The 72089-nt window shown below is 48.3% G+C and overlaps 1 protein-coding gene across 1 annotated transcript; it reads left to right on the plus strand.

Moving 5' to 3' along the window:
• The first annotated feature begins 25589 nt into the window (after positions 1 to 25589).
• LOC138278585 (serine-rich adhesin for platelets-like) lies at positions 25590 to 35435 on the plus strand. Its single transcript, XM_069219261.1, has one exon. The coding sequence runs from the start codon at positions 25590 to 25592 to the stop codon at positions 35433 to 35435; it is 9846 nt and encodes a 3281-aa protein (XP_069075362.1).
• Positions 35436 to 72089: the final 36654 nt, after the last annotated feature.

A 72089-nucleotide genomic window follows, 5' to 3' on the forward strand; every position in this document is an offset into this window, starting at 1 on the left:
GGTGGCAGAACTTAAAGACAGTCTGTCACAGGCTAAAGTAATTCATACATTGAGTCATCAGCGTGGTGGAATATAAGTAGGGAATTCACTGGTTGATGAAGCAGCCAACTCTTCTTTTAAAACTGCTACAGTAGCTGCGATTACTCATTCTCATACGAGTGTAGATGAAGATATCATGGCTGTTTTTAAAGCTTTTCACAACAGCACAGCCTTACCTAAAGCATAGCCAGCAAAATATTCCTACCACTTAAGTGCCCAAAACATTCATTGTGCAACCATTCCAGGCGTTGACGATTGGGTGATAGCCAACCAAGACTGCAGGCTAGAATTAAAGCTGCACATGAGGGTGTAGCATCTGCCCATGCTGATGTGGAGGCCTCAGTCTCCCTGTTACAAAAATGCTATTGGTGTCATGGTCTGCGCAAACAGACAAAACAATATGTCCTTAGTTGCGACATTTGCCAACAAATTACAAACTCTACCATTGCTTGTCCACCGCAGACGCTCAACTTAGTTTCAAACAAACCACTACAATGTGTGTATCTAGACAATTGCAGCCCCATAAATTTGGATGGTGCATATCAATACATCCTACTTGCTGTACATTGTTGCTCCAGATTCCTCTGGGTGTGGCCACCGTGCTATGCCAAAGCTTGCATTCTTACTAAAGATTTACAAGTTTTTATTGAGACATATGCAGTAGCTCCATTCCACTTGGGTCAGGGCCCTGCTTCTGACTCTGTGGCTTACAGGGACACCATGGGAACCCTGGGTGTAGCTGTGCATTATTCCTCTCAGTATCATCCTGAGGGAAATTCGACTCTGGAGAGAAAGAACTGAGACTTAAAGCAATCTTGAACCGCTACAGTATTAGGCGCACATTGTAGTTGGATCCACCACCTGTATGGAGTCCAGAGAGCAATAAATAATCTGCTGAGATGATTTTTGGGTGGCCAGACTCAATTGAAAGACCTGTTCAGCATCTAGATGTATGTCCCAGCTCTTGATATCCCAATTTTTTACATGAATGAACGTTACACTGTCTTACAGGAACTCTAAGACTTCGGGGATGAGCATTCAAATGTACATTCTGCCACTAAAGGAGTGAAGGAGCAACCAGCACCTTCTGGCTGGCGGGGGCAGCCCCTCCGTTAGGGCGGAGGAGCGTTGCCCCCTTCCGCCAGCAGCGGCAGTTGCAAAACCTTTACCATAATAAACTTAGTTTATTATTGCTTTCTCATAAAGGGGTGGGGCCACAGGGGTGACGAGCAGTGAGGGAGAGTGCACAGCACTCACCCTCACTGAGCATGTGTGTTTGTGGTTTTGTCATCTGCAGAAGTGGGATCTGTTCTGAATTCCATTGATACAGACAATATGGATGACATCCTGGGAGCCTCCACTAAGTTTCCAACTTGGGCCATGTTTCATCAAATTGATATGTATATTTTTTTTAATTGGCATGTTTTAATGGCTTGTTTGCTTTGCTTGTTGGAGTGAACATTTTATCCCTTTTTAGTTTTTAATAATGGTTTTATTTGATTAGATTTTATTAGAATCTGTTTTTTCATGGCCAGGAGGAGGGCGTAGTGAGGCCTTCCTGGACCCTCTATTGTTTTCCACTTTAGCTTCATTTTAAATTTTATATTTTACACATTTTAGCTGCCATTGCTTTTAGCACTGACATTTCACACACTTAGGCTTGCACAATTTTATACCATGAATACATTGTACATATCGCTTGTTGTAGTAAGCCTGTTCTCATCTTATAATCATTACATTCTGTCCAAGGCTGGGAACACAGTACAAAATATCCTAATGGTTGTATTGCCCGTTCGAAGACAGCTCGCAACACCTAGATATATTGTAGGAAGTTGGCTCTGTATGTGCTATTTCAAAGTAAGGAATAGCATGCACAGAGTCCAAGGGTTCCCCTTAGAGGTAAAATAGTGGTAAAAATAGATAATACTAGTGCTCTATTTTGTGGTAGTGTGGTCGAGCAGTAGGCTTATCCAAGGAGTAGTGTTAAGCATTTGTTGTACATACACATAGACAATAAATGAGGTACACACACTCAGAGACAAATCCAGCCAATAGGTTTTGTATAGAAAAATATCTTTTCTTAGTTTATTTTAGGAACCACAGGTTCAAATTCTACATGTAATATCTCATTCGAAAGGTATTGCAGGTAAGTACTTTAGGAACTTCAAATCATCAAAATTGCATGTATACTTTTCAAGTTATTCACAAATAGCTGTGTTAAAAGTGGACACACTGCAATTTTCACAGTTCCTAGGGGAGGTAAGTATTTGTTAGGTTAACCAGGTAAGTAAGACACTTACAGGGCTTAGTTCTTGGTCCAAGGTAGCCCACCGTTGGGGGTTCAGAGCAACCCCAAAGTCACCACACCAGCAGCTCAGGGCCGGTCAGGTGCAGAGTTCAAAGTGGTGCCCAAAACACATAGGCTAGAATGGAGAGAAGGGGGTGCCCCGGTTCCGGTCTGCTTGCAGGTAAGTACCCGCGTCTTCGGAGGGCAGACCAGGGGGGTTTTGTAGGGCACCGGGGGGGACACAAGCCCACACAGAAATTTCACCCTCAGCAGCGCGGGGGCGGCCGGGTGCAGTGTAGAAACAGGCGTCGGGTTCGCAATGTTAGTCTATGAGAGATCTCGGGATCTCTTCAGCGCTGCAGGCAGGCAAGGGGGGGGTTCCTCGGGGAAACCTCCACTTGGACAAGGGAGAGGGACTCCTGGGGGTCACTTCTCCAGTGAAAGTCCGGTCCTTCAGGTCCTGGGGGCTGCGGGTGCAGGGTCTCTCCCAGGCGTCGGGACTTTAGGTTCAAAGAGTCGCGGTCAGGGGAAGCCTCGGGATTCCCTCTGCAGGCGGCGCTGTGGGGGCTCAGGGGGGACAGGTTTTGGTACTCACAGTATCAGAGTAGTCCTGGGGTCCCTCCTGAGGTGTTGGATCTCCACCAGCCGAGTCGGGGTCGCCGGGTGCAGTGTTGCAAGTCTCACGCTTCTTGCGGGGAGCTTGCAGGGTTCTTTCAAGGCTGCTGGAAACAAAGTTGCAGCCTTTCTTGGAGCAGGTCCGCTGTCCTCGGGAGTTTCTTGTCTTTTCGAAGCAGGGACAGTCCTCAGAGGATGTCGAGGTCGCTGGTCCCTTTGGAAGGCGTCGCTGGAGCAGGATCTTTGGAAGGCAGGAGACAGGCCGGTGAGTTTCTGGAGCCAAGGCAGTTGTCGTCTTCTGGTCTTCCGCTGCAGGGGTTTTCAGCTAGGCAGTCCTTCTTCTTGTAGTTGCAGGAATCTAATTTTCTAGGGTTCAGGGTAGCCCTTAAATACTAAATTTAAGGGCGTGTTTTAGGTCTGGGGGGTTAGTAGCCAATGGCTACTAGCCCTGAGGGTGGGTACACCCTCTTTGTGCCTCCTCCCAAGGGGAGGGGGTCACAATCCTAACCCTATTGGGGGAATCCTCCATCTGCAAGATGGAGGATTTCTAAAAGTTAGAGTCACTTCAGCTCGGGACACCTTAGGGGCTGTCCTGACTGGCCAGTGACTCCTCCTTGTTTTTCTCATTATTTTCTCCGGCCTTGCCGCCAAAAGTGGGGCCTGGCCGGAGGGGGCGGGCAACTCCACTAGCTGGAGTGTCCTGCTGGGTTGGCACAAAGGAGGTGAGCCTTTGAGGCTCACCGCCAGGTGTGACAATTCCTGCCTGGGGGAGGTGTTAGCATCTCCACCCAGTGCAGGCTTTGTTACTGGCCTCAGAGTGACAAAGGCACTCTCCCCATGGGGCCAGCAACATGTCTCGGTTTGTGGCAGGCTGCTAAAACTAGTCAGCCTACACAGATAGTCGGTTAAGTTTCAGGGGGCACCTCTAAGGTGCCCTCTGTGGTGTATTTTACAATAAAATGTACACTGGCATCAGTGTGCATTTATTGTGCTGAGAAGTTTGATACCAAACTTCCCAGTTTTCAGTGTAGCCATTATGGTGCTGTGGAGTTCGTGTTTGACGGACTCCCAGACCATATACTCTTATGGCTACCCTGCACTTACAATGTCTAAGGTTTTGTTTAGACACTGTAGGGGTACCATGCTCATGCACTGGTACCCTCACCTATGGTATAGTGCACCCTGCCTTAGGGCTGTAAGGCCTGCTAGAGGGGTGTCTTACCTATACTGCATAGGCAGTGAGAGGCTGGCATGGCACCCTGAGGGGAGTGCCATGTCGACTTACTCGTTTTGTCCTCACTAGCACACACAAGCTGGCAAGCAGTGTGTCTGTGCTGAGTGAGAGGTCTCCAGGGTGGCATAAGACATGCTGCAGCCCTTAGAGACCTTCCTTGGCATCAGGGCCCTTGGTACTAGAAGTACCAGTTACAAGGGACTTATCTGGATGCCAGGGTCTGCCAATTGTGGATACAAAAGTACAGGTTAGGGAAAGAACACTGGTGCTGGGGCCTGGTTAGCAGGCCTCAGCACACTTTCAATTGTAAACATAGCATCAGCAAAGGCAAAAAGTCAGGGGGCAACCATGCCAAGGAGGCATTTCCTTACACAACCCCCCCCCAAACGAAAGAGGATGAGACTAACCTTTCCCAAGAGAGTCTTCATTTTCTAAGTGGAAGAACCTGGAAAGGCCATCTGCATTGGCATGGGCAGTCCCAGGTCTGTGTTCCACTATAAAGTCCATTCCCTGTAGGGAGATGGACCACCTCAACAGTTTAGGATTTTCACCTTTCATTTGCATCAGCCATTTGAGAGGTCTGTGGTCAGTTTGAACTAGGAAGTGAGTCCCAAAGAGGTATGGTCTCAGCTTCTTCAGGGACCAAACCACAGCAAAGGCCTCCCTCTCAATGGCACTCCAACGCTGCTCCCTGGGGAGTAACCTCCTGCTAATGAAAGCAACAGGCTGGTCAAGGCCATCATCATTTGTTTGGGACAAAACTGCCCCTATCCCATGTTCAGAGGCATCAGTCTGCACAATGAACTGCTTAGAATAATCTGGAGCTTTTAGAACTGGTGCTGAGCACATTGCCTGTTTCAGGGTGTCAAAGGCCTGTTGGCATTCCACAGTCCAGTTCACTTTCTTGGGCATTTTCTTGGAGGTGAGTTCAGTGAGGGCTGTCACAATGGATCCATATCCCTTCACAAACCTCCTGTAATACCCAGTCAAGCCAAGGAATGCCCTGACTTGAGTCTGGGTTTTTTGAGCTACCCAGTCCAGAATAGTCTGGATCTTGGGTTGGAGTGGCTGAACTTGGCCTCCACCTACAAGGTGGCCCAAGTAAACCACAGTTCCCTGCCCTATCTGGCATTTGGATGCCTTGATAGAGAGGCCTGCAGATTGCAGAGCCTTCAAAACCTTCTTCAGGTGGACCAGGTGATCCTGCCAGGTGGAGCTAAAGACAGCAATATCATCAAGATAAGCTGTGCTAAAGGACTCCAAGCCAGCAAGGACTTGATTCACCAACCTTTGGAAGGTGGCAGGGGCATTCTTTAAACCAAAGGGCATAACAGTAAACTGATAATGCCCATCAGGTGTGGAGAATGCTGTTTTCTCTTTGGCTCCAGGTGCCATTTTTATTTGCCAGTACCCTGCTGTCAAGTCAAAGGTACTTAGGAATTTGGCAGCACCTAATTTGTCTATGAGCTCATCAGCTCTTGGAATTGGATGAGCATCTGTCTTGGTGACAGAATTGAGCCCTCTGTAGTCCACACAAAACCTCATCTCTTTCTTTCCATCTTTGGTGTGAGGTTTGGGGACTAAGACCACTGGGCTAGCCCAGGGGCTGTCAGAGCGCTCAATCACTCCCAATTCCAGCATCTTGTGGACTTCCACCTTGATGCTTTCCTTAACATGGTCAGACTGTCTAAAGATTTTGTTCTTGACAGGCATGCTGTCTCCTGTGTCCACATCATGGGTACACAGGTGTGTCTGACCAGGGGTTAAGGAGAAGAGTTCAGGAAACTGTTGTAGGACTCTCCTACAATCAGCTTGCTGTTGGCCAGAGAGGGTGTCTGAGTAGATCACTCCATCTACTGTGCCATCTTTTGGGTCTGATGACAGAAGATCAGGGAGAGGTTCACTCTCTGCCTCCTGATCCTCATCTGTTACCATCAACAGATTCACATCAGCCCTGTCATGGAAGAGTTTAAGGCGGTTCACATGGATCACCCTCTTGGGGCTCCTGCTTGTGCCCAGGTCTACCAGGTAGGTGACCTGACTCTTCCTTTCTAGTACTGGGTAAGGGCCACTCCATTTGTCCTGGAGTGCCCTGGGAGCCACAGGCTCCAGAACCCAGACTTTCTGCCCTGGTTGGAACTCAACCAGTGCAGCCTTTTGGTCATACCAAAACTTCTGGAGCTGTTGGCTGGCCTCAAGGTTTTTGGTTGCCTTTTCCATGTACTCTGCCATTCTAGAGCGAAGGCCAAGTACATAGTCCACTATGTCCTGTTTAGGCTCATGGAGAGGTCTCTCCCAGCCTTCTTTAACAAGGGCAAGTGGTCCCCTTACAGGATGACCAAACAGAAGTTCAAAGGGTGAGAATCCTACTCCCTTCTGTGGCACCTCTCTGTAAGCGAAAAGCAGACATGGCAAGAGGACATCCCATCTCCTTTTGAGTTTTTCTGGGAGCCCCATGATCATGCCCTTTAATGTCTTGTTGAATCTCTCAACTAAGCCATTAGTTTGTGGATGGTATGGTGTAGTGAATTTATAAGTCACTCCACACTCATTCCACATGTGCTTTAGGTATGCTGACATGAAGTTGGTACCTCTGTCAGACACCACCTCCTTAGGGAAACCCACTCTGGTAAAGATACCAATGAGGGCCTTGGCTACTGCAGGGGCAGTAGTCGACCTAAGGGGAATAGCTTCAGGATACCTGGTAGCATGATCCACTACTACCAGGATATACATATTTCCTGAGGCTGTGGGAGGTTCTAGTGGACCAACTATGTCCACACCCACTCTTTCAAAGGGAACCCCCACCACTGGAAGTGGAATGAGGGGGGCCTTTGGATGTCCACCTGTCTTACCACTGGCTTGACAGGTGGGGCAGGAGAGGCAAAACTCCTTAACCATGTTGGACATATTGGGCCAGTAGAAGTGGTTGACTAACCTCTCCCACGTCTTGGTTTGTCCCAAATGTCCAGCAAGGGGAATGTCATGGGCCAATGTTAGGATGAACTTCCTGAACAGCTGAGGCACTACCACTCTCCTAGTGGCACCAGGTTTGGGGTCTCTGGCCTCAGTGTACAGGAGTCCATCCTCCCAATAGACCCTATGCGTTCCATTTTTCTTGCCTTTGGACTCTTCAGCAGCTTGCTGCCTAAGGCCTTCAAGAGAGGGACAGGTTTCTTGTCCCTTACACAGCTCCTCCCTTGAGGGTCCCCCTGGGCCTAAGAGCTCAACCTGATAAGGTTCAAGCTCCAAAGGCTCAGTTCCCTCAGAGGGCAGAACTTCTTCCTGAGAAGAGAGGTTCCCTTTCTTTTGCTGTGTTGCAGTTGGTTTCCCAACTGACTTTCCTGTTCTCTTGGTAGGCTGGGCCATTCTTCCAGACTCCAGCTCTACTTGTTCACCCTGTGCCTTGCACTGTGCTCTTGTTTTCACACACACCAGTTCAGGGATACCCAGCATTGCTGCATGGGTTTTTAGTTCTACCTCAGCCCATGCTGAGGACTCCAGGTCATTTCCAAGCAGACAGTCCACTGGGATATTTGAGGAGACCACCACCTGTTTCAGGCCATTGACCCCTCCCCATTCTAAAGTAACCATTGCCATGGGATGTACTTTTCTCTGATTGTCACCGTTGGTGACTGTGTAAGTTTTTCCAGTCAGGTATTGGCCAGGGGAAACCAGTTTCTCTGTCACCATGGTGACACTGGCACCTGTATCCCTCAGGCCCTCTATTCTAGTCCCATTAATTAAGAGTTGCTGTCTGTATTTTTGCATGTTAGGCGGCCAGACAGCTAGTGTGGCTAAATCCACCCCACCCTCAGAAACTAGAGTAGCTTCAGTGTGGACCCTGATTTGCTCTGGGCACACTGTTGATCCCACTTGGAGACTAGCCATACCAGTGTTACCTGGATGGGAGTTTGGAGTGGAACCTTTCTTGGGACAGGCCTTGTCTCCAGTTTGGTGTCCATGCTGTTTACAGCTATGACACCAGGCCTTTTTGGGATCAAAGTTTTTACCCTTGTACCCATTGTTTTGTGAAGAGGCTCTGGGCCCACCCTCCTGTGCAGGTTTTTGGGGGCCTGTAGAAGACTCTTGACTATTTTTAGTTTTGGTTGTCTCATCACCCTTCCCCTGGGGAGACTTTGTGACCCCTTTCTTTTGGTCACCCCCTGTTGAAGTCTTGGACACCCTTGTCTTGACCCAATGGTCCGCCTTCTTTCCCAATTCTTGGGGAGAAATTGGTCCTAGGTCTACCAGATGCTGATGCAGTTTATCATTGAAACAATTACTTAACAGGTGTTCTTTCACAAATAAATTGTACAGCCCATCATAATTACTTACACCACTGCCTTGAATCCAACCATCTAGTGTTTTCACTGAGTAGTCAACAAAGTCAACCCAGGTCTGGCTCGAGGATTTTTGAGCCCCCCTGAACCTAATCCTGTACTCCTCAGTGGAGAATCCAAAGCCCTCAATCAGGGTACCCTTCATGAGGTCATAAGATTCTGCATCTTTTCCAGAGAGTGTGAGGAGTCTATCCCTACACTTTCCAGTGAACATTTCCCAAAGGAGAGCACCCCAGTGAGATCTGTTCACTTTTCTGGTTACACAAGCCCTCTCAAAAGCTGTGAACCACTTGGTGATGTCATCACCATCTTCAAATTTTGTCACAATCCCTTTGGGGATTTTTAACATGTCAGGAGAATCTCTGACCCTATTTATATTGCTGCCACCATTGATGGGTCCTAGGCCCATCTCTTGTCTTTCCCTTTCTATGGCTAGGAGCTGTCTCTCTAAAGCCAATCTTTTGGCCATCCTGGCTAACAGGAGGTCATCTTCACTGAGAGCATCCTCAGTGATTTCAGAAATGTGGGACCCTCCTGTGAGGGACTCACTATTTCTGACTAACACAGTTGGAGACAGGACTTGAGGGGTCCTGTTCTCCCTATTTAGGACTGGAGGAGGGACATTGGCCTCCAAGTCACTAATTTCTTCCTCTGTGAGGTCATCATCAGAGGGGTTGGCTTTTTCAAACTCTGCCAACAGCTCCTGGAGCTGAATTTTGGTAGGTCTGGAGCCAATGGTTATTTTTTTGATATTACAGAGAGACCTTAGCTCCCTCATCTTAAGATGGAGGTACGGTGTGGTGTCGAGTTCCACCACATTCATCTCTGTATCAGACATTATTTTGCTAAGAGTTGGAAGACTTTTTAAAGAATCTACAACTGTTTCTAGAATCTAATTTCAAACTTTTAACAAACTTTTAAACTCTAAAAGACAATGCTAAACAGGGACTTAACACACAAGGCCCTAGCAGGACTTTTAAGAATTTAGAAAAATTTCAAATTGCAAAAATGAATTTCTAATGACAATTTTGGAATTTGTCGTGTGATCAGGTATTGGCTGAGTAGTCCAGCAAATGCAAAGTCTTGTACCCCACCGCTGATCCACCAATGTAGGAAGTTGGCTCTGTATGTGCTATTTCAAAGTAAGGAATAGCATGCACAGAGTCCAAGGGTTCCCCTTAGAGGTAAAATAGTGGTAAAAATAGATAATACTAGTGCTCTATTTTGTGGTAGTGTGGTCGAGCAGTAGGCTTATCCAAGGAGTAGTGTTAAGCATTTGTTGTACATACACATAGACAATAAATGAGGTACACACACTCAGAGACAAATCCAGCCAATAGGTTTTGTATAGAAAAATATCTTTTCTTAGTTTATTTTAGGAACCACAGGTTCAAATTCTACATGTAATATCTCATTCGAAAGGTATTGCAGGTAAGTACTTTAGGAACTTCAAATCATCAAAATTGCATGTATACTTTTCAAGTTATTCACAAATAGCTGTGTTAAAAGTGGACACAGTGCAATTTTCACAGTTCCTAGGGGAGGTAAGTATTTGTTAGGTTAACCAGGTAAGTAAGACACTTACAGGGCTTAGTTCTTGGTCCAAGGTAGCCCACCGTTGGGGGTTCAGAGCAACCCCAAAGTCACCACACCAGCAGCTCAGGGCCGGTCAGGTGCAGAGTTCAAAGTGGTGCCCAAAACACATAGGCTAGAATGGAGAGAAGGGGGTGCCCCGGTTCCGGTCTGCTTGCAGGTAAGTACCCGCGTCTTCGGAGGGCAGACCAGGGGGGTTTTGTAGGGCACCGGGGGGGACACAAGCCCACACAGAAATTTCACCCTCAGCAGCGCGGGGGCGGCCGGGTGCAGTGTAGAAACAGGCGTTGGGTTCGCAATGTTAGTCTATGAGAGATCTCGGGATCTCTTCAGCGCTGCAGGCAGGCAAGGGGGGGGGTTCCTCGGGGAAACCTCCACTTGGACAAGGGAGAGGGACTCCTGGGGGTCACTTCTCCAGTGAAAGTCCGGTCCTTCAGGTCCTGGGGGCTGCGGGTGCAGGGTCTCTCCCAGGCGTCGGGACTTTAGGTTCAAAGAGTCGCGGTCAGGGGAAGCCTCGGGATTCCCTCTGCAGGCGGCGCTGTGGGGGCTCAGGGGGGACAGGTTTTGGTACTCACAGTATCAGAGTAGTCCTGGGGTCCCTCCTGAGGTGTTGGATCTCCACCAGCCGAGTCGGGGTCGCCGGGTGCAGTGTTGCAAGTCTCACGCTTCTTGCGGGGAGCTTGCAGGGTTCTTTCAAGGCTGCTGGAAACAAAGTTGCAGCCTTTCTTGGAGCAGGTCCGCTGTCCTCGGGAGTTTCTTGTCTTTTCGAAGCAGGGGCAGTCCTCAGAGGATGTCGAGGTCGCTGGTCCCTTTGGAAGGCGTCGCTGGAGCAGGATCTTTGGAAGGCAGGAGACAGGCCGGTGAGTTTCTGGAGCCAAGGCAGTTGTCGTCTTCTGGTCTTCCGCTGCAGGGGTTTTCAGCTAGGCAGTCCTTCTTCTTGTAGTTGCAGGAATCTAATTTTCTAGGGTTCAGGGTAGCCCTTAAATACTAAATTTAAGGGCGTGTTTTAGGTCTGGGGGGTTAGTAGCCAATGGCTACTAGCCCTGAGGGTGGGTACACCCTCTTTGTGCCTCCTCCCAAGGGGAGGGGGTCACAATCCTAACCCTATTGGGGGAATCCTCCATCTGCAAGATGGAGGATTTCTAAAAGTTAGAGTCACTTCAGCTCGGGACACCTTAGGGGCTGTCCTGACTGGCCAGTGACTCCTCCTTGTTTTTCTCATTATTTTCTCCGGCCTTGCCGCCAAAAGTGGGGCCTGGCCGGAGGGGGCGGGCAACTCCACTAGCTGGAGTGTCCTGCTGGGTTGGCACAAAGGAGGTGAGCCTTTGAGGCTCACCGCCAGGTGTGACAATTCCTGCCTGGGGGAGGTGTTAGCATCTCCACCCAGTGCAGGCTTTGTTACTGGCCTCAGAGTGACAAAGGCACTCTCCCCATGGGGCCAGCAACATGTCTCGGTTTGTGGCAGGCTGCTAAAACTAGTCAGCCTACACAGATAGTCGGTTAAGTTTCAGGGGGCACCTCTAAGGTGCCCTCTGTGGTGTATTTTACAATAAAATGTACACTGGCATCAGTGTGCATTTATTGTGCTGAGAAGTTTGATACCAAACTTCCCAGTTTTCAGTGTAGCCATTATGGTGCTGTGGAGTTCGTGTTTGACGGACTCCCAGACCATATACTCTTATGGCTACCCTGCACTTACAATGTCTAAGGTTTTGTTTAGACACTGTAGGGGTACCATGCTCATGCACTGGTACCCTCACCTATGGTATAGTGCACCCTGCCTTAGGGCTGTAAGGCCTGCTAGAGGGGTGTCTTACCTATACTGCATAGGCAGTGAGAGGCTGGCATGGCACCCTGAGGGGAGTGCCATGTCGACTTACTCGTTTTGTCCTCACTAGCACACACAAGCTGGCAAGCAGTGTGTCTGTGCTGAGTGAGAGGTCTCCAGGGTGGCATAAGACATGCTGCAGCCCTTAGAGACCTTCCTTGGCATCAGGGCCCTTGGTACTAGAAGTACCAGTTACAAGGGACTTATCTGGATGCCAGGGTCTGCCAATTGTGGATACAAAAGTACAGGTTAGGGAAAGAACACTGGTGCTGGGGCCTGGTTAGCAGGCCTCAGCACACTTTCAATTGTAAACATAGCATCAGCAAAGGCAAAAAGTCAGGGGGCAACCATGCCAAGGAGGCATTTCCTTACATATATCATTGCACCAGATCTGTGCCTCTAACACAGTGCCACATACCAACACAGAGAGCCCATGCAGAAGCAGACAGCACCCGCAGAAGCACCTGAGCAGGCACTTAGAAGATCTGATGACAGCGGTCAACTCAGAGTCACAAAAGAGGGTCCCATGACGTCGGAGTCCCACTCAGCGAGCTGGGCAATGCAGGATGGAGTGCTGGGGACCTGGGCTAGGCTGTGCACGAAGGAAGTCCTGAAAAAGTGCACAGAAGCCCGAGCAGCTGCAGTTCATGCAGTACACAGGATTACTGTCTGGCATGGGGAGGCAAGGACTTACTTCCACCAAATTTGGACAGAAGGGCCACTGGACTGTCGAAGAAACTGGGACCCAGCTCCTGTGTTCCAGGGACCACGCTCATCAGGATGAGAGGGGACCCAGAGGACCGGTGATGCAGACGTTTAGTGCCTGCGTTGGCAGGGGGAAGATTTTGTCGACCCACAGGAGATTTCTTCTTGACTTCCACTGCAGGTTGAAGGCAGACAGCCCCCAGAGCATGCACCACCAGGAAACAGTTGAGAATCCCGGCAGGATGAGGTGCTACAATGTTGCTGGTAGTCTTCTTGCTACTTTGTTGCGGTTATGCAGGCGTCCTGGAGCAGTCAGCGGTCGAACCTTGGCAGAAGTCGAAGAGGGAAGTGCAGAGGAACTCTGGTGAGCTCTTACATTCGTTATCTGGTGAGATGCCCACAGGAGAGACCCTAAATAGTCCACAGAGGAGGATTGGCTACAGAGAAAGGTAAGCACCTATCAGGAGGGGTCTCTGACGTCACCTGCTGGCACTGGCCATGCAGAGCTGTCCATTGTGCCCTCACACCTCTGCATCCAAGATGGCAGAGGTCTGGGACACACTGGAGGAGCTCTGGGCACCTCCCCTGGGGTGGTGCTGGTCAGGGGAGTGGTCACTCCCCTTTCCTTTGTCCAGTTTTGCGCCAGAGCAGGGCTGGGGGATCCCTGAACCGGTGTAGACTGGCTTATGCAGAGATGGGCACCAACTGTGCCCATCAAAGCATTTCCAGAGGCTGGGGGAGGCTACTCCTCCCCAGCCCTGACACCTTTTTCCAAAGGGAGAGGGTGTAACACCCTCTCTCTGAGGAAGTCCTTTGTTCTGCCTTCCTGGGCCAAGCCTGGCTGGCCCCAGGAGGGCAGAAACCTGTCTGAGGGGTTGGCAGCAGCTGCAGTGAAGCCCCGGGAAAGGCAGTTTGGCAGTCCCCGGGTCTGTGCTAGAGACTCGGGGGATCATGGAATTGTCTCCCCAATGCCAGAATGGCATTGGGGTGACAATTCTATGATCTTAGACATGTTACATGGCCATGTTCGGGGTTACCATTGTGACGCTACACATAGGTAGTAACCTATGTATAGTGCACGTGTGTAATGGTGTCCCCGCACTCACAAACCCCGGGGAATTTGCCCTGAACGATGTGGGGGCACCTTGGCTAGTGCCAGGGTGCCCACACACTAAGTAACTTAGCACCCAACCTTTACCAGGTAAAGGTTAGACATATAGGTGACTTATAAGTTACTTAAGTGCAGTGTAAAATGGCTGTGAAATAACGTGGACGTTATTTCACTCAGGCTGCAGTGGCAGTCCTGTGTAAGAATTGTCTGAGCTCCCTATGGGTGGCAAAAGAAATGCTGCAGACCATAGGGATCTCCTGGAACCCCAATACCCTGGGTACCTCAGTACCATATACTAGGGAATTATAAGGGTGTTCGAGTGTGCCAATCAGAATTGGTAAAATTAGTCACTAGCCTGCAGTGACAATTTTCAAAGCAGAGAGAGCATAACCAATGAGGTTCTGGTTAGCAGTGCCTCAGTGATACAGTTAGGCACCACGCAGGGAACACATACAGGGCACAACCTTATGAGCACTGGGGTCCTGGATAGCAGGATCCCAGTGACACATATCAAACACACTGACAACATAGGGTTTTCACTATGAGCACTGGGCTCTGGCTAGCAGGATCCCAGTGAGACAGTGAAAACACCCTGACATATACTCACAAACAGGCCAAAAGTGGGGGTAACATGGCTAGAACGAGGCTATTTTCCTACACAGTGACATAACATCCCTTAATGTTACATAACTTCCAGTGAAGTTACTTCATGTTACGCACACTGGCTGCACTAAATAGCCTTCCCACAATTTTTAGGGATATTGCTTCGCATGCAGGGCACAAGTCGGGGTACACTCGGGTAGGCGTTTTCCACCACAATTTTTACTAGGTAGATGCCATCCACCCTGTCAAGAAGCTGGGCCCGCTGAAATATGCTGAACTTGCCCCAGTGTAATTTTCAGTCACCAGGACATCTTCAGCAGTGCCTGCACGTTGTCTGCTTTCCATTCCCAGCAGCATTATATTTCACCTCCACCCTGGCCAAGGATAAAGGCAGAAATTAAGGGGCCTTCAAGCCTCCTTTTGTTCCAATATGATTCTGGCTGGATGTGGTCTGGAGCCTCACACTTAGATTCAAATGCATCTAAGTGAAAACAAAAGCACACAGCTAGGTATCACTTCACAGGTACTTAAGAGAAAAATGCTTTTGACTTTTATCAGTCTCTGTATATAAGAGATACGCATGCACTGTAAGAACGTCAGATGTGTTGATCTGTACCACCTTTAGACAAATAACAATTTAAATGTCACTGTTTTATTTCTTTTTTTTTTGCGCTCCTCCTCCCAGTGCAGGATGTCAGAGCACTTTATGTAACATACACATTATACATTGACAATAAATCATGCAAGTGTGTAAATAAATGTACAAGATGTGATACATAAGACAGTGAAGGATGTAAAGTGTAGGAGTCACATGTATCTGCTGTCACTTCCTGTGAGGCTACGTGTAATGTCACGTGTCGTGATGTCACATGCCATGATGTCCCTTGCATACTGCTTAACTTGGTTAGTCCCCTCACTTCTTTTTTTAGGACTTGTGCCCTGCCCTCATGTAAATATTGTAGTGAATAATGTTCGGGGACAATCGGTGTCTCTGACTAACTTAATGTAGTGAGCCATCGGGACTCACTGTGGAAACAGTGATGCAAGCACGCACCATATTGGGTGGGGGGGAGGTTGAAAAATTGCTTCAGAGCCACAAGGGAGGACGACAGTGAGGTTAAACGGCCCCTACTACTACATTTTTGTGGAGACGAAATATACAGACTGTTTCAGCCCCTCCCAGATACGGGATTTGTCAATTACTATGATGCTGCAATACTAGCCTTGAATGCACACTTTGACCCCCCAACTAAATCCTGATTTTGAAAATTTCAAACTCCGCCTGGGAAGGCAGAGGGAGGGAAATCGATGGACAATTTTTATTTGCACTTAGGTCAGCAAACCTGATGAGACTCATCATAAGACAACTAGTGATAAAGCTGGAAGACCTGCTGATACTGGGGCACACATATGACCTCTTCAGCGCCAGAGCAAAAGAGATGGAAATGGCACTCAGTGGATCAGGGGGCGGGAGCACCCTGAAATCATCAGTCATAAAGTGGGAGGTGGTGCACACGGTCCACAGCAGTAAATGTGGTAAATCCAGTACAAAGTTTGTGCTTACTTAGATATTAGCTGTAGATTTTCACAAGAGTTGGTACAGATAGTGCTGTACATCTCTGTACATGTGTTTCTGGATTTTATCCTTCATCAGTAGAGATCAAAATATGTCTAGTGATTTACAGAACTGTCTGCACTGTGCACCTGTGCACCAGTGAGAGGTAGTGAGACCTGGGAGGACAGTGGCAGCATTGTCAGCAACCCCTGATGAAATTTGTTTTTTGATCTCAACTGATAATGGACAAAATCCAGAAACCCATGTTTAGAGATGTACAGCACATCTGCACCATCTGTGGTGAAAAACTACAGCTAAAAGTCAAGTAAGCTCAAACTTTGTACTGCATTTATCACAATGCAAAGGGCAACCTGTGCTGTGATGTTGTTCTGCTTTGCTTCAAACAGAGAGGAAACAGTGCCAAGGAATGCAGCTTTCTTATTTTTCTAAATATGAACATGAGCATTTAACTTGAATGCAGTGAAACCAGTGTAAATGCCAAAATACTCACAGCAGTTAAGCAATAACATATGGCAACAATGAATATATGCAGTAAATAACCAAGATAGATAATTAAGAATAAAAATGCAAAACCATGGAGGTTGACTACATCATAATCCTTGCCAACATCAGGCTGGAGAACCCTGAGCGGCTGAGACAGGAGAATTCTCCCCAATTGAATCTGATCTAATTGTGCAGTGTGTCAACTACCAAAATGAGCTCCTCTATGTCAGTGCTCAGTTCCCCCCGCTTTATATACCTTAAATGAACTCAAGAGGACAATTCTAGCAATTGACCCCTCCCTTCACTTCAAATGTTGGCTGTACTTGGTCGGTGCCAAAAACACGCCAAAGTACTGGCCAGGCCCCAATGCGCATTCCCGAGACAGAACTGTACCTTTCTCTGCTGTAAACGTTCACATCCTGGTACACTCTTATCACCTCCTCGTCCCCTCAATATGTTCCCTGCTCTGATGAGAAGAGCGGAAACAGTGTAGAAAACAAGCTTGGTGTGGAAAACACTGTGTGCCCCCGATGTGACTGCACCTGAAGCTAAACGCAAAATGAAGTCAGTGGTCAAGATGGAGTCGGTGGTCAAATAAAGATAGCATTACATTCCACCCTTTGACCAGTGACTCTTGTAACATATTTGTCTAAAAGCAACCCATTTTGGTCTAAACATTACAATTAAGTTTAGTATGCATTGTACACAGCAACATAGCATTATGTTTATACAAATCACTAAGAGAATTCCACCTAAAATAGTGCGTAGTTGCCCAAAATCAGGTAACCAGTTAAATAACCAATCCCACCACTCTGTGTCACCATCTTGCTTCACTCCCTTCACCAATTCATGTAAAGCTTCAATAGGGGACTGGAAGGAGGTGGAATGGTCTGACAGGTCGTCAAAGTAGCACATGCCCTCAAAAAATTCTGAGCAGCCATGATCGTGCTTTAACAGTGAATAGTCAATGGCGGCCCTGTTTTGCAATGCAGTTTTACTAGTACCTCGTATATCAAGCAGTAACTCGGCTAAAGCAATGGAGGTATGATTAATATGCTTGACCATAAAACATGCTAACTTGTTAATAACTCAAGTTTTATAAACAGCTAATCCTGGAACTCCTGCTATAGAAATACTTAAGCTCACATATTCTGATTTAGATAATAACTGAATTTCAGAGTCACAGTCTTCACTTAGTTAAACTGTTTCCCTTATATGTCAAGTATGCCTGGAATCATGAGTCCTAACCGTATAAAAGCACATGGTCCTCCGGTTATATTGGCAGGAATGTCTGTATAGGTGGTATTTCCACAAGAGGACAACCACCCCACTGGTAGTTTAATGTGCTTACTAGCAGCAGTCACAATGTGTTGACATGACATGCTATTATTCATGTTTTTACACGTTTTATCATTTCTATGCTGACACAGTATTAATTGTTCCCACAGGATCTGTTGAGGAGACCCGGTTGTTGCTTCAAGACGCATTTGAGCACATTTTCAGATTTTGTATGTGTTGCAAGTTGTAGCAGACCTCACCAGTAGTAATTTTGTAAGTAATCACATGTATTATGTTATCCCATTTTTCGTCCATTACCTCTTGGCAAAACCTACAATACTCATAGGGAGTGAAATGAGTCAGTACATCACTTTCTTTGACTGCTCCATCTTTGTTGATGGCATTAAAGATTTTCAGCAAAACGCTGGTAGGAATCGGTATGGCGCCTAAACCAAGGAGATACCATGAACTGTACTTTTCATATTTTTCATGCAGAAATCCGGTCTGTTGAGCACGGTGCGGGCCAAATGAATCCAAACGTTCTCACTTTGGTGCATTAACAGAGGTGGCCCCTCCCTTTGAGCAGAGGAGCTTCGCCCTGCCAAAAAAATGCCCCTATAACGGAATAATAAAATGGTAATAAACTTTATTTATTACCATTTTATTTTTCAGTGCCCCGCCCTGAATCGAGTGTCAGGACGGGGCAGGGCAATTACTGCTGAGTGGCAGCAGGGAGCTCTGCACTTGTTTAAAGTGCGCATGACACTTTGGCTGGCCGTCTTGCGACAGTCAGCCAGACATGCACACTTTAAACATCTCTAATCAAGCTGTTTTAAGACAGCTGAGTTAGAGAAGCCACAGGCCTCCAGAGCTCTGGTTAGCTCTGAGAGAACCAGCTCCCACCAGCAGGAAAGCAGCATCAGGATTGGTTAGTGGCTTTTCCTGGTCCCGTGCATTGAAGCTTCCAGGATCAGGACGCTACAAAGAAGACATCTCAAGGTAAGAGCCTTTTTTTGGTTTTTATTTTTTATTATTAATATTATGTTCCCCGCCCTCTGCTCCCCCCACCGTATACATAAGACAGCCACCGCTGTGCATTAAAGATGGCAATCACCAGGGTCGGTCAATCACTTCAGAGCTGGGGGCTTTCGGTCTCTCGCAACCCCACACGGACACGCCAAAACACTGAGCTTATAGCACACTCAGCACAAAGACACCTTGCAGTATGATCTGTAAAAGAGACCAATATGATCATTCTCGTAAATAACATTTACCAGCTGGTACATGCTCCCACTTTTCCTGTCCTGGTTTCACAACTAACAATACACTGTCCCTGCCTTTTGCTGTGACCTCTGCTGGTTCAGGAGGATGATTTGGGGATTATTTCCACACCTTAGAATCAGGATTTTTGCCAGCTGAGCTAAAACCTCCATCCCCATACACAGTAAGAAGGGCTGGGGCAGTCCCCTTTTAAACTATTCCTGCATACACTGGAATAATGATAATCTGAGCAATTCTATCCCCAGGTTGTATAATCAAGTCAGTGTTTCCACTGTTCAACACAATTATTTTAAGTTCTCTTTGGTAGTCTGCATCGATCACTCCCCCCAGGGCCTGAGTATCTTTGAGTGCCAATCCAGATTGAGGAGAAATCAATCCAAAATGCTCCCAAGGAATCTGTATTCCAACACCCGTTTCAAGAAGCATCATGCCTCGTGGTTTCAATCTGTACATTTCCAAAGCATGTAAATCAAGACCTGCAGATTCTGGTGTTGCTTGGTATGGAGCTAAAGCTCCTGGTTTTATTTCCCAAAACATGATGGTGTTTGTTGCTACATGTGGTTGTATTTGTAACGCTGGGGTCAACATTCACATTAAAGGGGTCTCTGCATTTGTCAAAGGTCTATTAGTTAATATCTGGAGGGACTCATTTAGCTACTGTATCCAGTTTCTCAAGTTTACATCAGATAATTTTCATAATTGGGCTTTTAGTAAGCTGTTCATGTGCTCAATCAGTCCTGCAGTTGGTAAGTAATATGGAATGTGATAAATCCACTCAATATTGTGTTGTGAGCAATAATCTTGCACCAATTTACCTTTGAAATGTGATCCGTTATCACTCTGGACTTGGAATGGTACTCTATAACACAACATTAACAAGTCCAAAGTTTTTATGGTGTTGAACTGGGTAGCACATTTACATGGAAAAGCAATGAGATAGCCAGAAAAAGTGTCCCCCACTGTGCAGGTGTATTCACACTTGCAACTATTCGGTAGTAACCCACTGTAATCAATCTAGCATATCTGCCCCGGCAACTTCCCTCTCCCCAACTGACCTCTGACAGTTTGTGGGACAGATCTCTGGTGTGTCTATTGACAAGTAGGACATTGAAGAATAACAGTTTTCATCAAATCTAGGGGAATATGCATCCCTCTAATCTCTGCCCACCTGTTAGTGGCCAGCTCTCCCAGGTGTCCACATTTTTGGTGCGCCCACTTAGCCATCCCCACCAACTCAAAATCCTGTATCGCCACTTCTGCCTCTGAGATTTTGGCTTTAGCGTCTGAAAGGGAATTAAACTATTGTTCCAAAGAGTCGGTAGGACAATGGGTATCTGCATGATATACAGTAACAGTACTTTGTTCTAACATTTCCCAAATGTGCTGCCACAGCTCTTTACCTCACACCTCCTTTGAATGTATTTGCCAGTTGTGTGCATGCCACGGGGGATGCCAGGTGGCTAACCCATTGGCAGAAGACCAAGAATCAGTATAAACGTGACATGTCCCAGGCAATACTTGTCTCAGTGCCTGATATTCTGCATACAATTCTGAATATTGACTACTCCTTCCTTCTCCAGCAGTAGAAAGCAGCTTATTGATTTTAGGATCATATGACACTGCCTTCCAATGTCTCTTAGCCCCCACATATTTGGATGAACCTTCGGTGAACCCTACATGCTTCCTATGCTCATGGGACAAGGACTCGTATGGCTCACCCCGCCTCATTGATGACTCTTTTGTCTTGGCCCCTCTTGGCTTACTTCATCATCCTGCATGTGGGCCTCTGCCACCTGTTCATGCAGGGCCGCTGTTCCTGGTGGTCCCACTCGGGCCCTGTCCTGTATTTACCACTTCTACTCGATCACACTAGCTTTCTGTGCGTGTGCATTCGGTGGGTTTTGGGTGGGCTCATCACCCACTGCATTATTGGAATCTCAGGTTTCAGTATCACATTATGACCTAGGGTAATTTGCTTAGTATCCACTAGAGCCAGTAACGTGCTAACAACTGTTTCTCAAAGGCAGTATATCGCTCTGCAGCATCTGGTAACTTTTGGGTCCAAAAGCTCAGGGCCACACGCTTTTTTTCCTTGTTTTGCCACATACTCCAATTTGCATATTGCTCTTGAACGGGTACATGTAACTCAAAGTGTCATTCTTGTACAGGCCATAAGTCTAATGCCTGTTGAATCGCCTCCTTTGCCAACTCAAACGCACACTGCTGCTGCTCTTCCCTTTCAAACTCTTGCTTCTTTCTTGTCACGTTCTACAAAGGGGTCAAAATCTAACTCAAGTGAGGGATATGCTGTCTTCAAAAGCTGAAGAATCAAATGAATTGCTGAGTCTCCTGCTTATTATGGGGTGTGACAAATTCTAGTATCTTTTGTTTTACCTGTGGCAACAACTCCCTATGCCCCTGATTCCACTGAGTTTCTACATACTTCACATTTTGAGAGGGTCCTTGCATTTTATCTGGATCGATCATCCTCCCTTTGCTTTGCAAAAGTTCCACAACCCTGTCCAGAGTCTGCACCTGTTCTTGTGCTTCTCCCTGAATCATCACATCATCAATATAATTAGACAACTGCACCCCTGGAATGACAGATACTTCTTACATGTGTTCTGCTCCTATCCGGTTACAGATGGTGGAGCTGTATACGTACCCTGTGGGGAGCCTTAACATCTTGAATTGTCTTCCACCATGTGAAAAGCTAGATTACTCCTGATTCTCAGGGGCCAATGGTATAGAAAACAAAGCATTGACAATATCAATAGATGCATACCAGGTCCCTTTATGTTTTCGTATCCTCTCAACCAAAGTGATAGTGTCAGGGGCATCAGCCATCAGCTGGGGTGTATATTTGTTCAATTCACAGTAATTGATGTCATTCTATAGCTCCCATATTGTAACCACAGTACAGTGTAGCAGATTTGAGCAGAGACTGCTTTTGTCTTACAAAAAGGCAGGCCTCAACAGGTCTGGCTTTGCTTGTGTTCTTGTTCGAAGAGGTCCTGTTTTGGCAGCTTTGGCTAAACGTTTCCTACTGGAACGAAACCAAATCTAATGTGCATGAGCCTTGCCTTTGGATTGGCATGATGGTTAAAAAAGCAAAAAAATATTAACTAATGTGGCGCATGAGTAATTACTTGTGTGAGAGAATAATCCAAGTATTTCCAGCATCACTTTTTTTAAGGTCAGTACCTAATGACGATTGATGTTATAATGACATGACAGGAAAACAACTAAGTCTCAAGAATTATTTGGTGCGATTTTTCTTTCAATACAAGAATTTAACTTTTTGTTTTCTGGTTCTGGACAAATACCTTCGTTTCTGACTACTAAACAGGAATCAAAACGGAGTAAACCACATATGCAAATGTTCATATATTTATATAACAGTGATGCTGTTTATTGTCACTTTTGAGAGAGGGGAGGGGCAGCATAGCTGACAAAAGACTTCTCTCGTGAGTCAAGACCCCTTAACATTCAACCATGGTGATAAATAGCACATTACATTCATCTCTAGAGATATCTATCTGTATTTCTCTTCCAAACCGCACATGCACACTCTCACAAACACATACCGAAAGAACACTGACTTATGATTTACTCACTCATACCCAAGCAACAGGAACATTCTGGTTCTTCTCCTGAAATGGCAGACAGAGGATCTTGCAATAGTTAGAACCACTCCGCCTGCCTATCCACTGCCTCTCCCAGGCGAGGTCCTGGAAAGGGGAAGCAATGTCTAGTTTTCTTCCTTCTTGGAAAGTAGTACTTTTCATGACCCTGTGCAAGTCGAATTATGTCCAACGCATGGTACTGAGAAAATCCGGGTATCAATTCTTGACAACCTCTCTTCATTTCTGGATACCAACTATGTCATGCTATTGTTCTTTTAGATTTGTCAGCCATTTTCAAAATCGTAGATTATGTTGTGCGCGTATCCAGACTGCAGGGACTGGGAATCAGGGCTGTGGTCCTGGCATTGATTTTGTCAGATATTCAGAAACACTATTGAGGCATAGAACGTCCTCCTTTACAATCTACTGCTTCCCAATTTCACTGTAAGGACCAGCATGGCTTTTCTCTCAGCCATCCTCCTTTTAATAATTTATGTCGCACAGCTAATGTCCCTTATTCTTCCTTACGGTTTCCCTTCTATTCCTGTGCCATGGACACCTAGTTTATTAATCAGTGACCAAGGATCAGTTCCACCTTTGCATGACCTCCAATGGTACATGGATAACTAGTGACACTTTGAAGGTGAACCAGTGCTTTCAATGGAAAGGTAGTATATGACCCTGACAGAGTAGCAGCAGTTACAAAGCACAAAGAAGGTATTCTGTACATCTCTCTCTCCAACTCAAGTTGCGGATGTCAACACCGACCAGTGCTTATTTGAGCCGGTGGTTTCTGGCGAGGGGCATCAGGACTTCTTTTTGAAGGCAGGCACTTATTTTTCTGCCTCAAGCATTTATTGCAAGCAAAAGACACCTATGGTAAAGACGGTAAAGACGGAGGAAGAGAAGACAAAAAAGTTTCATAAAAGGGAGAAAGCAGAAAGCTGCAGGAATGAGCTGAAGGGGCAGGGAGTGGCTGTAAATAGATTGCAGAGGCCCGAGATGGCTTCAGGATTAGGCTGCATCAGTAATCCGTGCTTGCACATTTAATTGCACCAGCCGCATGTTTGAGGAGAGCTTTATTTACAAATGAAGCACTGACACCAACAAGATTGAAGTTCTTCTCTTTGGGAAGCACTACACCAGTCTGGTCATCAACTTGATGGCCTAATGATCTTGGAGTCCCTTCTGAGCCTACAGCTTAACTTGGAGTCTTGATAGACAACTTGTTGCATTAAGGAATTTGTTAACTATGTGGTAACCACCTATTGGCTTCCAATTATCCCTTTGTGAGCGTGAAGGCTTAAGTCCATTGTGTCCTCCTGATGGATTGTGGAGCCACTCCTAGTCTTGTCTCCCTAATTCTATAATTGCCTTACTCTCTTTTGGCTTGAATGCTGCACCCTCCCCCCTCTCTTCCTAACTTGCCACATTGCATTTGCTCTCAGAAAAATGGCTATTCTCTAGAAACCTCTGTGAACCCGTTGGCATGTTATCCAAAGCTCTAGTACTGATTTCCTGTTTAAATTACGTGTCCTATGTCCCAAAGCACACTCTTAATTCTCCCTTGTTTCACTTACTTGATGATCACATGATCTGCAGGGCCCAAGATTTTTCAACCATGTGTCACATCACTGAAAAAAAGTATCTTGATCTCTAGAGTAATGTAGCCATGTTTATGAGCTTTCTCAAGATAGGGATAGTTTCCATGTAATTCGGCTTTTGTTCTCGCCCAGAGCTAGGACGCCTTTTCTGTAGCTCAAGCACTGAGGAGGTTGCGGAGAACATAAACAGACTATACACAAAGATTCCCAGCTACCTGTATTTGGCCAGAGTCAAAACCCAGAATGAGGCACAAAACGTCTTTCTAGACTGTCGAGAGGGCTACAATGCCAAAGTAATATCAGACATGTCCACAGGGTGCCTGGCATGGGCACAGGAGGATGGGTCACTGTCATATTTTCAGGCTAACAATTGATCATATGAACTAGTTTCACTGATATCCACTCTATAAACATTTGTCTTTTGTCATTGTCCTGATAATATGACATGGGCACACCCTTCTGCACACATACTGGGCACACCTGAGAGTGGTGAATATTACTACTTATTGCTTATTACACACACACCCGTACATAGTTACAGGTCATTACAGGTAATTCCCAAGCATTACAAGAGGGTGCCTATGCAGTGCACAGGGTGGTGGGTGATTTGTTTATTTACAGATCTGCCCTCCCTACGATGACACATGCCTGGTCAGGGGTGATGCATTCTTCAGTCCTGTGCCATGGATTGCCACGTCTCGAGCTGAGGTGGGATCAGGTTGAAATCTGATTACAGGAAACAAGACTAACGTGTGTACAAAGGCTTAGTGAGAAATTAATTTGGAATACTAGCTTTTTGGTGGTGGGCGCAGGTTATGGAAACGAGGCAATTACTGCTCCCCTGACCTTACCCTGCAGGGGCCTCCTGGGCTCTGTGACGCCAGTGGTGAAATCGAAATTAGCCTTGTTTTATGTTTTCTGTTTGACCCGCTCCCTCTGGGTCATTTATTAGCCGAGCAGTGCCCGGGGGCGAAGATGCCCCCAAGTAGCCCCTGCATCCCGAGCGTTTTAAAGGCAGATGGCTGTAGCTATGTGTGCACTGTGCAGAGGAGGGGTGCACTGAGGGAACCCTTGTGTCTGGTGGCCCCGAGGCGGCGTGTCATTTACAGTTAGGGGCGAGATCTCACTCAGGATGGCTTGACTGTCTCATTGGCGTCAAAGCCTGTCCGCTGCGGCGTCAGTCAACAAACGCAGCCGCTGCGCAAAGGTCCAAACACATCTTTATGACATCACGGGTGATGGTCACAATGGGCGCGGAGTAAATACCCAGTACATCAGTCTTTGCAGACATCCTCTCCCTCCTGCCCTCCCTTGCCCATCCGCCCCACATGGCCAGGCAGCAGCGCCCAGTCCGAAGGAAGCCCGCCTCTGACGCCCCCCAACATGAGTTCCTCAGATAGACAGCATCCTCCATTAGCTAATATCAACCAGTTCTCCCCTATGCGGCCCTCGGACATCAACGACGCCTCTAGGCCGCCCGCCCCGGAGAAGGGCACCCGCCTTCGGCCTGCAGAGAATGTGGCACCGTGCCCCCTGCCAACTGATGCCCACACCGCTACCCCTGCTCCTTCTCCCAGCGCCTCTCCCTCTGTTCCTTCGTCCACCCCCACTCCCTCCTTCCCTTTTGTCCCCGACAGCACCTCTAGCTCTCGTTGTACTTGCAGGGACGTCCCCCCCAGCCCATCCTTTGTGAAGCGCTTTGAAGAAGTACTAAGGAGATTCGAGGAGCTGTATCCTGGGGAGAAACTCGACGACGCCACCACCTCGGATCAATGTAAAGATTCTTGCATCCGGTGCGCCTTGGAGCGTGCGAAAAATAACTCTAGTTTACAGACCCCCCAAATTCCCTCGGAGAATACTAACCCCCCGAAAAATACCAACAACCCTATGTCAGTCTCCGAGACCGCTGACACCTGTGGTGTCAGCCCAGTAGAAAGTGCTCTAACTGTGCCATCCCCGGAGAAGAAATCGGACAGTGTGCCAACCTCCCCAACACCTTTAGAAGAGCCCAAACCTCCTACTCACCCGTTAGACAAGGATGACCCCTCTCCCCTCCCCTCCAGGGAATCTGACCCCAGAATAGAGACAAACCTCACCCCTGTTAAACCTGATCCGCCACCCCTTCCACATGCAGCTTGTCCCCATTCAGAGAGAACCAACCGTTTGCCCACCTACGACAAAACTATGTCCCCCCTTCCTCCTTCCATCTTTGACAACCCCGCTTCCTCCCTGCCTCCTTCCATCTTCTACAACCCTGCTTCCTCCCTTCCCCCTTCCATCCCTGACAACCGTGCTGTCTCCCCTCTTCCTCCCATCCCTGCAAACCCCCCTCCCTCTCTTCGTTCGTCTCTTTCCGACAACGCTACTCCCTTACTTACTTATCGCAAGAATAACACCCGTGGTCCATCCTTTGCGGAACATCTTGAATGTTTGTTGAAGAGACTCTACTCTGTTTCTCCTCGTCCTGGGGAGAAAGACTCAGACACCACTTTCCCGCCAGGCAATGCCAATCCATCTCCTGAGCAGTCTGCGGCTTCTTCCCGTTTAGACAGTACCACCTGTTTGCCCAAGTCTGACAACACCGCACCCTCTCTCCATGCTTCCATCCCTGGCACCACCGCTCCTATTCGTGCTTCCATATCCATCCCTTCTCTTAGTTCTTCTATTCCTGGCACCACTCCCTCTCTTCCTTCTTCCATCCCTAGCAGCACCCACTCTATTTGTTCTTGCAAGGACATCACCCGTGATCAATCCTTTGAGGAACAGCTTGACGTTTCAATAAAGAGATCCAGTACCATATATCCTCATTCTGAGGTAAAAGGCATACACTCTTCGACCTCAGATTCATCGGAAAAGAGCTTCTTCTGGCCTGGCCTTAAATTACTGACCCCCCAGGTTTGCCCTCATCGTGATGATACTAGCTCGTCCCCAGGGTTAACCTCTCCCAAGACTATTCACCCGGAAGATACCAACACTTCTGGGCCTCTGTCAGACCTCCCTCCTCCCTCGGGAAATAATACCTCCTCGGTATGCATCATCCACCCTTCTGGCAAAACTGATACATCTTCGGCTCCTGCCTTAGACTCCAGCCGTCTGCCTAACACTTCACTGGAAACAGCCTCTAGGGCACCCCTATTTGATCTGTACCCATACCTCACAGTGGAACCCTCATTCTTTCCTATTGCCTCATCTGATTCAAGTGGTGCCACCTGCTCTGTCACCCATTTAGTGGATGGCACCCCTTCTCTTCCAGCATCTCTGGATACTGATGGTACTCCTTCTGCCTCTTTGAAACCCCATATGTTGGAAAAAAGCACTTCAACACCCCTATTTGACTTGTACCCTTCCCTGGCAGTGGATCCCTCATTCTTCCTTATCGCCTCATCTGATTCAAGCGTTGCCACCTGCTCTGTCCCCCCCTTAGTGGACGGCACCCCTTCTCTTCCAGCATCTCTGGATACTGATGGTACTCCTTCTGCCTCTTTGAAACCCCATATGTTGGAAAAAAGCACATCGACATCCCTATTTGACCTGTACCCTTCCCTGGCAGTGGATCCCTCATTCTTCCCTATCACCTCATCTGATTCAAGCGTTGCCACCTGCTCTGTCCCCCCCTTAGTGGACGGCACCCCTTCTCTTACAGCATCTCTGGATACTGATGGTACTCCTTCTGCCTCTTTGAAACCCCATATGTTGGAAAAAAGCACATCGACATCCCTATTTGACCTGTTCCCTCCCCTGGTAGTGGATCCCTCATTCTTCCCTACTATGTCATCTGTTCCAAGCGTTGCCACCTGCTCTGTCTCCCCTTTAGTGGACGGCACCCCTTCTCTTCCAGCATCTCTGGATACTGATGGTACTCCTTCTGCCCCTTTGAAACCCCATATGTTGCAAAAAAGCACATCGACATCCCTATTTGACCTGTACCCTTCCCTGGCAGTGGATCCCTCATTCTTTCCTATCGCCTCATCTGATTCAAGTGGTGCCACCTGCTCTGTCACCCATTTAGTGGATGGCAGTCCTTCTCTTCCAGCATCTCTGGATACTGATGGTACTCCTTCTTCCTCTTTGAAACCCCATATGTTGCAAAAAAGCACATCGACATCCCTATTTGACCTGTACCCTTCCCTGGCAGTGGATCCCTCATTCTTCCCTATCACCTCATCTGATTCAAGCGTTGCCACCTGCTCTGTCCCCCCTTTAGTGGACGGCACCCCTTCTCTTACAGCATCTCTGGATACTGATGGTACTCCTTCTGCCTCTTTGAAACCCCATATGTTGGAAAAAAGCACATCGACATCCCTATTTGACCTGTTCCCTCCCCTGGCAGTGGATCCCTCATTCTTCCCTACTATCTCATCTGTTCCAAGCGTTGCCACCTGCTCTGTCTCCCCTTTAGTGGGCGGCACCCCTTCTCTTCCAGCATCTCTGGATACTGATGGTACTCCTTCTGCCTCTTTGAAACCCCATATCTTGGAAAAAAGCGCATCGACATCCCTGTTTGACCTGTACCCTTCCCTGGCAGTGGATCCCTCATTCTTCCCTATCACCTCATCTGATTCAAGCGTTGCCACCTGCTCTGTCCCCCCCTTAGTGGAAGGCACCCCTTCTCTTCCAGCATCTCTGGATACTGATGGTACTCCTTCTGCCTCTTTGAAACCCCATATCTTGGAAAAAAGCGCATCGACATCCCTGTTTGACCTGTACTCTCCCCTGGCAGTGGATCCCTCATTCTTTCCTATCGCCTCATCTGATTCAAGCGTTGCCACCTGCTCTGTCCCCCCTTTAGTGGACGGCACCCCTTCTCTTCCAGCATCTCTGGAAACTGATGGTACTCCTTCTGCCTCTTTGAAACCCCATATGTTGGAAAAAAGCGCATCGACATCCCTATTTGACCTGTACTCTCCCCTGGCAGTGGATCCCTCATTCTTCCCTATCGCCTCCTCTGATTCAAGCGTTGCCACCTGCTCAGTCCCCCCTTTAGTGGACGGCACCCCTTCTCTTCCACCATCTCTGGATACTGATGGTACTCCTTCTGCCTCTTTGAAACCCCATATGTTGCAAAAAAGCACTTCAACACACCTGCTTGACCTGTACTCATCTCTGGCAGTGAATCCCTCATTCTTCCCTATCACCTTATCTGATTCAAGCAGTGCCACCTGCTCTGTTCCCCTTTTAGTGGATGGCACCCCTTCTCTTCCTGCATCTCTGGATACTGATGGTACTCCTGCCTCTTTGAAGCCCCATCTGTTGGAAAAAAGCACTTCAACACACCTGCTTGACCTGTACTCATCTCTGGCAGTGGATCCCTCATTCTTTCCTGTCGCCTCATCTGATTCAAGTGGTGCCACCTGCTCTGTCACCCATTTAGTGGATGGCACCCCTTCTCTTCCTGCATCTCTGGATACTGATGGTACTCCTGCCTCTTTGAAACCCCATCTGTTGGAAAAAAGCACTTCAACACCCCTATTTGACCTGTACCCTTCCCTGGCAGTGGATCCCTCATTCTTCCCTATCGCCTCATCTGATTCAAGCGTTGCCACCTGCTCTGTCCCCCCTTTAGTGGACGGCACATCTCCTCTTCCAGCATTTCTGGAAACTGATGGTACTCCTTCTGCCTCTTTGAAACCCCATATGTTGGAAAAAAGCACTTCAACACACCTGCTTGACCTGTACTCATCTCTGGCAGTGGATCCCTCATTCTTCCCTATCGGCTCCTCTGATTCAAGCAGTGCCACCTGCTCTGTCCCCTCTTTAGTGGACGGCACATCTTCTCTTCCAGCATCTCTGGATACTGATGGTACTCCTTCTGCCTCTTTGAAACCTCATATGTTGCAAAAAAGCACTTCAACACACCTGCTTGACCTGTACTCATCTCTGGCAGTGGATCCCTCATTCGTCCCTACTGTCTCATCTGATTCAAGGGTTGCCACCTGCTCTGTTCCCCCTTTAGTGGATGGCACCCCTTCTCTTCCAGCGTCTCTGGATACTGATGGTACTCCTTCTGCCTCTTTGAAACCTCATATGTTGGAAAAAAGCACATCAACATCCCTATTTGACCTGTACTCATCTCTGGCTCTGGATCCCTCATTCTTTCCTATCGCTTCATCAGATTCAAGGGGTCCCACCTGCTCTGATCCCCCTTTAGTGGATGGCACCCCTACTCTCCCAGAATCTATGGGTACTGATGTCGCACCTTCTGCCTCTTTTAAACCCAATGTGTTAGAAACTGGCTCTCATTTTCACCCATCGGAGAATATCAACTCCTCTGAATACCGCCATATTTGTCCTCATCGTTTGAAATATCTACATGTCTGGCGCCCTCCTAGTAGAAGACCAGCTCCACACCTTCATGAGTGGAGTACCTTCATCGTTGTTGTCCCTGTGTCAGATACTGACATACCTAATCTCTGGGTACCTGCCCCTTCAGTAACAGACAGGCTTGCTTCCCCATCAGAAGATGCTTCTGTATGCTTCTTGACAATAACAGATTCTTCTGTTCCCCCCTTACTGGATGTTACCATCCCCGCTCCCCTTGGGGTTGATGGAAATCTCTTTGATCACCATCGAGGGATTTCCGATACCTTTTCCACACCTGTCGTAGATACCAATGTTTCTCCGTGTACCACCTCATATATAGATCTTACTACACCAGCTCCTGCGGCAACAGATATTTATGCTCATTCATCGAAGATTATCGCCCTTGCACCAGTGCCATCAAGGACTACTACTCCCATTGTGGACAGCAGTGCCTCTGCATCTCTCTTCAGGAAAGATGCCTCCTCTTCTCCCCCCTCAGTGTACACTGACGTTGCTCGTCCACCAGAGGTTACTACTCCCATAGTGGAGAGCTGTGCCTCCACTTCTCGCCTTTCAGTGGACACTGACTTTTATCGCCCGCCAGAGGTTACTACTCCCATAGTGGAGAGCAGTGCCTTCACTTCTCGCCTTTCAGTGGACACTGACTTTTATCGCCCGCCAGAGGTTACTACTCCCATAGTGGAGAGCTGTGCCTCCACTTCTCACCTTTCAGTGGACACTGACTTTTATCGCCCACCAGAGGTTACTATTCCCATAGTGGAGAGCTGTGCCTCCACTTCTCGCCTTTCAGTGGACACTGACTTTTATCGCCCACCAGAGGTTACTATTCCCATAGTGGAGAGCTGTGCCTCCACTTCTCGCCTTTCAGTGGACACTGACTTTTATCGCCCACCAGAGGTTACTTCTCCCATAGTGGAGAGCAGTGCTTCCTCTTCTCCCCCCTCAGTGTACACTGACTTTGCTCGCCCACCAGAAGCTACTACTCCCATAGTGGAGAGTGGTGCTTCCTCTTCTCCCCCCTCAGTGTACACTGACTTTGCTCCCCCACCAGAAGCTACTACTCCCATAGTGGAGAGCGGTGCCTCCTCTTCTCCTCTTTCAGTGGACACTGACTGTACTCTTCTGTCTGGTTCCACCTTACAGGAAAGTGGCTTCTTATTGCCTTCCACAATGGATATGAACCCATCTGTTCCACACCTAGAGAAAGTCCACTCCTGTGCAGCTCCCTCCATTGAATACAAAAATATTTGCTTCCCTCTGAAGAAATACCAACATCTATGGTCGACGCTAGAGGGAATACCAACCTCCCTGCTCAGTCAACGGATTGCTGATATGTCTTTGCCAGGGTGTACTGACCATTCTGCTCCACCTTTCATGAGCCCTGACCTCCCTCCTCAGCTCTTGGGCAAAAGTGAGTCTGTTTTAGTTCCATCAGGGATGCCTGACTACTCTTCCTCCACAATAGAGAAAGCCTACGTCTCGATATCACAGCAACATGACCTCCCTGTATTACTCTCAGAGGAAACCAGCTTACCTATCTCTGGCACAGAGACCACCAAACCTTCTATTCCACGTCCAGAAACAATTGAGGTCTTGATGTCCAGGCTAGATAAAGCTGTATCATCCTTTTCCACCACTGAGAAAACCAACCTCCCTCCTTTCTTCCAAGAGGAAACTAGTCACAGTATCTCTGGTGAAGAGAAAACTGATTTCCCTGTCTCCACAGAAAAAATGGACCCTTCTGCCCACCCTTCTGAGAATTCAGTCCTCTCCATGCCCACCTTAAAGAAAATGGATTCCCCTGCCTGCTTTTTAGAGACTGAGAAATGCGATGCATCTCCTTCCACCCCAGTGAAGGAAACTCTCTTTGTCAAAGTTGAGCTCAGTCTTTCTGCTACGGAGAAAATTGACCTTTCCATTTCCTCGCCTGTAAAAAGCGATCTCTCTCTTTCCTGTCCAGTTAAATCTAATCTCATTGTCATCTCCTCCGTGAAAACTGAGGTGTCAGTGGAAACCGGCATCCCAGTTGTCTCTCCAGAAAACAACAAATTGGCTGTAGAATTGCCAGTGGAAAGTGGTGCCCAGGATGTCTCTCCAGTAAAAACTGACCTCTTTGCCCCCTTTCTAATGGAGACTGATGTCCAGGACGTCTCTCCAGTGGCAACTGATGACCTAGTTGTTTCACCAGGGGGAAAAATGCTCTCTTTTGGCTCTGCATTGGAAAGTGATGCCCAGGACATCTCTCCAGTAAAAACTGACCTCTCTGACACCTCTCTACTGCAAAGTAACACCCAGGATGTCTCTCCGGTAAAAACCAAACTCTCTATCAATTCGCCAGTTAAAACTGACATCCAAGACGTCTTTCCAGAAAAATCCGATCTCCCTGTTGCCTCTCCCATGGCACCTGATGTCCCAGTTGTCTCTCCAGAAAAAAATAACATCTCTGTTGCCTTTGTAGAGGAATCTGACATTCACGACGACCTCTCTGTTGTCCCTTCAGGGAAAAATGAAATCCAGGCTGTCAATCAAGTAAATCGCTCGGTCACATTTGACACCGATATTCTGACATTATCCTATGAAAGGGATTCCGAGGCTAGAGCTCCCTGCTCCTCTTGTGGCCACAGCCAACCTGTTGTCTCTTGCGGAAATATTTCTCCCAGTGTTCCTTCCTTATGGGATGATGATGAGTCATGTGAAAGCTCCCAACGGAATTTAAACTCTTCGATATGCCCAAATTATGCTTGTACTTGTGCTGCCAGCCCCAGCGATCTTGTCCCCTCTGTCTTCATGCCAGGGAATACACCTCCCACTGTTTCCTCTTCCAGTTGTTCCTTCTCTCATGGTGTGAGTACCAATAATCTCACCTCTTCTTTCTCTTCATTGAGGAAAATTGAGCCCCTCGCTTACTCTCTAGAGGGTTATGATGTGGGTGTTTGCTTCGGGGGGAGCAGCTGTTCTGTCTGCCCCAAGAATATAGACCCCTCAGTTTCTACCCATAGAAGTAATGTCACCTGCTCTTCATCCTCATTTAGGAAAGCTAAGCCCCTTGCTTACTCTCTAGAGGGTTATGATGAGGGTGTTTGCTTCGGGGGGAGCAGCTGTTCTGTCTGCCCCAAGAATGTTTCCACCTCAGTTTCTACCCATGGTAATAATGCCACCTGCTCTTGGTCCTCTTTTAGGAAAGCTAAGCCCCTTGCTTACTCTCTAGAGGGTAATGAGGAGGGTGTTCGCTTCGGGGGGACCAGCTGTTCTGTCTGCCCCAAGAATTTAGACTCCTCAGTTTCTACCCATGGGAGTAATGCCACCTGCTCTTGGTCCTCATTTAGGAAAGCTGAGCCCCTTGCTTACTCTCTAGAGGGTAACGATGAGGGTGTTTGCTTCGGGGGGACCAGCTGTTCTATCTGCCCCAAGAATATAGACTCCTCAGTTTCTACCCATGGGAGTAATGCCACCTGCTCTTGGTCCTCTTTTAGGAAAGCTAAGCCCCTTGCTTACTCTCTGGAGGGTAACGAGGAGGGTGTTTGCTTCCGGGAGACCAGCCATTCTGTCTGTCCCAAGAATATAGACTCCTCAGTTTCCACCCATGGGAGTAATGCCACCTGCTCTTGGTCCTCTTTTAGGAAAGCTAAGCCCCTTGCTTACTCTCTAGAGGGTAACGATGAGGGTGTTTGCTTCGGGGGGACCAGCTGTTCTATCTGCCCCAAGAATATAGACTCCTCAGTTTCTACCCATGGGAGTAATGCCACCTGCTCTTGGTCCTCTTTTAGGAAAGCTAAGCCCCTTGCTTACTCTCTGGAGGGTAACGAGGAGGGTGTTTGCTTCGGGGAGAGCAGCTGTTCTGTCTGCCCCAAGAATATAGACTCCTCAGTTTCTACCCATGGGAGTAATGCCACCTGCTCTTGGTCCTCTTTTAGGAAAGCTAAGCCCCTTGCTTACTCTCTAGAGGGTGACGATGAGGGTGTTTGCTTCCGGGGGACCAGCTGTTCTGTCTGCCCCAAGAATATAGACTCCTCAGTTTCTACCCATGGGAGTAATGCCACCTGCTCTTGGTCCTCATTTAGGAAAGCTAAGCCCCTTGCTTACTCTCCAGAGGGTACTGATGAGGGTGTTTGCTTCGGGGAGTCCAGCCATTCTGACTGCCCCAAGAATGTTTCCACCTCAGTTTCTACCCATGGTAATAATGCCACCTGCTCTTGGTCCTTATTTAGGAAAACTGAGCCACTTGCTTATTCTTTACAGAGTGATGATGAGAATGTTTGCTTCAAGGGGACCAAATGTTCTGTCTGCCCCAAGACTTTCGCCTCCTCAGTTTCTACCCATGGAAAAAGCAATTTCTATTCTTCCTCCCTACAGACTACTGAGCTCCCTATGTTTTCCTCAAGAGATGCCTCACCCTGTAGTATCTGTGACACAAAAGTTGCCCCTCCTGCCTCTCCCCCAGAGAGTACTGGCCCATGGGCTAACTACTTAGATGATATGAAAACTGTGACCTCCAGTTATGGGGGTACATTGTGTCCCAAGCATACAGCCTCGTCTGCTTCTCACTTAGGGCGCACTGATCCTTGCTCACCGTCCCTAGAGATTAGAGATTTCTCCACTTCTTCCTCCTCCGGGGATGTCTCACGTCATTGCACCTACAAGAGACACATTTCTCCTTCTGCTTCTGGTGCTTCTTCCCTAGAACAAACTGCCCTCTTTTCTTCCTCTTTATTTGACAGCTGCTCCTGCACGCTACCCTCTAAAAACATCAGCTCGGCGTTTTCCTCCCCAGGAAAGTCATGTTCTTGTTCTCGGTACACCAGTACTTCTGACCCTTATGCTCTCTCCACTGAGAAAACGTACACCTCTGAATTGTGCCCCATCAGAACCTACCTTTATTTATTCCGTAGCATGAAATATGAGCCTTGACCTTGACTTTACCCTGCCACGTTTGCCCAAGCGTTCTCTGCCACATCATTAATACACCTGTTTAGGAATTGCTGCCTGGCCATTTTTAGCACCATCATGCCCCTATCTCATGTTGGACTTCCCTGTATCCGTTCATCTTTTGATTTTCTGTGTAGAATTAATTCTCCCTCACACCGAGGAATGATCTCTAGTTCTTTGCCTCGCTCATGGCGCTCAGTATGCTGCTCATGCTATCTTGGAAGAAGGCGCATAACAAGGCAGAAATGGTGAGTTATCTCTCTGGAAGGGTGATGGTCGCTGCATAGAAGACCATGGGGAGGGTGGGGACTATGCAGAACTCATAATGCAAAGCCTTGTTTACTTTTAACTATAGAAGCAATATATACATGGAGGTAATAGCAGGCAAGCTGAGCCAACCAAGTATGTAGTTTTGTCACAGCTTCTTTATACATTATTTTGCCACAGTGCAGATCCATAAAGCAACAACCTATGAAATATATACCAATTTGGTCACTACAATATATTTTAAAAAGTTGTTAATTAAACATGTGTAATTGAGGATGAGAGGGTCCCTCGTAGCCCATGGTTCCTGGTAACACTTAACCTGCTGCACAGTTGAGAGCTAAGCCTCAACAGAGAGCAGCACCTCCTCCTCTTTGACACACGAAATTATTGAATAACTACAGTGCACCAAATGTACGTCTTTGCGTCAAAATTTAGTAGTGGGTTGCTGTAGGAAGGTAGCCTCTTTCTAGCCTTGTTACCCCCCCTTTTGGCCTGTTTGTGAGTATATGTCAGGGTGTTCTTACTGTCTCACTGGGATCCTGCTAGTCAGGGCCCAGTGCTCATAGTGAAAACCCTGTGTTGTCAGTGTGCTTGATATGTGTCACTGGGATCCTGCTAGCCAGGACCCCAGTGCTCATAAGTTTGTGGCCTATATGTGTTCCCTGTGTGATGCCTAACTGTCTCACTGAGGCTCTGCTAACCAGAACCTCAGTGTTTATGCTCTCTCTGCTTTTAAAATTGTCGCTGCAGGCTAGTGACTAACTTTACCAATTCTCATTGGCACACTGGAAAACCCTTATAATTCCCTTGTATATGGTAGCCTGGTACCCAGGGTATTGGTGTTCCAGGAGATCCCTATGGGCTGCAGCATTTCTTTTGCCACCCATAGGGAGCTCAGACAATTCTTACACAGGACTGCCACTGCAGCCTGAGTAAAATAACGTCCATGTTATTTCACAGCCATTTTACACTGCACATAAGTAACTTATAAGTCACCTATATGTCTAACCCTCACTTGGTGAAGGTTAGGTGTCAAGTTACTTAGTGTGTGGGCACCCTGGCACTTGCCAAGGTGCCCCCATATTGTTCAGGGCAAATTTCCCAAACTTTGTGAGGGCTGGGACACCATTACACGAGTGCACTACATATAGGTCAATACCTATATGTAGCGTCACAATGGTAACTCCGAACATGGCCATGTAACATGTCTAGGATCATGGAATTGTCCCCCCAATACCATTCTGGTATTGGGCGGACAATTCCATGCATCCCCGGGTCTCTAGCACAGAACCCGGGTACTGCCAAACTAACTTTCTGGGGTCTCCACTGCAGCTACTGCTGCTGCCAACCCCTCAGACAAGTTTCTGCCCCCCCCCGGGCCTGGGCAGCCTGGTCCCAGGAAGGCAGAACAAAGGATTTCCTCTGAGAGAGGGTGTTACACCCTCTCCCTTTGGAAATACATGTAAAGGGCTGGGGAGGAGTAGCCTCCCCCAGCCTCTGGAAATGCTTTAATGGGCACAAATGGTGCCCTCTCTGCATAAGCCAGTCTACACCCGTTCAGGGATCCCCCAGCCCTTCTCTGGTGTGAAACTGGACAAAGGAAAGGGGAGTGACCACTCCCCTGACCAGCACCTCCCAGGGGAGGTCGCCAGATCTCCTCCAGTGTGTCCCAGACCTCTGCCATCTTGGATGCAGAGGTGTGAGGGAACAATGGACAGCTCTGAGTGGCCTGTGCCAGCAGGTGACCTCAGAGACCCCTCCTGATAGGTGCTTACCTTTCTCAGTAGCCAATCCTCCTCTGTGGGCTATTTAGGGTCTCTCCTCTGGGCTACTCCTCAAATAACAAATGCAAGAGCTCACTAGATTTCCTCTGCACTTCCCTCTTCGACTTCTGCCAAGGATCGACTGCTGACTGCTCCAGGACGCCTGCAAAACCACAACAAAGTAGCAAGAAGACTACCAGCAACATTGTAGCGCCTCATCCTACCGGCTTTCTCGACTCTTTCCTGGTGGTGCATGCTCTGAGGGCTGTCTGCCTTCACCCTGCACTGGAAGCCAAGAAGAAATCTCCTGTGGGTCGACGGAATCTTCCCCCTGCTAACAAAGGCACCAAACTTCTGCATCACCGGTCCTCTGGGTCCCCTCTCATCCTGATGAGCATGGTCCCTGGAGCACAGGAGCTGGGTTCAAGTGTCTCCCACAGTCCAGTGGCCCTTCTGTCCAAATTTGGTGGAGGTAAGTCCTTGCCTCCCTACGCCTGACAGTAATCCTGTGTACTGCATGATCTGCAGCTGCTCAGGCTTCTGTGCACTTTTCCAAGACTTCCTTTGCGCACAGCCTAGCCCAGGTCCCCAGCACTCCGTCCTGCATTGCCCAACTCGCTGAGTTGGACTCCGATGTCGTGGGACCCTCCTTTGTGACTCTGAAATGACCGCTGTCCTCATATCTTCTAAGTACCTGTTCCGGTACTTCTGCGGGTGCTGCCTGCTTCTGCGGGGGCTCTCTGAGTTGCTAGGTGCCCCCTCTGTCTCCTCCTCTAAGGGACGACCTCCTGGTCCTTCCTGCGCTATAGCAGCACCCAAAATCCTCAACCGCGACTGTGTTTGCGGTATTTCTGCGTGGAAATAGCTCTGCATCCTTCAGCACGCCGTGGGACATCTTCTGACCAAAGGAGAAGTTCCTGGCACCTTTCATTGTTGCAGAATCTTTGGCTTCTTCCACCCGGAGGCAACCCTTTTGCACCTTCATCCGGGGTTTGGTGGGCTCCTGCCCCTCGGACACTTGTGTGACTCTTGGACTTGGTCCCCTACCTTTACAGGTCCTCAGGTCCAGGAATCCGTCTTCAGTGTTTTGCTGGCAGTTGTTGTCCTTGCAAAATCCCCTATCTCGACTTTACTGTCTTTCTGGGGTAGTAGGGTGACTTTACCCCAACTCTTCAGGGTCTTGGGGTTGGGTATCTTGGACACCCTTAGTGTTTTCTAACAGTCCCAGTGACCCTCTACAACCTACACTAGGCCTGGGGTCCATTTGTGGTTCGCATTCCACTTTTGGAGTATATGGTGTGTGTTGCCCCTAGGCCTATTTCTACCTATTGCATTCTATTGTGATTCTACATTGTTTGCACTACTTTTCTAACTGTGACCTGTTTTTGGTTTGTGTACATATAATTTGTGTATTTTACTTACCTCCTAAGTGAGGGTATCCTCTGAGATACCTTTGGCATATTGTCACTAAAATAAAGTACCTTAATTTTTAGTAACTCTGAGTATTGTGGTTTCCTATGATATAGTGCTATATGATATAAGTGGTATAGTAGGAGCTTTGCATGTCTCCTAGTTCCACCTAAGCTGCTCTGCTACAGCTACCTCTACCAGACTAAGCTGCTAGAACACCTCTATTCTACTAATAAGGGATAACTGGACCTGGCACAAGGTGTAAGTATCACAAGGTACCCACTATAAGCTAGGCCAGCCTCCTACAGTTGCCTTATTTCCTCCTCAGTTTACCCTCATCAGTCAGTAGTAAGAAACTGGACATTCCACCTGTTTTTAACACTTTTCCATTTCTTGTATGCCCCTGTCCATTCTGCTCAATATATCACATAATCCTAGGTGACTGCTCTGGCACCCGGGAAAATGCTTCAAAATGGAGCTTCTTTGACAGTAGCAGGAACCAGGTATGAACTGGCCTTTCATTGTCATGGAATATCACAGGTGGGCTGGAGAAATCTATTGGAGACTGGTTTGGAAAGCCCATGGCCGCTCCTGGAGCCTCTGTCACGTTCCACGGCTCCCCAAGATTAGTTGCAGCAAACACAGGAGGGTCGGAGGGAGGAGAGAGATGGAGGGAGCAAGAGATCAGAGGAGGAGGGAAGAGTGTACCGTAAGTGAGAAATGGCGCAAGTAGAGGAAGGGAGCCGGACTGATTCAGGCAGGGCTTTAAGTGAGATGACAAAACTGGGGTGTCTCTAAAGGAGCGTGGTAAGCCTGTTCAGGGTGCGTGACCAACACAATTAGGAGAGGGGCCTAAACTACGGGTATCAAGGCACTGTGTGTAGATTAGACAAATGCAAGGAGCTGTGATATGTCAGGCTTACCAACTTCGAACTCCCCTGCTGTACACCACTGAGTAGATGACGAAATTAGCCTGTCTTCTCAGTATGCTCTTGGGGGCTGAGTGAGGGGCACAGTGGTCCATCTGACTTGTTGTGAATGCATAAGGAAGGTAAAATCACAGACGCCACTAGCAATTCCCACTTGGTGTCATTAGCACCCTTTCAAAAGTATGCCCGAGTTTGTTCTGTATAGACAGTATATGTTCCTATGCACCTGCACCCTCGTCTTTGTGGCATTGTTAAAAGTGAAAACAGGTGTTTTTGTTTAAAGTTCTATCTCTGTATTGTGTCCAGACCTTTGCAGCAACTCAAGATGCAAACAAACAGGATAATAGGTTTCTTGCAATCTGTGTCAGCGCACTTAGGACTAAGGGGGGAATATTGTATGTATTGTCATTACAGCTGATGGATACAAACAACTATTAGGTTTTATGCACACAATGACTCCTTCACTGACTGTGACATTACAATAATTACAATTCCTTTCTTGAGGAACAGTGTGCTACCACTTCATAACATGCTCCTAATTCCAGACAGCTGATAGCCCATGAAGAGCTTAATAAACAGGACAAACAGATCAAGAGTTTTACAAACCGGCAGCAGGCATGCAATACCCTGACAATATTACTATAGGATTGCCGCTGTCCCTGTGTAACGTTCTAGGTTTCATCCCAACTCAGCCTTTCGTCCTTCTGACGCCCAGTGGAGTAGCAAAGGAGCTACAGCTGCTTGTGCAAGCTGGGAATCAGAGGTGTCCCTGGGGGTAGGAGATGAGGGGTGCAAAGGGGGAGTGCTGGCCAACCCCTGGGATGTAGGTACAGCCTGGTGGGCAGGCTCACAGTGCAGCGTAACTATACGGCCGCCATAGTGATACCGCGGCCCCTGTTAAAATTATGCCCACCCCTGAAAAAAAATCTGCGGACGTCCATGGTTGGAATGGAAGGGTGAGTGTACCCAGAGTACGGCTGAGTGACAGATTCCTTGTGTTCCACTTCCAGGCCGGAGCTGTCCCTCATTGCCCACTCCTGTGCTCCCAGAGAAGCAGCAAAAGGACGCCACCTCCATTCCTTTGATCTTAACTCTGAGGGCTTCAGACAATGGGCCTTGTTGAATGTCTTCAACAAGTCATAGTGCTGCAAAAGCACCAGCATGTGTGGTGTCCTAAGTATGTCACAGGCAAAAAAACAGCCCAACAGGACCCGTTTTGATGTCCTTTTTTAGGATGGGCGTGCAAGCGCTCTGACTTGTTGTAATCTCTGTGGGCTTTTAACCACTCCCATCGCCATACGCCCATCATTATCACTCGTTCATGGGCTTGGTTTTCAAAAATCCTTTGTTATCATTGGTAAATACTTTACGTTTTCCCCTCCTTGGGGCAGTTTTGTTACCGCCTTGGCCATTGACCCTGTTACATAGATAATTGCACGTTTGGCTATGTTTGACTGCGCACAAACTATTTTCCTTTTGCGTCTCTCCTTCGCGCTCACGCTTATGGCAGCTGCGACACTTTGAATCACCTTGCTTATGTCAACTGTTTTACTTTTCTTTTCCAATTTATGTGGCAAGAAAAGTCCACTTAGGAATTTACACTGCTAATAGCTCTAACTCGAGACAACGTGAGACCCCTTGCATTGCAAATGCTTGTTTAATAACAGCCAGTGGTCATCACCGGCAGGACTCGGTCCACTTAAAGTCTTGGGTTCAGGGATGGACTGAGGACTAATAGCAGCATTGGCAAAAGGTGTTTAAACCAAGCCTGCATAGCGCAAACTAGTGAGCATAGAGAATCCTACTGTTTCTATCCCAGCATCATGACCTTCAATTCCCCTTGTTCCCTTCCTCCACTCTTTCCATTTATCTTCAGTCTCCCCTTCCCTCTTTTCCCTCTCTCCCCCTCAACTCTTGTGTTCTTCTCCCGCCGTCCCTACTGGAATAAACCCTGGAGGGCTGTAGAGAGTGCCATCGTTGTCACTGCCACGGGCCTTCAAACTCTGGGCTCCAGCCCTCAGTGAGATGGCCAGTGAGATTAGTGGCCAGTCCGGCCCTGGTCTGGTTTGAGCATTTTTTGCCAGGGCTGTTTAGCCTCCCCTCTCCCAGTCCAGCCCTGCCAAACCGTCAACATTCAGTCAGGTAGACCATTTGGGCTCTCTGCCCATGTCGATGGCGAGGTTTTTAGCGCCTATTTACATTGCGATACTGCTTAGACAAATACAGGAGCAGTGTTGTACTCCTAGGGTCAGACAAGGGCGTAACAGAGGCCCCGTGCTCCCTGGGTGCAGGCTTACCCATTCAGGAGGGGAGAACTCGAGATCCTCAATGACGTGAGTTGATTGGAGGGGGCTGCTTCAACATATCTCGCCCTTTGTTAGGCAACTGGGGACAGACTGCGCGTGCCATGACATCATAGGCATACCGTCCACGACAGAACCTAGGGCAAGGCAACAACTGTCGAAACTGGGGCTGGACAAAGTCAATGACCTGTACAAATTGGAGGAGTTATATTGTTTTAACATTACAACAATTCAAGGCCTTGGGTGCTACGCACCCCCTTGCATATAGCCTCCTTTACGGTAGACTAGCTGATCAACATGCTTCTTGCTAGCTGCCAATCACATCCACTCGGTGTAGGAAAGTACCATCTTGCCTGGCATGTTACCCCCATTTTCACTGTATGTATGTATGTTTTAGCCCCTGTGTCACTGGGATCCTGCTAAGCAGGACCCCAGTGCTCATAGTATGTGCCCTGTATGTGTTCCCTGCCTGTGTGGTGTCTATCATTGTCACTAAGGCTCTGCTAATCAGAACTTCAGTGTTTATGCTCTCTCTGCTTTCTAAATTTGTCACTGCAGGTTAGTGACTAAATTTACCAGTTCTCATTGGCACACTGGTACGCCCATATAATTCCCTTGTATATGGTGCTTAGGTACCCAGGGTATTGGGTTTCCAGGAGATCCCTATGGGCTACAGCATTTCTTTTGCCACCTATAGGGAGCTCAGAAAATTCTTACACAGGCCTGCCACTGCAGCCTGAGTGAAATAATGTCCACGTTATTTCACAGCCATTTTTCACTGCACATAAGTAACTTATAAGTCACCTATATGTCTAACCTTCACCTGGTGAAGGTTACTTAGTGTGTGTGAACCCTGGCACTAGCCAAGCTGCCCCCACATCGTTCAGGGCAAATGACCCGGACTTTGTGAGTGCAGGGACACCATTACACATGTGCACTATACATAGGTCACTACCTATGTATAGCGTCACAATGGTAACTCCGAACATGTCCATGTAACATGTCTAAAATCATGTTATTGGGGGGACAATTCCATGATCACCTGGATCTCTAGCACAGAACCCGGGTGCTGCCAAACTGCCTTTCCGGGGTTTCCATTGCAGCTGCTGCCAACCCCTCAGGCAGCCCTGGCTCAGGAAGGCAGAACAAAGGATTTCCTCTGAGAGAGGGTGTTACACCCTCTCCCTTTGGAAATAGGTGTGAAGGGCTGGGGAGGAGTAGCCTCCCCCAGCCTCTGGAAATGCTTTGATGGGCACAGATGGTGCCCATCTCTGCATAAGTCAGTCTACACCGGTTCAGGGATCCCCCAGCCCTGCTCTGGTGCGAAACTGGACAAAGGAAAGGGAGTGACCACTCCCCTGACCAGTACCTCCCAAGGGAGGGGCCCAGAGCTCCTCCAGTGTGTCCCAGACCTCTGCCATCTTGGAAACAGAGGTGTTGGGGGCACACTGGACTGCTCTGAGTGGCCAGTGCCAGCAGCTGACGTCAGAGACCCCCTCTGATAGGCTTTTACCTCTCTTGGTAGCCAATCCTCCTTTCTTGGTAGTCAAACTTCCTTTTCTGGTTATTTAGGGTCTCTCCTCTGGGTAATTCTTCAGAATACGAATGCAAGAGCTCACCAGAGTTCCTCTGCACTTCCCTCTTTGACTTCTGCCAAGGATCGACTGCTGACTGCTCCAGGATGCCTGCAAAACTGCAACAAAGTAGCAAGACGACTACCAGCAACATTGTAGCGCCTCATCCTGCCGGCTTTCTCCACTGTTTCCTGGTGGTGCATGCTCTGAGGGTCACCTGCCTTCACCCTGCACTGGAGGCCAAGAAGAAATCTCCTGTGGGTCAACGGAATCTTCCCCCTGCTAACGCAGGCACCAAAAGACTGCATCACCGGTCCTCTGGGTCCCCTCTCATCCTGACGAGCGTGGTCCCTGGAACACAGGATTTCTATCCAAGTGACTCCCCAGTCCAGTGATCCTTCAGTCCAAGTTTGGTGGAGGTAAGTCCTTGCTTCCCCACGCTAGACTGCAAACCTGTGTACTGCGTGATCTGCAGCTGCTCCGGCTCCTCTGAACTCTTCCAGGATTTCCTTCGTGCACAGCCTAGCCTGGGTCCCCAGCACTCCGTCCAGCAGTGCTCAACCCTCTGAGTTGGCCTCCGGCGTCGTGGGACCCTCCTTTGTGACTCTGAAGCAGCTCCGGTTCACAAATCTTCAAAGTGCCTGTTTGGGTACTTCTGTGGGTGCTACCTGCTTCTGTGTGGGCTCTCTGAGTTGCTGACTGCCTCCTCTGTCTCCTCCTCCAAGGGGCGACATCCTGGTCCTTCCTGGTCCCCAGCAACACCCAAAAACCTCTACCGCAACCCTTGCAGCTAGCAAGGCTTGTTTGCAGTATTTCTGCGTGGGAACACTTCTGCAACCTTCATCACGATGTGGGACATCTTCCATCCAAAGGAGAAGTCCCTAGTCCTCTTTGTTGTTGCAGAATCCTAAGCTTTTTCCATCCGGAAGCAGCTTCCTTGCACCTTCATCCAGGGTTTCCTGCCCCCCCCTGGACACTATCGCTACTCTTGGACTTGGTCTCCTTTCCTTGCAGGTCCTGAGGTCCAGGAATCTGTCTTCAGTGCTTTGCTGGTGTTTGTGGTTATTGCAGAATACCCCTATCACGACTATTGTGTCCTTTTGGGGTAGTAGGTGCACTTTACTCCTACTTTTCAGGGTCTTGGGGTGGGGTATCTTGGACACCCTGACTGTTTTCTTACAGTCCCAGTGACCATCTATAAGCTCCCATAGGTCTGGGGTCCATTCGTGATTCGCATTCCACTTTTGGAGTATATGGTTTGTGTGGCCCCTAGACCTATGTTTGCCTATTGCATCCTATTGTAATTCTACACAGTTTGCATTACTTTTCTGACTCTTACTTACCTGTTTTGGGTTTGTGTACATATAACTTGTGTATATTAGTTACCTTCATGCTGAGGGTACTCACTGAGATACTTGTGGCATATTGTCATAAAAATAAAGTACCTTTATTTTTAGTAACTCTGAGTATTGTATTTTCTTATGATACTGTGCATCTGATATAAGTTGTATAGTAGGAGCTTTGCATGTCTCCTAGTTCAGCCTAAGCTTCTTTGCCATAGCTACCTTCTATCAGCCTAAGCTGCTAGAAACACCTCTATTCTACTAATAAGGGATAACTGGACTTGGCACAGGGTGTAAGTACCACAGGGTACCCACTATAAGCCAGGCCAGCCTCCTACACTCGGGCCACCAAGTTACTCAGCCGTCACCATCCTGCTGAGCCTGAGTTCTCCCGAAGCCTTAAAGGGCAGGACAACTCAGATTCCCGTCACTGGGACCCTCACCTAAACACACAACTGAATGACGAATGGTGGAAATACTGCTGTATGCGCGGGGTAGCTCTCATTGGTGGAGCAGGTGCAGTGGCACCGGGGCCCAGAGGAACGAGGGACCCACCAAACCCTGAATAGTGCTGTAATTTATCATTTGTAATTAATTTATAATTTATAAGAGACATAGGGGCTCATTCCGAGTCCGGCGGGCGGCGGGCACCGCCCGCCAGGTGGAAACTGCCCAAAGACCGCACCGCGGTCAAATGACCGCGGGGGTCATTTTGACTTTCCCGCTGGGCCGGCGGGCGATCTCCAGAAGATCGCCCGCCGGCCATCGGGAAAGCCCCTGCAACGAGGAAGCCGGCTCCGAATGGAGCCGGCGGAGTTGCAGGGGTGCGACGGATGCAGTAGCACCCGTCGCGATTTTCACTGTCTGCATAGCAGACAGTGAAAATCATGGTGGGGCCCCCAGGGGCCCCATGACACCCGTTCCCGCCATCCTGTTCCTGGCGGGTTTTACCGCCAGGAACAGGCTGGCGGGAAGGGGGTCGGAATCCCCATGGCGGCGCTGCAAGCAGCGCCGCCATGGAGGATTCCCTGGGCCAGGGGAAAACCGGCGGGAAACCGCCAGATCCCTTTTCTGACCGCGGCTTTACCGCCGCGGTCAGAATAGCCCTGGAAGCACCGCCAGCCTGTTGGCGGTGCTTCCGTTGCCCTCAAACCGCCAGGGTCGGAATGAGGGCCATAGTTGTGTCCTTGCACTAGGTCCCAAGACACACCAGCAACACTACTGGCTGTATGCATGCAAATGAAGTCTCATAGAGTAGCAAACATAGACTACTACACGATAAGCAAGGACACTGGAATTATGCGATTCTGTGGTTGCTGCATTTCTCGTATACTTTTAGATTTGCTGCTTTTGCCACATAATCAATCCATCATCTGCTGCATAATCTGCAGATTTTAAGAAAAATGATTTTTAGCTCGAAATGATTAAAAATGTTACTGAAATGCAATGACATGTTGACATCTAGTGGAAGGCACTATGCAAAGGTTGACTGGTCATCTTTCACTGTCTTGCTACTGTATTTTGATGTAAAAGTGGTGCTAATGTGATGATCATATGTGAAAAAATTATGTGGTAATAGTATCACAAAATGTACCACATCATGCCTCATAATTTGGCTTTTCCTGCCGCACAATTTAGTAACCCCTGCCACATAATTTGTTCCTGCTCTGCTGCATAATTCCATGGGCCATGACTATAAGCAGGGCCACTGGAAATATGTGTTTTTTTGCCATAAGTATGAATTTAACAGATGTGACACATTATCCATCATCTGATGCATAATCTGCAGTTTTTATTAAAAAAAAATTCTAATTCAAACAGATACTAAAACAATTGCCTCACAATGGACTGCCCTTCACATTGCTTGGCTGGTCACCTTTCTGTTACTTATTGGTATATTTGGGAGTTAGGCCGGTACTAATGAGGTGGAACTTTTACCTAGACAATGTTAAGTGTAAAAATAACAATATAATGAATTAATACAATCACAAAAAATACAGTGTTATTTCGCTTAATTTGCCTTTTTGTTGTGGCATAATTTAGTCAAGCCTGCCACATGATTTGGTCCTCCCTTGTCGCGTGATTTCAGTATTCCTGACTATAAGTTCCTGCACAGGCTTTTCTACTCGCCACTGTAGCTTAAATTATTTGACTTGGTTGATATGCTTGAGGTGCCACCATCCGGAGGCAGATTTCTTGCACCTGGTGTGGCAGAGTCTGTGGTTTCAAATACTGGGGGGATTGATGTATTTCACTCACTGACTGAGATAAGACCCACCTATTCAGGACACTGCAGGGAAATGGCCTTGCTCTCCCTACATCAATCAATACGTAAATATGCGGGGATGGGCTATTGCTAGCCACTTGTAGCGACAGGATGCCTCAGACTATAGAGTATGTACGTGCAAGAAACACCTCCAGATGCCTCAAATTGTGCAGGTTTACTTCATGTCTCAGACTGATGCATTCAAATTTTGATTTGGTGAGAACTGTGATTTGTAATGTTATGAAACTGCCATATAGCAATTTAACATTAATCATGTCCTGATAAGATTAATGTCTGAAAAATATATCACAACCTCAAGTCGTTGGCACTCCTGATTGGCAGCTTTTCTATTATTCTTATTAAACCGATTTGTTGTCTACAGGAGCCTCAGAACTGCACATTTCACTTGAATTAAGCATGCAGTGCTTGATGCACATTCTACAGCTCTACATTCCATAAATGTGCATCTTTCAGCCTTACCCACCTTCCATTATTAGATGGTCTTCTATGTGGCTTTAAGTCCGCGTTCCGAGCCCTAGTAAATTTTTTTCTGTATGTTCTAAAATGCTAAACTTCATATACTGGGAGGACGAGATAGAGACAAACCAGAAGGACAGGTTCATCACCTTGAGTAATGTCTTTTCTAGTAGAGACTCTTATCTAACCGCAGATAACACAATGGTCCACTTCTGCACCGCTCTTCCCTACCTTGCTCCCACAACCCCACTAAAGAGCTAATTGTCCACCTGTTGTTGCCTGGTATGATCAATAGAGAAGCTCAGTGCCCTCTTCTGGTGCAGGGGATGGAGACGCTACTCCAGCGTAGAGGGATGAGGTGAAGCTGGGAACGTAGACAGGGTGAAGGAACGTGAAACAGCATCACCACCTTTGGTAAGAAGAATGCATGAGTCCTGAGAACCAGCTTGTCTGAATAGGAGGTAGTATAAGGAGTGGTAATGGAGAGAGCCTGAAGCTAACTCACTCTCGAGGCTGATGTTATGGCCACCAAGAATACTATCTTAAGGGTGAGCAACCTGAGTGCACAACTATGCAAAAGTTCAAATGGAGAACAAATGAGGAAGGTCAAAAGCAAATTCAAGTCCCACTGGAGAATAACAAAAGAAGGGGGGGAACAAATGTTGAAGCTCTTTAAGGAAATGTATCACAATTAGTGGTTTAAACAACAAAGGCTGGTCCAGCAACAGCAAAAAAGCCAACATAGCTGACATAACATTTAACTGTGTCCAAAGCAAGGCCCTGCCTGGCTTTAGACAATACAAACAACAAAACCTCAAACAGCTTGGCACAAAGTGGGTCAACCTGTTTGGTCCTGCACCAAGCCCCCAACTTGTCTTAACAACTGGTGTATACAGATTTGGTAGAGTGATGCCTTGCGGTGAGAATAACATCCACAACCTTGAGAGGAAGGTCAAAAGCACTCAGCTGCTGATGCTCATTTTCCAAGCATGGAGGTGGAGCATGCACAGGCGTGGGTGGAGAACACTGCCCTGTGACAGAAGGTCTTACCCCAGGGGCGGCCTGATCAGAGGACAGATGTTCATGCTCAGTAGTTCTGGATACAAAACTCTCCTTACCCAGTTATCCCACCAGATGCTGAAGGGCCACAACCCCACCCACTCTGCGTGTTGCAATACCACATGGCAGTGGTGTTGTCTGTGAACACCTGAACTAACTTTCCTTGAATGGATGGCAGGAAGGCTTCCAACACCATGCCGATGACGTTTAACTCCATCAGGTTGGTGTGGAGCTGAGTATCCACTTGAGACCAGAGGCCTCTGATCTCCACCTCTCTCAGATGGCCACTGAGCCATGAAGTGATGCATTGGTCACCACTATCAGCTCTGGGTGGGGAAGGGAGAATGGTCCGCTGCTGTCCAAATCGAGGGCCTATAATCACCATGGTAGGTCTTTTGTAGTCTCCTCCAAATTCCAGACTAGTGCAGAGTGGTAACCTTGATGTTGCTGCCCTGGAACTTAAGATCCCACTACAGAACCCACATATACCATCTAGTGTGCTTCACCAGCAGGATGCTGGACTGCATCAGCCCCAGAACATCAGAGTCAACCTAACTGAGATCCAGGACAGAGGATGAAATTTTGGGATCATAGCCTGAATGTCCTGACCTTTCCAGGGAACAGGTGTGAAACCACACTGTCTAGAATTGCTCAGATGAAAGGGAGCATCTGAGAAGGAGTCAGGCAATCTGGCAATTAACCAGGGGGATCCCTGAGCAAGGCTTAGCACAGGGACCTAAAAGGGTATCGCTCACAGCTTATTGAAGAGCAGGATAGCCTTAGAAGCAGTTTGGCCAGGTTGGAGGACATCAGACAATACATTTGTTTTGACCTCCTGACTGGGGAGCTCAAGATCCAGAATATCTGCAGCTCTGTGCACAACCATAACAAATGACTTGTAGTACTGTGGCCAGACCTGAAGGGGAGAACAACACACTATCCGGGGACGGAGCGAGCCCAGTAGCTTTTTGGAGCTCATCCTACCAGTTGTCTCCCTGATAGACCTGGTCATTGGTGTGATCATAGGTGCCATCATTGGAATCTGTGCCAAACATGTCATGAATGAAGCACTACCTGCTTGGGGGCAAAGGAACAGTGTTAGAGTCAGGAACTAGCACATGGCTGTTCAGCATCAGACAAAGGCATCAGTCTAACAGCAGCAGTGAAGTTGACATCAATGTTGGGGCGGTCACGTCTCAGCATGGCAAACTGCACCAGTAGCGGCATCAGTGCCAGGCTCAGCACAGATCCGGGAGTGTATCCAGACAGCTCAACTGGCACCAAGCAATGTCCTGCCAGTGGAGTCCCAATTAGATGGCTGTTGGCTTTATGGAGCCCTAGAGTGCTCCAAAGTGGGTTGTGCAAACAAGTGTAACATAGCTTCCTGAAATTCATGGAGTTAAACAGGAGTCTCCTGGGGCCCAAGAAACGTGGGCTGCATTGGAAGGGAGGCTGGGACTGGCACTGGAGAACATCTTTGGGAGTGGGTCCTGGAGTCACAATGATCACGCTGGCTCATGGGACTTGGAGCCCTGCTTAGATCACTTCTTGGATTTAGTGGTGGAGTTAACTAACCCCAACCTCTGCCTTTCCCTTTCCACAGCCAAGGCCTCCCTATCTAGGGCTAGCTTTGCTGCTGCAGCCTCAGCCTGTCCTCCTCCAGTCTATGTTTCCTGAGCTCCCTATCTATGGATTCATCACCTGGATTTGAACCATGGGATCCCTCAGAAACTGAGGTGATATAGGAATGGGCAGAGGTAGATCTTTCCCTAGCTTTTGAGACCCTAGTGACCTGACCTCTAGGTGTGAAGGGAGCCCTACCTGAGTGACTACCCCTCCCACTGCCAGCTACACAAGTAGGTCTGTTAGGTGGAAGATCTTTGGAAGAGCCCTCCCCTGAATCTGAAGGATGATTCCCTGACTCTAAGGGGTTATAATCTCTCTCACCCTCCTCCTCCTGGTTATCAGTATGTTCCTGATCATCCTGAAGGAGAAGGCTCAACAGAAAATTCTTGTTGGGGTACTTCCCTACATCTAGGCTCCTTTCTGAGCAAAGCCTTTTTAATTCTTTGAAGGTCATGCCCTCATAGGAGGTACCCATGACCTCAGAGCTAGGCCCAGCAGTAGACATAATGTAGTTGTGTGGTAGTGTAGTGTAAGGAAAACCTAACCTACCATCCCTCTAGTCTCTTGGAAAGGAAAGTAAGAGACTAGAGCCCTGGTACTAGGTATATGTGTATAGCTTTAGGTATAGAGTATTCTTTCCTGTGAAGAGCACCGGTGACAGAGTGATAAGGCAACTGCAAGTACTTATTCCACAGCTGCACCACCAATGTAGGAGGCTGGCCTGGTTTGCTTTGCTGGATTCCGCCAACAAGCCTTGGCACACGCAAACCTCGTGGCTAGCAGAAAATGGCTCTGCCCAGGACCAAGTGCGACCTGGTGGACTCAGAGGGGGCTCTCAGCAACTCAGAGATTCCTCAGGAGTCCCACAGCATGGGGACAAAGAAGGTGCAAAAAGAGGCCAATGCAGCACTACACAAAGGGATCCCACACCGCCAGAGAACCACTGAGGATGCGGTGCATCACAGGAAGGAGTGCTGGGGGCCGGAGCTGCACAGTGCACGTAAAACTTCGTGGAAGGATGCCAACAAGCCTTGGCAACTGCAAAACATGTGGTGCACGGGTATACTGTCTTCTGTGGGGAGGCAAGCTCTTACCTCCACCAAAGTTGGACAGCTGGACTTCAGGACCATCAGGACCACTTCGGTTCATCACCCGTGTTGCTGGATCCATGCACTTCTTTAGGAGAAAGGACCCAAGCCAACGGTCCTCACTGCTGATGGGTGCCTGCTTGTAGGAGGCTGGCCTGGCTTATAGTGGGTACCCTGTGGTACTTACACCCTGTGCCAGGTCCAGTTATCCCTTATTAGTAGAATAGAGGTGTTTCTAGCAGATTAGGCTGATAGAAGGTAGCTATGACAAAGCAGCTTAGGCTGAACTAGGAGACATGCAAAGCTCCTACTATACCACTTATATCATATGCACAATATCATGAGAAAACACAATACACAGAGTTACTAAAAATAAAGGTACTTTATTTTTATGACAATATGCCACAAGTGTCTCAGTGAGTACCCTCAGTAAGAAGGTAAGCAATATGCACAAGTTATATGTACACAAACCCAAAACAGGTAAGTAAGAGTCAGAAAAGTAATGCAAACAGTGTAGAATTACAATAGGTTGCAATAGGTAAACATAGGTATAGGGGCAACACAAACCATATACTCCAAAAGTGGAATGCAAATCACGAATGGACCCCAGGCCGATCGGAGCTTGTAGAGGGTCGCTGGGACTGTAAGAAAACAGTCAGGGTGTCCAAGATACCCCACCCCAAGACCCTGAAAAGTAGGAGTAAAGTACACCTACTACCCCAAAAGAGCACAGTAGTCGTGATAAGGAGATTCTGCAAGAACAACAAACACCAGCAAGACCCTGAAGGTGGATTCCTGGACCTGAGGACCTGCAAGGCAAGGGGACCAAGTCCAAGAGTCGCGATAGTGTCCAGGGGGGAAGGAGCCCAGGAAACCCCGGATGAAGGTGCAAGGAAGCTGCCTCCGGATGGAAGAAGCTTGGAGTTCTTCAACAACGAAGAGGACTAGGAACTTCTCCTTTGGATGGAAGATGTCCCACGTCGCGCTGAAGGTTGCAGAAGTGTTCCCACACAGAAATACCTCAAACAAGCCTTGCTAGCTGCAAGGGTCGCAGTAGAGGTTTTTGGGTGCTGCTGGGGACCAGGAAGGACCAGGATGTAGCCCCTTGGAGGAGGAGACAGAGGGGGCTCTCAGTAACTTAGAGAGCCCCCTCAAAAGTAGGCAACACCCGCAGAAGTACTTGGAAGATTTGTGAACCGGAGCTGGCTCAGAGTCACAAAGGAGGGTCCCACGACACCGGAGGCCAACTCAGAGGGTTGAGCACTGCAGGACGGAGTGCTGGGGACCCAGGCTAGGCTGTGCATGAAGGAAATCCAGGAAGAGTGCACAGGAGCCGGAGCAGCTGCAAATCACGCAGTGCACAGGTTTGCAGTCTAGCATGGGGAGGCAAGGACTTAGCTCCACCAAACTTGGACTGAAGGATCACTGGACTGTGGGAGTCACTTGGATAGAGTTCCTGTGTTCCAGGGACCACACCTGTCAGGGTGAGAGGTGACCCAGAGGACCGGTGATGCAGTCTTTTGGTGCCTGCGTTATCAGGGGGAAGATTCAGTCGACCCACGGGAGATTTCTTCTTGGCTTCCAGTGCCGGGTGAAGGCAAGTGACCCCCAGAGCATGCACCACCAGGAAACAGTCGAGAAAGCTGGCAGGATGAGGGGCTACAATGTTGCTGGTAGTCGTCTTGCTACTTTGTTGCGGTTTTGCAGGCATCCTGGAGCAGTCAGCAGTCAATCCTTGGTAGAAGTCGAAGAGAGAGATGCAGAGGAACTTTGGTGAGCTCTTGCATTTGTTATCTGAAGAATTCCCCAGAGGAGGGACCCTGAATAGCCCTCAGAGGAGGTTTGGCTACAGAGAGAGGTAAGCACCTATCAGGAGGGGTCTCTGATGTCACCTGCTGGCACTGGCCACTCAGAAGTCTCCATTGTGCCCTCACACCTCTGCATACAAGATGGCAGAGGTCTGGGACACACTGGAGGAGCTCTGGGCACCACCCCTGGGGAGGTGCTGGACAGGGGAGTGGTCACTCCCCTTTCCTCTGTCCAGTTTCGTGCCAGAGCAGGGGATTGGGGATCCCTGAACCGGTGTAGACTGGCTTGTGCAAGGAGGGCACCATCTGTGCCCTTCAAAGCATTTCCAGAGGCTCGGGGAGGCTACTCCTCCCCAGCCCCTCACACCTATTGCCAAAGGGAGAGGGTGTAACACCCTCTCTCAGAGGAAATTCTTTGTTCTGCCTTCCTGGGACGGGCTGCCCAGACCCCAGGAGGGCAGAAACCTGTCTGAGGGTTGGCAGCAGCGGTAGCTGCAGAGAAAACCCCAGAGAGATAGTTTGGCAGTACCCGGGGTCCATGCTAGAGCCCCGGGGATTCATGGGATTGGCACCCCAATACCAGATCTGGCATGGGGGGGCAATTCCATGATCTTAGACATGTTACATGGCCATATTCGGAGTTACCATTGTGAAGCTACATATAGGTATTGACCTATATGTAGTGCTCGCGTGTAATGGTGTCCCCGCACTCACAAAGTCCGGGGAAATTGCCCTGAACTATGTGGGGGCACCTTGGCTAGTGCCAGGGTGCCCTCACACTTAGTAACTTGGCACCTAACCTTCACTAAGTGAAGGCTAGACATATAGGTGACTTAAAAGTTACTTAAGTGCAGTGTAAAATGGCTGTGAAATAACGTGTGCGTTATTTCACTCTGGCTGCAGTTGCAGCCTGTGTAAAGGTTTGTCTGAGCTCCCTATGGGTGGCAAAATAAATGCTGCAGCCCACAGGGATCTCCTGAAACCCCAATACCCTGGGTACCTAGGTACCATATACCAGGGAATTATAAGGGTGTTCCAGTGTGCCAATTAGAATTGGTGAAAATGGTCACTAGCCTGCAGTGACAATTTTAAAGCAGAGAGAGCATAAACACTGGGGTTCTGGTTAGCAGAGCCTCAGTGATACAGTTAGGCACCACATAGGGTACACAATTTCAGGCCACAACTATGAGCACTAGGGTCCTGGCTAGCAGGATCCCAGTGAGACAGGCAAAACAAACTGACATACATGTAAAAATGGGGGTAACATGCCAGGCAAGATGGTACTTTCCTACAGTGATGGACAGGGGAGTGGTTACTCTCCTTCCCATTGTACAGTTTCACGCTAGATCAGGCACTCGGGTCCCTGAACTGGTATAGACTGGTTTAATCACAGAGGGCACCAAATATGCCTTTCAAAGCGTACCAGTGGCTTGGTGAGGCTACCCCTCCCAAGCCGTATAACATCTATTTCCAAAGGGAGAGGGTTTTACCCCACTCTCCCAAAGGAAATCTTTTGTTCTGCATTCCTGGGCTTGAGCTGTTCAAGCAGCAATAGGGCAAAAATCTGTCTGAGGGGTGGCAGAAGCTTGGGCTGCTGGAAAACCCCAGAAGACTGGTAGGAGCAATGCTGGAGATCCTTTAAGGAGCCCACAGTGCAGTGGCGACCAGCAGCTTTAGGAGGGATGGGGGTGGGCGGGAAGCACACACACACTCATTCTTTCACACACAGACATGCACGCAAGCACATCCATTAACAACACTCATAACATTCAAACATGCACACACACACCAAACATCCATGCTAAATGTTCACACACACTCATTCTTTAACACACACACGCACACCCATTAACAACACTGTAGGAGGCTGGACTGGCTTGTAGTGAGTACCAAGGGGTACTTGCACCTTGCACCAGGCCCAGTTATCCCTTATTAGTGTATAGGGTGTCTAGCAGCTTAGGCTGATAGATAATGGTAGCTTAGCAGAGCAGCTTAGGCTGAACTAGGAGACGTGTGAAGCTACTACAGTACCACTTAGTGTCATATGCACAATATCATAAGAAAACACAATACACAGTTATACTAAAAATAAAGGTACTTTATTTTTATGACAATATGCCAAAGTATCTTAGAGTGTACCCTCAGTAAGAGGATAGGAAATATACACAAGATATATATACACAATAGCAAAAATATGCAGTATAGTCTTAGAAAACAGTGCAAACAATGTATAGTTACAATAGGATGCAATGGGGAAACATAGGGATAGGGGCAACACAAACCATATACTCCAAAAGTGGAATGTGAACCACGAATGGACCCCAAACCTATGTGACCTTGTAGAGGGTCGCTGGGACTATTAGAAAATAGTGAGAGTTAGAAAAATAACCCTCCCCAAGACCCTGAAAAGTGAGTGCAAAGTGCACCAAAGTTCCCCTAAGGACAAAATAGTCGTGTTAGAGGGAGAATGCAAGGAAAACACAAATCAGCAATGCAACAACGATGGATTCCTGTCTGAAGGTACCTGTGGAACAAGGGGACCAAGTCCAAAAGTCACAAGCAGCTCGGAGATGGGCAGATGCCCAAGAAATGCCAGCGGTTGGTGCAAAGAAGCTCTTACTAGGCTGAAGAACTGTGAATACTGCAGGAACGACAAGGGCTAGAGACTTCCCCTTTGGAGGATGGATCCCCCACGCCTTGGAGAGTCGTGCAGAAGTGTTTTCCCGCCGGATGGACGCCAACAAGCCTTGCTACACGCAAATCGTGCGTTTGGCGTTTTTGGACGCTGCTGGGGCCCAGGAGGGACCAGGAGGTCGCAAATTGGACCTGCAGAGAGAGGGGACGTCGAGCAAGACAAGGAGCCCTCACTGAAGCAGGTAGCACCCGGAGAAGTGCCAGAAACAGGCACTACGAGGATGCGTGAAACGGTGCTCGCCGAAGTTGCACAAAGGAGTCCCACGTCGCCGGAGACCAACTTAGAAAGTCGTGCAATGCAGGTTAGAGTGCCGTGGATCCAGGCTTGGCTGTGCACGAAGGATTTCTGCCGGAAGTGCACAGGGGCCGGAGTAGCTTGCAAAGTCGCGGTTCCCAGCAATGCAGCCCAGCGAGGTGAGGCAAGGACTTACCTCCACCAAACTTGGGCTGAAGAGTCACTGGACTGTGGGGGTCACTTGGACGGTGTCGCTGGATTCGAGGGACCTCGCTCGTCGTGCTGAGAGGAGACCCAAGGGACCGGAGATGCAGCTTTTTGGTGCCTGCGGTTGCAGGGGGAAGATTCCGTCGACCCACGGGAGATTTCTTCGGAGCTTCTGGTGCAGAGAGGAGGCAGACTACCCCCACAGCATGCACAAGCAGGAAAACAGTCGAGAAGGCGGCAGGATCAGCGTTACAGAGTTGCAGTAGTCGTCTTTGCTACCATGTTGCAGGTTTGCAGGCTTCCAGCGCGGTCAGCGGTCGATTCCTTATCAGAAGGTGAAGAGGGAGATGCAGAGGAACTCGGCTGAGCTCATGCATTCGTTATCTAAAGTTTCCCCAGAGACAGAGACCCTAAATAGCCAGAAAAGAGGGTTTGGCTACCTAGGAGAGAGGAAAGGCTACTAACACCTGAAGGAGCCTATCAGCAGGAGTCTCTGACGTCACCTGGTGGCACTGGCCACTCAGAGCAGTCCAGTGTGCCAGCAGCACCTCTGTTTCCAAGATGGCAGAGGTCTGGAGCACACTGGAGGAGCTCTGGACACCTCCCAGGGGAGGTGCAGGTCAGGGGAGTGGTCACTCCCCTTTCCTTTGTCCAGTTTCGCGCCAGAGCAGGGGCTAAGGGGTCCCTGAACCGGTGTAGACTGGCTTATGCAGAATTGGGCACCTCTGTGCCCAACAAAGCATTTCCAGAGGCTGGGGGAGGCTACTCCTCCCCTGCCTTCACACCATTTTCCAAAGGGAGAGGGTGTTACACCCTCTCTCAGAGGAAGTTCTTTGTTCTGCCATCCTGGGCCAGGCCTGGCTGGACCCCAGGAGGGCAGATGCCTGTCTGAGGGGTTGGCAGCAGCAGCAGCTGCAGAGAAACCCCAGGAAGGGCAGTTTGGCAGTACCAGGGTCTGTGCTACAGACCACTGGGATCATGGAATTGTACCAACAATGCCAGGATGGCATAGAGGGGGCAATTCCATGATCATAGACATGTTACATGGCCATATTCGGAGTTACCATGGTGAAGCTACATATAGGTAGTGACCTATATGTAGTGCACGCGTGTAATGGTGTCCCCGCACTCACAAAGTTCAGTGAATTGGCTCTGAACAATGTGGGGGCACCTTGGCTAGTGCCAGGGTGCCCTCACACTAAGTAACTTTGCACCTAACCTTTACCAGGTAAAGGTTAGACATATAGGTGACTTATAAGTTACTTAAGTGCAGTGTAAAATGGCTGTGAAATAACGTGGACGTTATTTCACTCAGGCTGCAGTGGCAGGCCTGTGTAATAATTGTTAGAGCTCCCTATGGGTGGCAAAAGAAATGCTGCAGCCCATAGGGATCTCCTGGAACCCCAATACCCTGGGTACCTCAGTACCATATACTTGGGGATTATAAGGGTGTTCCAGTAAGCCAATGTAAATTGGTAAAAATGGTCACTAGCCTGTCAGTGACAATTTGGAAAGAAATGAGAGAGCATAACCACTGAGGTTCTGATTAGCAGAGCCTCAGTGAGACAGTTAGTCACTACACAGGTAACACATACAGGCACACTTATGAGCACTGGGGCCCTGGGTTACCAGGGTCCCAGTGACACATACAACTAAAACAACATATATACAGTGAAAAATGGGGGTAACATGCCAGGCAAGATGGTACTTTCCTACACAACCCCCCCCCAAACGAAGGACAATAAGACTAGCCATTACCTGATGAGTCTTCATTGTCTAAGTGGAAATATCTGGAGAGTCCATCTGCATTGGAGTGGCTACTCCCAGGTCTATGTTCCACTGTATAGTCCATTCCCTGTAGGGATATGGACCACCTCAACAATTTAGGATTTTCACCTTTCATTTGTTTTAGCCAAAGTAGAGGTTTGTGGTCTGTCTGAACAATGAAGTGAGTGCCAAACAGGTATGGCCTCAACTTCTTCAGAGCCCAGACCACAGCAAAGGCCTCCCTCTCAATGGCAGACCAACGCTTTTCTCTAGGGGTCAACCTTCTACTAATAAAAGCAACAGGTTGATCCTGGCCCTCAGAATTAAGTTGTGATAGGACTGCCCCTACTCCTAATTCAGATGCATCAGTCTGGACATAGAATTTTTTAGAGTAACAAGGGCTTTTCAGGACAGGTGCAGAGCACATGGCCTGCTTCAGCTCCTCAAAAGCTTTCTGACAGTTTGCTGTCCATAATACCTTTTTAGGCATTTTCTTGGATGTGAGGTCATTAAGAGGGGCTGCAATGGAGCCATAGTTCTTAATGAACCTCCTGTAATACCCAGTGAGGCCTAGGAAGGCTCTCACCTGAGTCTGAGTGGTAGGGGGAATCCAATCAATAATAGTTTGGATTTTCCCCTGAAGTGGTGCAATCTGTTCCCCACCAACAAGGTGTCCCAGATAAACCACCTTACCTTGCCCTATCTGGCACTTTGAAGCCTTGATAGTGAGGCCTGCCTTTTGCAGGGCCTCCAAAACTTTCCAAAGGTGGACCAGGTGATCATCCCAGCTGGAGCTAAAGACAGCTATATCATCCAAATATGCTGCACTGAAAGCTTCCAGCCCTTGCAGGACTGTGTTCACCAACCTCTGAAAAGTGGCAGGTGCATTTTTCAAACCAAAAGGCATTACAGTAAACTGGTAATGTCCTCCAATGGTAGAAAATGCAGTCTTAGGTTTAGCATCTTCTGACATTTTGATCTGCCAATACCCTGCAGTCAAATCAAAAGTGCTTAGATACTTGGCAGATGCCAGTGTATCTATTAGCTCATCTGCCCTGGGTATAGGGTGAGCATCTGTTTTGGTTACCAAGTTGAGACCTCTATAGTCTACACAAAACCTCATTTCCTTCTTTCCATCTTTAGAATTTGGTTTTGGTACCAGTACCACAGGAGAAGCCCATGGACTGTCAGAGTGCTCAACCACTCCTAGTTCCAACATCTTCTGAACTTCTTGCTTTATGCAGTCCCTGACATGGTCAGGCTGCCTATAGATCTTACTTTTGACAGGTAAACTGTCTCCAGTATCTATAGTGTGCTCACACCAGGAAGTGGTGCCTGGCACAATGGAGAAGAGTTCTGAAAATTGTCCTAGGAGATTTATGCAATTATCTTTCTGCTCAGCAGTAAGACAATCAGCCAAAACTACCCCTTCCACAAGAGCATCTTGTTCTGTGGAAGAGAAGAGATCAGGTAGAGGATCACTGTCTTCTTCCTGTCCCTCATCTGTTGCCATGAGCAGGGTGAGATCAGCCCTGTCATAGTAGGGTTTCAGGCGGTTGACATGGAGCACCCTAAGGGGACTCCTGGCAGTGCCTAAGTCAACCAAGTAGGTGACTTCACCCTTCTTTTCAACAATTGTGTGTGGACCACTCCATTTATCTTGGAGTGCTCTTGGGGCCACAGGCTCCAAGACCCACACTTTCTGCCCTGGTTGGTACTGAACCAAAACAGCCTTCTGATCATGCCATTGCTTCTGGAGCTCTTGGCTGGCCTGAAGGTTTTTACTGGCCTTTTTCATGTACTCAGCCATCCTTGATCTGAGGCCAAGTACATAATCCACAATATCCTGCTTAGGAGCTTTTACAGGTTGTTCCCAACCCTCCTTTACAAGTGTGAGTGGGCCCCTAACAGGGTGTCCAAAAAGAAGTTCAAAGGGGCTGAAGCCCACTCCTTTCTGGGGTACCTCCCTGTAGGCAAAAAGGAGGCATGGTAGAAGGATATCCCATCTCCTGCGGAGTTTTTCAGGGAGTCCCATAATCATGCCTTTGAGAGTTTTATTAAATCTCTCCACCAGTCCATTTGTTTGTGGATGATAGGGTGTTGTGAACTTGTAAGTTACACCACACTCCTTCCACATGGCCTTTAAGTATGCAGACATGAAATTGCTTCCTCTGTCTGATACTACTTCCTTTGGGAAGCCCACCCTGGAAAATATTCCCAGGAGGGCCTTTGCCACTGCAGGAGCTGTAGTGGTCCTTAAAGGAATTGCTTCAGGATACCTTGTGGCATGGTCCACTACCACTAAGATAAACCTATTGCCTGAAGCAGTAGGAGGGTCAAGGGGGCCAACTATGTCAACCCCTACCCTTTCAAAGGGAACCCCAACCACAGGCAGTGGGATAAGGGGTGCCTTTGGAGTGCCACCTGTCTTGCCACTGGCTTGACAGGTTTCACAGGACTTACAAAATTCTTTTGTGTCCTCAGACATCCTAGGCCAATGAAACAGTGGTACCAATCTGTCCCAAGTTTTCATTTGACCCAGGTGCCCAGCTAAGGGAATGTCATGTGCCAGTGTTAGGAGGAACTTTCTGTACTCCTGAGGAATCACTAATCTCCTGGCAGCTCCAGGTTTAGGATCCCTTTGCTCAGTGTACAAGAGGTTGTCCTCCCAGTAAACTCTGTGTGAGTCACTGACATCCCCATTAGCCTGTTTGACAGCTTGCTGTCTGAGACCCTCTAATGTGGGACAGGTTTGCTGTGCCACACTCAGCTCCTCTCTGGCAGGCCCCCCTTCACCCAAAAGCTCAGCAGTGTCTGCTTCCAGCTCCTCTGGTGTAGGTTCTGCACAGGGAGGGAATTCTTCTTCCTCAGAAGTAGAATCCACTGTAGAGGGAGGGATAGTAGGAAGTGGTTTGCTTCTACTAGCCCTAGCTTTAGGGAGCACTTGGTCCATTGTTCCAGGATCCAAGCTTCCCTGTCCTTTTTGCTTTTTGGCCTGAGCCCTTGTCAAAGCAAAAATATGCCCTGGGATGCCCAGCATTGCTGCATGGGCCTCCAACTCCACATCTGACCAAGCTGATGTCTCCAAATCGTTCCCTAATAGACAGTCTACAGGTAAATCTGAAGCTACCACAACTTTCTTTGGACCAGATACCCCCCCCCAGTTGAGATTTACAACAGCCATGGGGTGGCTTTGTGTTATGTTGTGAGCATCGGTTACTTGGTACTGGTGTCCAAGTATGTGTTGTTCAGGGTGCACCAGTTTCTCAATCACCATTGTGACACTGGCACCTGTGTCCCTGTAGGCCTGGACCTCAACACCATTTATTAGGGTTAGTTGCTTGTACTTCTCCAAGTTATGGGGGCAAGCAACCAAAGTGGCTAAGTCAATAGCCCCTTCAGAGACTAAAGTAGCCTCTGTGGTCTCCCTAATCAGACCAACCCCAACTAAATTACCACAAGTGAGCCCAGCTACTCCCTTGGATTGGCTATTAGTAGGTTTGCTCCCACCACCACTGCTATTAGTAGGGACACTAGGTGTAGCAGTAGGGGTTGTAGTGGTAGGAGCTGTGGTGCCTTTCTTTGGACAACTGGGATCTGTTGTCCAATGGCCTTTTATCTTACATAAATAGCACCATGGTTTCCTTTCCTTGTTCTGATTAGAGGAAGGTTTGGGCCCACCACCCCCACCAGAGTGTTTTTGTGGGCCTGATGAAGACTCATTTTTAGATTTGTCCCCACCCTTGTCAGAAGACTTACCATCCTTCTTTTTGTTGCCATCTTTGTCACCCCCTGTATGAACTTTTCTGTTCACTCTTGTTCTGACCCATTTGTCTGCCTTCTTTCCCAATTCTTGGGGAGAGGTCAGATCAGAGTCCACCAAGTACTGGTGTAACAAATCAGACACACAATTATTAAGAATATGCTCTCTCAGGATTAAGTTATACAGGCTGTCATAATCAGTAACTTTACTGCCATGTAACCACCCCTCCAAGGCCTTCACTGCCTGGTCAATGAAATCAACCCAGTCTTGTGAAGACTCCTTTTTGGTATCTCTGAACTTGATCCTGTACTGTTCAGTGGTTAAGCCATAACCATCCAGGAGTGCATTCTTAAGAACTTGGAAATTGTTAGCATCATTTTCTTTTACAGTAAGGAGCCTATCCCTACCTTTTCCTGTAAATGATAGCCATAGGATAGCAGCCCACTGCCTTTGAGGGACATCCTGTACAGCACAGGCCCTCTCAAGTGCAGCAAACCACTTGTTAATGTCATCCCCCTCCTTGTAAGGGGGAACTATCTTATGCAGATTCCTGGAATCATGCTCTTTTGCAGGATGACTATGGGGAATACTGCTGCTGCCACCATGGGTATCTAAACCCATCTTCTGTCTTTCCCTCTCTATTTCTAAAGACTGTCTATCCAAATCCAGCTGTTGCTTCTTGAGCTTCAGTCTGGTTTGCTCCACTCTCAATCTATTGAGCTCCCTTTCTAACAATCTGTCATCAGGGTGGGTGGGAGGGACATTTCTAGATACAGAGGTATGATGGGAATGAACAGAAGGAGACCTGTCCCTTACAGAGGGCACCCTAACAGCTTGGCTACCAGTATAATGTGAGAGCACATCATCAGTATGATGTGATTCAACCTCTGTACCAACTATGCTAGACTGTCTAGTAATGGGCAGGCTGAGAAGTTTCTTTCCTGAACCTTTTCCTGGGGGAGTCCCTGGATCAGATTGAGAACCATTAGCTACTTTTTCTACAGATTGGGCACTTATGGCCTTATCTTGTACTCTAAGCATATTAATTAACAGTTCTAAAGAAGGATTCTTCCCTACACTCAAACCTCTCTCTATGCAGAGACTCCTTGCTCCTTTCCAGCTAAGGTGATCATATGCAATTTTGGACAGTTCAACTTTTTGGCCTGTGCCAGACATTTTTTAGAGAGAGTTAAAGTGATAGACAAAGAGAAAAAAGTTTTCAGAACTTTTTGGAAAGACAGAAAAAAAACTTTTTAAACTTTTAAGAACTTTTTGAAAGTTTAGAAGTACTTTTCAGCACTTAGAAAAGAGTGAAAAGAGGAAATGCAAAAACTTTTTGGCTATGTGTATATACACTGACCTTGTTTTGTATATTTTTCTCTTATGAAAAGTACAATGACAAGAGTGGTAAGTAGTCTCAAGCACTTATCCCACCACTGCACAACCAATGTAGGAGGCTGGACTGGCTTGTAGTGAGTACCAAGGGGTACTTGCACCTTGCACCAGGCCCAGTTATCCCTTATTAGTGTATAGGGTGTCTAGCAGCTTAGGCTGATAGATAATGGTAGCTTAGCAGAGCAGCTTAGGCTGAACTAGGAGACGTGTGAAGCTACTACAGTACCACTTAGTGTCATATGCACAATATCATAAGAAAACACAATACACAGTTATACTAAAAATAAAGGTACTTTATTTTTATGACAATATGCCAAAGTATCTTAGAGTGTACCCTCAGTAAGAGGATAGGAAATATACACAAGATATATATACACAATAGCAAAAATATGCAGTATAGTCTTAGAAAACAGTGCAAACAATGTATAGTTACAATAGGATGCAATGGGGAAACATAGGGATAGGGGCAACACAAACCATATACTCCAAAAGTGGAATGTGAACCACGAATGGACCCCAAACCTATGTGACCTTGTAGAGGGTCGCTGGGACTATTAGAAAATAGTGAGAGTTAGAAAAATAACCCTCCCCAAGACCCTGAAAAGTGAGTGCAAAGTGCACCAAAGTTCCCCTAAGGACAAAATAGTCGTGTTAGAGGGAGAATGCAAGGAAAACACAAATCAGCAATGCAACAACGATGGATTCCTGTCTGAAGGTACCTGTGGAACAAGGGGACCAAGTCCAAAAGTCACAAGCAGCTCGGAGATGGGCAGATGCCCAAGAAATGCCAGCGGTTGGTGCAAAGAAGCTCTTACTAGGCTGAAGAACTGTGAATACTGCAGGAACGACAAGGGCTAGAGACTTCCCCTTTGGAGGATGGATCCCCCACGCCTTGGAGAGTCGTGCAGAAGTGTTTTCCCGCCGGATGGACGCCAACAAGCCTTGCTACACGCAAATCGTGCGTTTGGCGTTTTTGGACGCTGCTGGGGCCCAGGAGGGACCAGGAGGTCGCAAATTGGACCTGCAGAGAGAGGGGACGTCGAGCAAGACAAGGAGCCCTCACTGAAGCAGGTAGCACCCGGAGAAGTGCCAGAAACAGGCACTACGAGGATGCGTGAAACGGTGCTCGCCGAAGTTGCACAAAGGAGTCCCACGTCGCCGGAGACCAACTTAGAAAGTCGTGCAATGCAGGTTAGAGTGCCGTGGATCCAGGCTTGGCTGTGCACGAAGGATTTCTGCCGGAAGTGCACAGGGGCCGGAGTAGCTTGCAAAGTCGCGGTTCCCAGCAATGCAGCCCAGCGAGGTGAGGCAAGGACTTACCTCCACCAAACTTGGGCTGAAGAGTCACTGGACTGTGGGGGTCACTTGGACGGTGTCGCTGGATTCGAGGGACCTCGCTCGTCGTGCTGAGAGGAGACCCAAGGGACCGGAGATGCAGCTTTTTGGTGCCTGCGGTTGCAGGGGGAAGATTCCGTCGACCCACGGGAGATTTCTTCGGAGCTTCTGGTGCAGAGAGGAGGCAGACTACCCCCACAGCATGCACAAGCAGGAAAACAGTCGAGAAGGCGGCAGGATCAGCGTTACAGAGTTGCAGTAGTCGTCTTTGCTACCATGTTGCAGGTTTGCAGGCTTCCAGCGCGGTCAGCGGTCGATTCCTTATCAGAAGGTGAAGAGGGAGATGCAGAGGAACTCGGCTGAGCTCATGCATTCGTTATCTAAAGTTTCCCCAGAGACAGAGACCCTAAATAGCCAGAAAAGAGGGTTTGGCTACCTAGGAGAGAGGAAAGGCTACTAACACCTGAAGGAGCCTATCAGCAGGAGTCTCTGACGTCACCTGGTGGCACTGGCCACTCAGAGCAGTCCAGTGTGCCAGCAGCACCTCTGTTTCCAAGATGGCAGAGGTCTGGAGCACACTGGAGGAGCTCTGGACACCTCCCAGGGGAGGTGCAGGTCAGGGGAGTGGTCACTCCCCTTTCCTTTGTCCAGTTTCGCGCCAGAGCAGGGGCTAAGGGGTCCCTGAACCGGTGTAGACTGGCTTATGCAGAATTGGGCACCTCTGTGCCCAACAAAGCATTTCCAGAGGCTGGGGGAGGCTACTCCTCCCCTGCCTTCACACCATTTTCCAAAGGGAGAGGGTGTTACACCCTCTCTCAGAGGAAGTTCTTTGTTCTGCCATCCTGGGCCAGGCCTGGCTGGACCCCAGGAGGGCAGATGCCTGTCTGAGGGGTTGGCAGCAGCAGCAGCTGCAGAGAAACCCCAGGAAGGGCAGTTTGGCAGTACCAGGGTCTGTGCTACAGACCACTGGGATCATGGAATTGTACCAACAATGCCAGGATGGCATAGAGGGGGCAATTCCATGATCATAGACATGTTACATGGCCATATTCGGAGTTACCATGGTGAAGCTACATATAGGTAGTGACCTATATGTAGTGCACGCGTGTAATGGTGTCCCCGCACTCACAAAGTTCAGTGAATTGGCTCTGAACAATGTGGGGGCACCTTGGCTAGTGCCAGGGTGCCCTCACACTAAGTAACTTTGCACCTAACCTTTACCAGGTAAAGGTTAGACATATAGGTGACTTATAAGTTACTTAAGTGCAGTGTAAAATGGCTGTGAAATAACGTGGACGTTATTTCACTCAGGCTGCAGTGGCAGGCCTGTGTAATAATTGTTAGAGCTCCCTATGGGTGGCAAAAGAAATGCTGCAGCCCATAGGGATCTCCTGGAACCCCAATACCCTGGGTACCTCAGTACCATATACTTGGGGATTATAAGGGTGTTCCAGTAAGCCAATGTAAATTGGTAAAAATGGTCACTAGCCTGTCAGTGACAATTTGGAAAGAAATGAGAGAGCATAACCACTGAGGTTCTGATTAGCAGAGCCTCAGTGAGACAGTTAGTCACTACACAGGTAACACATACAGGCACACTTATGAGCACTGGGGCCCTGGGTTACCAGGGTCCCAGTGACACATACAACTAAAACAACATATATACAGTGAAAAATGGGGGTAACATGCCAGGCAAGATGGTACTTTCCTACACACACTCATACCATTCAAACATGCACGTACGCACCAAACATTCATTTCTAAAACATCATACACACTTATTCTTTAACACATGCACGCACATCCATTAACACTCATAACATTCAAACATGCATGCACACACCAAACATCCATGCTAAATGTTCACACACACTCATTCTTTCACACATGCACGCACATCCATTAACACTCATAATATTCAAACATGCATGCACACACCAAACATTTATTTCAAAAGATAACACACACTCATTCTTTCACACACACGCGCACGCACATCCATTAACAACACTCATAACATTCAAACATGCACGCATGCACCAAACATTAATTTTAAAATATCACACAAACACACACACTTACCTTCAGCCTCGAGGTCCCAGGAGGGTTGGGACTGCTGCCTTCCCTCATTGGCGACCTCAGGTCAGCTAATGAGGGAAGGCAGCAGTCCCAGCCTTGTCACCGAGTGGGATGGGGTCAGTGAGACTGCTAACTCCACCCCACTCTGTGACGAAGTGTTACTGATTGACACTCTCCCTGGGCGCTTCAGGGCTTAAACCTAAAGCGCCCAGGTCGAAGTCAATGGGTGACACTTTCCTCATCACCCAGGGGAGGGCCTTTGCTGAGCCGAGGAGGTCACGCCCATAGGAGCTGTTCAGCAAAGTTCAGCTCAGGCAGCCAGGAGTCTGCGCAAATCATGCATGTCTCACTCCTGGCTGTCTGAGCAGAAAATGAAGAGTGTCTGTCCGGCTGACCTGTGTTCAGCCTGACAGACACTCTTCATGAGGGGCAAAAGGTGGGGGAGCGTGGCCCTTCCGCCCTAAATGACGGACCGCACCTGCCTCAGTGCATGGAATTATACTTCCAATGCTGGCAACAGTATTGGGATATGATTCCGACATGTTTGATACCTAACAAGCCTAGGTTCAGAGTTACCATTATGTAGCTGGACACAGGTAGTGATCTATGTCCAGTACATGTAAACCTTGGTGTCCAAGCACTCACGAAGTCCAGGAAAATGGAACTGGAGTTTGTGGGGGAACCTCTGCTAGTGCAGGTGGGCCCTCACACACAGGTATGTGCACCCTACCCTCTGGGCTAGAAGGACCAGACATAGGGGTGACTTATACCTGGTGCAGTGGCTTGTGGTGAAAGGTGCATGCGTCTTTTCATGCAGGCTTCAAAGGCAGGCCTGCAGTTACATTTTACATGGGCTCCCCATGGGTGGCATAATACGTGCTGCAACCCATGGGGGTCCCTGGTACCTCAATGCCCTGGGTACCATGTACTAGGGACTTACATGGGGACACCATTATGCCAAATGTGAGGTGTATGTGGTTCAAGTAACCAAGTTTAAAGGGAGAGAGCATAATCACTGGGGTCCTGGTTAGCATGATCCCAATTGAACACAGTCAAACACACTGACAACAGGCAGAAAACGGGGGTAACCATGGCAAGAAAGAGGGTACTTTTCATACACAACCCCCCTAAATGAAGGACAAAAACTCTAACCCTCTAACTCTAAACTCTTGACCGGTTGAGTCTTCATTTTGTAAGTGGAAATATCTGGAGAGTCCATCTGGATTGGAGTGGGTACTCCCAGGTCTATGTTCCACTGTATAGTCCATTCCCTGTAGGGATATGGACTGCCTTAACAGTTTGGGATTTTCATCTTTCATTTGTTTGAGCCAAAGAAGGGGCTTGTGGTCTGTCTAAATAAGGAAGTGAGTGCCAAACAAGTATGACCTCAGCTTCTTCAAGGCCCAGACCACAGCAAAGGCCTCCCTTTCTATGGCTGACCAACACGTTTCCCTGTGGGTCAACCTTCATCTTATAAAAGCTACATGTTGGTCCTGGCCCTCAGTGTTAAGTTGTGATAGCACTGCCCCAGCCCCTACCCCAAAAACCATCTGTCCGAATGATGAACTGCTTGGAGTAGAAAGGGCTTCTTAAAATAGGTGCCGAGCACATGGCCTGTTTTAGATCTTCATAAGGTTTTTGACAACTAGCTGTCCATAAAACTTTCATGGGCATTCTCTTTGAGGTGAGGTCAGTAAGATGGGCTACAATGAAGCCATAGTTCTTCATAAACCTCCTGTAATACCCAGTGAGGCATAAGAAGGCTCTCACCTGAGTTTGAGTGGCATGGGAAGTCCAATCAAAAATATTTGGAATTTTCCCTTGCAGTGGTTGAATCTGACCTCCACTTACCAGGTGGCCCAGATATACAGCCTTCCCCTGCCCTCTCTAGCACTAATAGGCCTTGATAGTGAGGCCTTCCTTCTGCAGAGCCTCCAAAACATTCCACAGGTGGACCAGGTAATCCTCTCAGGTGGAGCTAAAGATAGCTATATCATCCAGATAAGCTGCATGTTAGAAATGGGGTTTCTGGTTGGCTAGGGTATGCACCTAAGCCAGGCAGAACCCACCCACTCTAGTCAGGACAAGGGAGTTACACGTCCAAGATAACCCCTACTCACCCTCTTGGTAGCTTGGCACAAGCAGTCAGGCCTAACCTGGAGGCAATGTGTAAAGCATTTGCACAACACACATAACGCAAGCTGTATACCACAAAGTAAACACAACACTGAGCTATGTAAAAATAAACTGTATTGCACAAAACATAATTAGACCAAACATTACACATCAGTAATACCCTGCTACCTTAGCAGTTGTCAGAACGTTACACAAGTTACTAATACTCTGCAAGAATAAGCAGTTTTCACATTAGAACATGTAAGTACTCAGGATTCTGCAACATAAGCAGTAGTCAGGAATCAAAGTAAATACATGCACTTGTCATAAATACCGCACACATGCCCATAAAGGAACATTATTACATATGGCAAGTCATGAAAAATATATATATATCCTTAGGAAAAGAGCCCTAGAGCATACCACCTTCCCAGTGTCCCCAAATGTACCTGGTTCTTGTAGAACAAGGCACTGCTAGTGCCTGGAAGATCGATATAGTGGCCCCCGGCGCTCCTATGCACTCAACGGGGGCCACGCTTAGCTCCTAAGGGAGAAGGGCAGTCAGCGACCTCTCTGATTTCCTAATGGACCCCTCTTGGGGCCCATGATTTCTGGGAGGCCCCCCGGGTCCCCACTGGCCCTACCTCTAAGGGTGGCCACCAAAAATGCCCAAAGGTAAGGTACTGGGGCAATCGTGCCCCTAAGGCAGTGGCTGGGCGGAAACAAACTCCCTTTCCTCTCCCCGTGCTCTGCGTCTGGTAGACAGCCGCCCGTGTCCTCGGGCAGCTGTCAAATCAAAGGTAAGTGTGGAGCAGGGGCCTCCGATGAGGCTTTCCTCCTGCTATGGAGAGCGGCCGCACCTGACACGGTGCCCGAGCCACTCCTGGAGAGGAGGCACCAAGGATGGTGCTTGTTGGTGACCCGGGGGCGTGTCTGAAAGCGCGATTCGCCCTGGGTGCTCGGTAGGAGTGGACTTGCTCCTCTCTTCCTGCTTTTGGAGCCCCAGGGGCACTGGATAGAGCGAGACGCGCTCCGACCATAAAAAAATACACTCTGGCTGCGGCGGTGATTCTACAGCACCTGGGCTGCGGCGGTGATTCCCCCAGCGACACACTTCCAAGGGCAAATTGAGGGAATCCCTAGGAGAGCACTTACGAGGCGCTAGGGCAGTCCAGGAGGCGCTCCACTCAGCGCTGTTGCAGCCCAACGAGAGATGAAGCACCCCTCGTGAAGAATATGATTGCAGGGGTTAGGGGCCACGGCATCCTGCCCCTGGGGACTAGTGTGAAAAAGGAGCACAGGGCTGGCAGGCCCAGCTACAGTCCAGCACAAGGGTTGCAGATGGTGGCAGTTCTTTCCAGTGACCAGGCAGGTCACAAGTCAGCACAGCAGCAGCAGTCCAAGGTGGGTCCTGGTGAGTCCTTTCAGCAGCGTCCATTGTCCAGTTTCGGGTAAGTCTCTTCAAGTTCAAGAATGTCCGAATTGTGGGGAAAATTCCCCTGTACTTATACTCAGTTTGCAGTGTCTCTTGCAATGAGGAGGAGAAGGGGTTCCAACCAGTTACAACTGATTCTGGGAGTGCCCCTTTTTCTCCTCTACCACAGGCTCCAAACATCAGTGAGGGGTAAATGACCCTATTGTGCGAGGCCATGGCACGGCCTTTACAAATGCTGGTGTGCCCCGCCTCTCCCTTCTCTTGGCCCAGGAAGACCATACAATATGTAGATGCACATCTGTGACACCTCTACCCTCCCTGTGTACAGGCTGTCTGAAAAGTATGCACAAAGCCTCACTGTCAGCCTGTCCAGATGTGGATTGGAGTCAAGCTGCAAAAAAAAACAGTCTCATAAGCACTGAGAAATGCCCACTTTCCAGAAGTGACATTTCTGTAATAGTAATAAAAAATATACCTACACCAGTAAGAAGCATTTCTTATCACCATTACAACCATACAAAACATGCTTACGCTACCCCTCATAAATCAGACAACACCCCTTACACATAAGGCAGGGCATTTCTAATGCAATCCCCTGAGAAGGCAGCACTCACAGCAGTGAGAAACTGAGTAAGGTTGTTTGTCCCTACCAGGACAGGCCACGCAACCTGGCACATGCTCTGCCTTCTACATACATGGCACCCTGCCCATAGGGCTTGCTAGGGCCTACTTAGGGGTGACTTACAAGTAGTAAAAGGGGAGTTCTGGGCCTGGCAAGTAAATTTAGATTTCAGGTCCCTGTGACAGAAAACTGCGCACCCAGGCCCTGCGCTAGCAGGCCTGAGATAGGTTTGAAAGGCTATTTCAGTGTGTGGTGCAAGCAGCGCTGCAGGCCCACTAGTAGCATTTATATACAGGCCCTGGGTATAGGGATACCACTTTACAAGGGACTTATAGGTAAATTAAATATGCCAATTAGGTATAAGCCAATTATACCAATTTCCAAGGGAGAGCACATGCACTTTAGCACTGGTTAGCAGTGAAAAAGTGCTCGGAGTCATAACGTCAGCCAACAAAGGTGAGAAAAATAAGGAGGCAAAGGCAAAAAGTCTGGGGAATGACCCTGTAAGAGGGCTAGGTTCAACACTGCACTATAGGCTTCCAATCCCTGGAGGACTGTATTCACCAGCCTCCGAAATGTGTCTGGTGCATTTGTCAAACCAAAGAGCATCACAGTAAAGTGATAGTGCCCTCCAATGGTTGAAAATGCTGTCTTGGGGTTAGCATCATTTAATAATTTGATCTGCCAGTATCCAGCAGTCAAATCAAATGTGCTCAGATACTTGCAGATGCCAGTGTATCTATTAGCTCATCTGCCTTAGGGATAGAATTAGCATCTGTCTTTGTGACAGTGTTAAAACCTCTATAGTCAACACAAAACCTCATTTCTCTCTTCCCATTCTGGGACTGAGGTTTTGGGACCAGGACCACTAGGCTAGCCCTGGAGCTGTCTGAGTGCTCAATTACTCCTAGGTCCAGAATATGTTGCATTTCTTCCTTGATACCGTCTCTAACAAGGTCAGGTTGCCTTTAGATTTTACTTCTTATGGTCAAACTGTCCCCTGTATCATTGATGGGTTCACACCATGTGGTTTGTCCAGGTGTTAGAGAGAACAGTTCTCAGAAAGGCAGACATCA

The sequence above is a fragment of the Pleurodeles waltl genome, chromosome 2_2 (genome assembly GCF_031143425.1).
Source record: "Pleurodeles waltl isolate 20211129_DDA chromosome 2_2, aPleWal1.hap1.20221129, whole genome shotgun sequence".
NCBI lineage: Eukaryota > Metazoa > Chordata > Amphibia > Caudata > Salamandridae > Pleurodeles > Pleurodeles waltl.

Excerpts from the sequence above, each read along its gene's own strand:
- LOC138278585 (XM_069219261.1), top strand. The coding sequence starts at position 25,590 with ATGAGTTCCTCAGATAGACAGCATCCTCCATTAGCTAATATCAACCAG.